The 72089-nt window shown below is 37.0% G+C and overlaps 1 long non-coding RNA gene across 2 annotated transcripts; it reads left to right on the forward strand.

Annotated features, from left to right (window-relative positions):
• The first annotated feature begins 10233 nt into the window (after positions 1-10233).
• LOC109250977 (uncharacterized) lies at positions 10234-49297 on the forward strand. Of its 2 annotated transcripts, XR_002073289.2 has the most exons (4): positions 10234-10387; positions 19616-19744; positions 45912-45994; positions 49022-49297. It is a non-coding gene; the product is annotated as an uncharacterized LOC109250977 (long non-coding RNA). The 2 variants fall into 2 exon arrangements; XR_002073290.2 differs by lacking the exon at positions 19616-19744.
• Positions 49298-72089: the final 22792 nt, after the last annotated feature.

Here is a 72089-nt window from a genome sequence, read left to right on the forward strand (position 1 = left end):
CTCTGAACCTACTTTGTTGATAGTTTTTATCATAAATGGATGGCCTACTTTGTCAAATGCTTTCTCTGCATCTACTGATCATAGGGTTTTCATCTCTTCTTTTGTTAATGTGATGTATCAAGCTGATTGATTTGTGAATATTGAACCATCCTTGCATCCCTGGAATGAGTCCCACTTGATGTGGGAATAATATTTTGAAATATATTGTTGGATTCAGTTTGCTAATATTTTGTTGAAGAATTTTGCATCTTTGTTTATCAGAGATAATGGCCTGTAGTTTTTTCTTTTGTATATTTTTATCTGGTTTTAGGATCAAGGTAGATTCCTTGTAGAAGGAATTTGAAATCTTTCTTACCTTTTGTATTTTTTGGAATGGTTTGAAAAGATTGGGTATTACCTGTTCTTTAAATGTTTGGTAGAATTCACCTGTGAAGCTCTGCCATTAATTGGTCTGTTCAGATTTTCTGTTTCTTCCTGATTCAGTTTTGGAAGTTTGCATGTTTCAAGGAATTTATTTTTTCTAGGTTGTCCAATTTGTTGGCATGTAATATTTCATAATATTCCCTTAAAATCCTTTGTATTTCTGTCGTGTTCAGTGTTATTTCTTCTGCTTCATTTCTGATTTTATTTGAGTCCTCTCTCCTTTTTTGTTTAGTCTGGATAAAGACTTCTCATTTTTGTTGATCTTTTCAAGAACTAGCTCCTTGTTTCATTGATCTGTTCTATTCTGGGCTTTTTTTTTCCCTCCATTTTATTTATTTTTGCCCTAATCTTTATTATGTCATTTCTTCTACTACCTCTGAGCTATGTTTTTTTTTTTCTTTTTATAGCCCTTTTAGGTGTTTGGTTACGTTATTTATTTGAGATTTTGCTTGCTTCCTGAGGTAGTCCTGTATTGCTATAATCATCCTTCTTAGAACAGATTTTGCTGCATCCCAAAGATTTTGGACCAGTGTTTTTATTTTCATTTGTTTTGTGATTTCCTTGTTGATTTCTTACCAACCCATTTATTGTTTAGTAGTATGTTATTTAGCCTTCCCATACTTGTGTTGTTTCCAGATTTTTCTTGTAATTTATTCCTAGTTTCAAACTGTTGTGGTTTAAAAAGATGCATGATATGATTTCAGTCTTTTTAAACTTAGACTTATTTTGTGGCCTAACATGTGATCTATTCTGGAGAATGTTCCGTGTGCACTTGAAAAGAATGTGTACTCTGCTGTTTTTGGATACAATGTTCTGAATATATTTGTTAGGTCCATCAAGTTCAATATGTCATTCAAACAAGCTTCCTTGTTGATTTTCTGTCTGGATGATAGATGCATCATGGATGTATTGATGTAAATGTGGTATTATAGTCTGCTATCACTGTATTACTGTGATTTTCTACCTTTATATCTGTTAATAGTTGCTCTATGTATTTAGGCATTCCCATACAGGTTGTGTAAATATTTATAATTGTTATATCCTCTTGTTGGATTATTCCCTTTATCATTACATGGTATCTTTCTTTGTTTCTTGTTACAATGTCTGTTTAAAATTCTATTTTGTCTGACATAAGTATTGCTACTCTAGCTTTCTTTTTACTTTCATTTGCATGGTAAATGTTTTTCCACCCCTTCATTTTCAGTCTGCATGTGTCTTTAGGTCTGATTTGAGACTTCGAGTCATCATATAGATCAGTCTTGCTTTTTTATCCAATCAGCCACCCTATGTCTTTTGACTGGAGCATTTACTCCATTTACATTCAAAGTAATGATCGATAGGTATGGGCTTGTTGCTTTTTTGTTATTTATGTTATATGGTTGTTTTTGTAGTTCCTATTGTTCCTTTCTTCTCTTGCTCTCTTCCCTTGTGGATGGCTTTTTTTTTTAGTGATATGCCAGGATTTTTTCTCTTCATTTTTTGTGTATCTATTACAGGTTTTTTATTTGTGGTTACTGGTAGGTTCATATATAATGTGTTATGCATATGGCAGTCTATATTAAGTGAATAGTCCCTTAAATTTGAACCCCTTATGAAAACCCTAAATTTTTACTCTCCCATGACTTTTATGTATTTGTCATCTTTGTATCTTTTTATTTTTATAAATTCCTTAACTGATTTTTATGGATGTAATTGATTTTACTCCTTTTGTGCTTTAGCCTTTATACTATATACTAGGTGTATAAACAATATACCTGTTTATTATGTGTGAATTTATCTTTGAAATGTTTCCTTTTCATAATTTTCTTACTCTTAATTATGGTTTTATCTTTCCACTGAAAGAATTCCCTTTAATGATTTCTTGTAAGGCTGGTTTAATGGTGACAAACTGCTTCTTCAACTTTTGTTTGGTGAATTCTTTATTTCTTCCTATACTCTGAATGACAGCCTTGGTGGGTAGAATATTCTTGGTTGCAGTATTTTTGGTTTTGTTTTTGATTTCTAGTACTATGAATATATTATGCCACTGCCTTCCTACAGAGTGTCTTCTGTGAAATCAACTCATAGCATTATGGGGCTGTGAAACTGTTTTATTTTCTTTTGCTTTTAAAATTCTCTATCACAGGGGCGCCTGAGTGGCTCAGTCGGTTAAGCATCCGACTTCGGCTTAGGTCATGATCTCCCGGTCCGTGAGTTCGAGCCCCACGTCAGGCTCTGTGCTGACAGCTCAGCGCCTGGAGCCTGTTTCAGATTCTGTGTCTCCCTCTCTCTCTGACCCTCCCCCATTCATGCTGTCTCTCCCTGTCTCAAAAATAAATAAATGTTAAAAAAAAATTAAAAAAATAAAATAAAATTCTCTATCATTACATTTTGTCATTTTAATTAAAATAATATTACATAATTATTCTGTATTTTGCTGTGAAAATCCTTGGGCTGATTTTGTTGGGGATTCCCTTTGCTTTCTGGATCTGGATGTCTGTATCATTGCCCAGATTAGAAGCTTTCAGTGATTATTTCTTCAAACAAATTTTACGCCCTCTTCTCACTGTCTTCTCCTTCTGGAATCCAAATAATGCAAACATTATTATGTGCGATGATGTTGCTGACTTCCCTTTAACCTATTCTCACTTTTTATTATTCTTTTTTCTTTTTGCTATTCAGCCTGCTTATTTTCCGTTATTCTGTCTTCCAGCTCACTGATATGTTCTTCTGCCTCCTATAATTTGCTATTTATTCCCTCTAGTATCTTTTTTTTATACAGTTCCGTTATTGAGGTATTCATCTCTGATTTTTTCTGCATTTGCATCTCTTTGCTGAAGATCTCACTGAGATCCTCAACTCTTTTATCAAGTCCAGTGAGTCTCTTTATGACCATTACTTTGAATTCTTTACCAGCCATATTGTTTTTTTTTGTTGTTTTTTTTTCTGTTTCATTTAGCAGTTGTGCTGTGCTTTTATCCTTTTCTTTTACTGGGGACATTTTCCTCTATCTCCTCTTTTTGTCTGAGTCTGTGTTTATGTATTAGCAAAGTCACCTACATCTCCTGATCTTCAAAGTATTGGTTTATGAAGAAGTCCTGTGATGCTCTATTGCATAATGTCCCCTGTTCACCAGAACCACACCCTTCAGCTATGTCTGCTATGTGTGTTGTGTGCACCCCATTGTTGTTGATGAGCCACAATTGTGTTTTGTCCTGTAGCCTGGAATGGCCCACTTTGTTGCTGGTGCACCGAGCAGGGTTTGGTCCCTGTGCTGTTAAGGGGCCAGTCTGGGGCTGCTGCACTATGACAGTAGGTAGTGTTAGCGGTCACAGCAGATGCCAGCCCCAGGCCAGTCTGCCCAAGCTGCAGTCATACCAAGCTATTGGTGCTCTCCCAGCCTTGTCTCCTGAGAGGTTTTTATTGGTAGGCGGAGCCAGCAGTCAGACCAGACCTTGCACCCTTTTTTTTCTGCTAGAGCTTCAGTCACCCCACCCTTCAGGGCTCTCTTTCCGTGCTTTCCCCTAAGAATGGGTGGGACCAGCAGTCAGACCAAATGCCTACCCCCACTCTACCTGTTGGGGCTTCAGTTGCACTGGTATATGTTGTTATCTTTCCCTCTCTCCAGGGCAGTTGTCACTAGAGTGATGGCAGTCCCTGCTGGGCTGCTTGCAGGGGGAGATGGGCCTAAGCCACTTTGGAGTGACTTCTGCCAAGTGGACTAGATTGGATGGAGTAGATCTGAAGGAGAATGCAGGGGTGGTGTGCACAGTGCCAGCAAGTTAGGTGGAGGGTGTTTGCGCCGTTCCTGCAGGTGTCCAGCTGTCTGGGATAGGGGGTGGGGGAGAGGTGCCTGCCTGCTCTTTTGTTCTTAGACAGGTTTTCTCAACATCTGTAATCCCACCATGTGTTCTGAGATTAGTAAATAAACCTCCTTCACGTATACCCCAAGTGCTTTTCTCAAACTGCTGCTTCGATGCTGTATCTTCCAGGGGGTTGGTTGTCATGATGTCTTTAACAGTGTGAACTCAGTTTCTTATTGCCCTCTGACTCTTCCAGGCTAAGCCCACTGATTTTTAAAGTATCTGGGGTTAAGCCCCACTAATTGTCAAAACTCATAAAGTGAAGCCCTGATGATTTTCAAACTAAATACTCTGGGGACTCATCTTCCCAGAGCAGGTTCTGTGTGCCGGGGATGCCTGGTGTGGGGTCTGCTCCTTTCCCTTTCCATGCTTGTGGTGCCCCTCCCATTTGAGGTCTCACTGGGAGTTTGGTTCCTGACTGTCTCTGCCCCTCCTACTATTTTCTCTGTGGTCTCCTGTCTGCGATTAACTGTGGGAAGTCTGTTCTGCCGGTCTTCAGATCATCTTCTGGGTTAGTTTCACTGAGGTAGTGTTCTCCAGGTGTTTGTGAGATGAGGTGAGCTTAGGCTCATCCTACTCCGCCATCTTCCCAGAAGTCCTTATATACAGTCTTGAAGTTTTTCAGTTTAGCGCTGAATATTGGGTTCTGGCTTATCAGCCAGATCATATTTCACTAAAAGGTTACATCTTCTGATTTCGGTATCTAGGACATCAAGTGAAATCTGCAAATCCCTGTTCAGAATGTAATAAAAGTGAAGATGATCTTTTCCCAAATGGATCATCATGATGATCATAGTATTTGGAGAATGAAAGATAGAAATAAAAGCAATTAGCTGATGTGTATGTGTGTTGTATAATTGAACATTAGGTATGTCATTTTTCAAAAAAGACTCTCATTTCTGAAAATTTTTTTCTCCCTCAAGATTGAAAGAGGAATAGCTCATTTCCCTTCAGGATATAATCTGTATTTGGTATTTTAAAATAATAATACCTTTTCAAAAAAAGTTGTGTGTGGAATTTTTTGTTTTGTTTTGTTTTGTTTTTAGTTTCTCAGAGAAAAGTCTGTGCTCTGGAATTAGATTAACCAATACTATTTTTGGTCACACCCTTCTATTTGTCTGTGGTACATCTGTGTTTTTATAAAATACATATTTGGGGCGCCTGGGTGGCTCGGTCAGTTAAGCGTCCGACTTCAGCTCAGGTCATGATCTCGCAGTCCGTGAGTTCGAGCCCCGTGTCGGGCTCTGGGCTGACGGCTCAGAGCCTGGAGCCTGTTTCCAATTCTGTGTCTCCCTCTCTCTCTGCCCCTCCCCCATTCATGCTCTGTCTCTGTCTCAAAAATAAATAAACGTTAAAAAATAAAAAAATAAAAAAAATATATTTAAAAGGGAAAATACATTTACTTAAGAACCTAAACTGTCTTTGCCAAGTTAAACACTTGCTGTGTTCTCATTAAATGTTTTCCTAATTTCTTTTAGGGGTCTTCGATATTTCGTATACTTGTCCCTAGAATACACAGACTTGTCCAACTTGTCTGTCCAGACAAGTCCAGATTGTTATATTTTTCACAGTTGTGGTCATTGTGGTACGTATTTGCCTCCCTGTCTTCTTCAAAACTGCTGCCTAGATCTTGGCTATAGTGTAAGATTTATTGTCTTTGAGCTGCCTCTGCTTCTGAGCTGCTGACGCCCATTAATCAGTTTGACTTACTGACCCTGGTGCTATCTGGAACTGTGTGCTTATATTAGATAGGTTGTGGCTGGAGTCCATCCATTATATTTCCAGGCTCTAACTTCTCTGTACGATCCCAGCTTAATCATGCTGGCAAATATCACTCACATATTATAGAACCCCCTTGTATCCCTTATAGGGATACAACCCCTTCACTTAGCTCTGAGGGGTTCTATAAGGGAAAGTTCCACAGGGGCTTGGATTATACACCTGATAATTCAGAGCTAAATCTTTAAAAGCTTCAGATGTCATTTACAATCTGTAGGCACTGCAGAAATGTATATTTTAAATAGAGACATATCCTCTGATGGTCTTCTTAAATCATGGAAAGCTGAAACAATGAAACCCAAGTTCAGTGTATCTTTGCCTTAGATAAAAAAAAAAAAAAACAGATTTGCATGGTTGCAATTCACCTCATTCACCTATGGTGCATTGATTCTGACATCTAATTAAATTGATCAGCCACAATGATCACTAAGGCAATTGTTTGCCAAGCATCACTGGCAAAACAAATTTAGCTTATACTTGTGATGTAGTCCATTGTTTCTATCCAGAAGTGGAAACAAATAAGGAACAGGAAATTGAACATAATTTGAATTAGGAAACTGAACACAATTCTGTATCATAATTTGTACGTGTATAATAACCACTGTGCATTTTCTTGTTTCTTACTTTGTGAGTCTCCATAATATTAATTTCAGGAGGCTTGCCATTTTCACAGTTAATTCAATTTTGCCAATGTTTTCTTTCAAAAAAATGTGATATTCAATTTAATTGTCTTTAAGAAAAGACTAGAATGGTCTTTCAACTTCTAACATGCGTTTTTGTTAAAATCTATCTTTATTAAAGCAAATATCATTTAAACATTCTTTTGCAAACATTTAATTCAAATAGTTTAAATAATGTATATTTAGTTTGAATATTTCATAACAATACATCAATACTTTCACTCAGATTCTGATAACATATGTAAAAAATATTCTTCAAAATAATGAAACTCCAGAAAAAGCTGTCAGTAGAACTAAGGATGACTTTTTGGCTTCAAGTTTAATATAGAAACTAGATCCAATGGTGAAATCCAAATAATTAGCAGAAATTAAAATAAAATGGAGGGTCTTAATTTTTCTCAAGACTTTTTTTAAAAGTCATTAGTAAAACAGTAAGTTTATTCATGGGCATTTGTATTCTGTCCTTGTGTGAGTTAAGAAAATATGTGTGGGAGCATGTGATATATATATTTTTTCTAACGTCAGGGTAGTCAAGATATGCTTTTTTATTCAGAAACATATACAATAATTGTCACAAAAAATAGTCACTCTCATTCATCAAAATTGTCTTTATGTGGCAGGAGAATGTTTGTGCATCTCTTCTATAGTCTTTCTTCCTTTTTTCCTTCAATAGGAAGGGGTCTTTGTTAGAAAGAGTGAAGGGGCCAGCCAAAGCTTCGTGGTATAGCATGCATAATTCCCAAGACAAATCTTATGGGTGAAAAAGTGTCTATTTCTTCTATAGCTGTATGTAATTTTTATTTTGAGAATCTCATTTCATTAGGTAGCAGACACATTCATTCATTAAGAGTTTTCTCTGACACTTTGGGTACCCTCTTTCTCCAGGGTGAAACCTAGATGCTTGGAAGCATTCTCTATGTCAAGTCTATGATGTGAAGGAACCTCTTGTCCTTGGTCATGATCATCCCTGCACATTGTTGTCTGCAGAGCTGTGCATCTTCTCATTTGGATTCCCTGACTACCACTGAACCCTCTCTTCTCTGCCTGTATAGCTCCTTCAGCTGTTTCTTCGTCCCTTGTTGGTAAACAGAAGTATTTGGCTATTTAGCCAGTCCTCTAGAAGCCTTAGGCCACCACATACAGATCCCCATGAACTTTGGGTGAGAGAGCTTTAACACAGAATACGGACATCTTACTTTGTAATTTCTGGGGTATCAGACGGGCTGCTCTTTCTCTGGACTCAACTGATGATTAGAGGACCCCTCTGATCTCATATTTACCAAATTTAACTGGGATTTCTATTATATTACTAGGAAGTATGTCCTTTCATGGTAAGCAGAGGAGTAGAAACAATTAAGGGGAAGATGGAGGCGGTGGGAAAGAGCTGGGTCAGAGAATGGCAGGGAGCAGTGGCAGTGTCCCATAGACATGACTCCCCATGCTCATTCATGGGGGACTAGTCTCTATGGACAAACAGTCTTCTTGAGGGGAAAAGTAGGGTCATGTTTTATAGCATCTTCAGGACTCAAAGGTTTGTGTGTGTGTGTGTGATTTGTCTTAATTTCTTTTCCTTTGAAAATTTATACCCTTCCCAAACCAGCCAGTATAACTAAAGAAACTGAGTATACATGTGTGTATACAGACACATATACATATACATATATAAATATGTAAATATGCTGAACTCTTCTTTCCAAATTAGGTATTTTTACAGTAGCTGATTCTAAAAAATAGGTCAAAATTCATAAAATTCTATATATTATGTATTGTTTCTATAGACTTATTACCCTTGACATCTTCAAGCTTCCTGTCTACCCTTATTCTAGTTTCAAACTCATACACATATACACATAGGTTCTAGTCACCCTGATTACTTCATGTTATCTCCTATATCAAGGACTTCTGTCTAGAAAATTCTTCCCTTCTACTCATAGTCAGTGCTTCACTTGGGCCATTTCTATTCATCTTTGGATCTTCATTATGGGTGATATGCTCAGGAAGTTTCCTTATCCTTAAGTTTAAGCTAAGAAACCCTTACATGTGTGTGCCCATAGTATCCAATAGCAGTTTGTACTTTATTGTCATAACATGTATAGCATTGCCTGTAACTGTCCAGGTTCTCAAAAAGTCTAAGCTCTAAGGGAAGGTTTTATGTTTATTTTGTTCACTGTTCTAATCTTGTGCTCAGCACAGGGCTTGACAGATGGTATAATTTTTGAAAAATAAATATTGAGTATAGGTGAGTCAATGCAAAAATCAGAATCAAAGAGTCTAAGCAAGTCCTAAGGAAAGTTATATTAGAATAGGTGATCTAATGACATCAAGAAACTGGCCTCAGAGAATGGAAGTGTCCAGGTCTTAGAAATGAAGGACAACTTCTATTTTGTTGTTTACTGAATAGAATATAGTCAACTAAAGGTTGTATTGGTGGCTTAAAATACTTATTAAATCTAGGCCATATAGAAGATGACTTTACAGACAAGTAGTGATTTGACTGGTACCAGTTCAGTTTATCACATGTAAGTAGTTTGGCATAACATAAAAATTATATAAAGAGGATGAAAGCATTTAATAATTTGGTAATTATAAAAGAGACAGTGAAAACAGTGTAAAAATAGTTTTACTACAGTAAACACAATAAACATTTCAGTAACAACCAAGTGAACCAAGAGAAACCTTGTCTAAAAGATGAGAAAGGAAACTGAATGTCCACAATGAATGAAACTTCAAGTAAAATAAAAGAATGAAACGAATGCTTAATTAGCCCTTCATATAATTTCATCCCCATCCAAGTTGTGCAAATAATCATTTATTATCCTGTTGTCGCAGATAAGGAGGAAAGGTGCCAAGAATTTATTGCAACTAGAAATGGTATAACAAAAACCATGATGACTTATTGCATTCTTATCAAGTACCAGTCCTCACGTTAAGGGGTTTACAGTCATTATCTAGTATTAGCCTACTAATTATTCAATAATCTAGAACAAGGTTTTAATAAGGCTATTAACTGCCTACAAATACAGCATAAACTTTTATTGTAATGTTAACTTTCCTGTCTAAAGTTTTTAATTCTTTGAAACAGTTGTTTTGGTTTTTAAAAAGCATAATATAAACAAAAGAGCCTATGTACAATTAAAGTAATAAGTGTGAAAAATGTGGTATCATTTGAAAAATATCAGTTTTTCTTTTCCTTCTCAAGTATATTACTTCCTTCCCAATTGCCCCAAGGGATCAGTCAGACTCAAGAGAGATCATGATTTATTACAGAAGGCATGCCAAATTAAAAAGATATAATTTAACATCTCACATGCAAAATAAGATTTTTCAGCAAAATGATACTTACAAGCTGGACTCTGGGAAGGAATTTTCTACACTTCTTTAGTTCTCCTTTGGCTAAGCGTAATTCTGAATGATTGCAGTCATGGAGATAATAGAGTTATTTCTCAGTATAGAAAAGCATTTTCCACTATGAGGGTCAAGTCTTAGGTTTGTTGTCTTTACATAGAAGGAATGTATGATCAAGAAGAGTGGGGAAAAGCAAACTCCTTTCTAATTTTGGAGGATGGAGAAGAGAAGAGAAACAGGAAATGAGATGGAAGGAGGAAAGACGTCAGGCAAGGAGGTGTCTCCATGTCTCTTCCTGAGACTCCAGCCCACGTAAAGGTGAGCAAGAGGAGGGTCGGGTAAGCTGAGGGAATGCAAAGGGCAGAGGAGCATCAGTAGGTTTAAGACTTTTGAGGATTTGCTCTTTAGGGTTTCAGCATCATGTGAGATGGGCCACATAGTTAAAAAGAGGATCTGTTGACCCTACAGGGAATGCCTACATTACCTTTGAAGCCTACATCATGGATATGTGTAGAAACTGGTTTATGTGGAAGTATCCATTTAATCTTCAAAAAAAATTATGAACTTGGGGAACACATTTTTTTAATGTTTTTGTTTGTTTTTGAGAAAGAGACCGAGTGTAAGAGGGGGAGGGGCAGAGAGAGAGGGAGATACAGAATCAGAAGGAGGCTCTAGGCTCCCAGCTGTCAGCACAGAGTCTGACGCGGGGCTTGAACCTACAAATTGGAGATCATGACCTGAGCTGAAGTCGGATGCTCAACAGACTGAGCCACCCAGGTGCCCCAGGAAGACATTTTTTATAAAGAGGAAACTTGCCTTAGGTCACACCACTAAGAGGAGAAACAGGAATTACAACCTTTGCCATTTGGAGCTAGAATTTGTACATTTAATCACTGTGCTGCATGAATGGAAACTAAGTTGTCACCCCAGAATGTTAACAAAGAGACTCTTTTTCTATTTATTTTTATTTTTATTCCAGTATACAATATACTGATGCAACAATTCTGTGTATTCCTCACTGCTCATCATGATGAGTGTACCCTTAATCACCTTTACCTATTTCACCTATCTCCCCTCTGGTAACCATCCATTTGTTCTCTATAGTTCAGAGTCTTTTGTTTGGTTTGGAAGGATATATGCACCCCTGTTTATTTCAGCATTATTTACAAGAGCCAAATTATGCAAGCAGCCCAAGTGCCCATCAATATATGAATGGATAAAGAAGATGTGGATACACACACACACGCACGCACACACACATACACACAGTTACAGTGGAATATTATTCAGCCACAAAAAAATAAATTCTTGCCATTTGCAACAAAATAGATGAATCTAGGGAGTATAATGCTAAGAAAGATGAGTTAGAGAAAGACAAAATACCATATGATTTCACTCATGGAATTTAATAAATAAAACACAGGGACTGTCGAAATTATTAGATCTAATCTCAGTTTCAACCAATTTAGACATTTAGTTTTTTTAGTGCTCCCTCATGAATAGGACCTTATTGGGAGTGTAAAATGAATTATAAAACAATAATAGAAAAATGAAATTCCTGTATAAACATGTTTCCTTCACATATACACAGGTGTATATACATACACACACACATATACACATATATATTCATACACACACATTCACATATGCCTTCAACTTCTTTTTCCCTAGAACTCTTAGAATTATCTATTTTTCTATTTCTTAAGCAGCTGTTAGCATGGGCTCCTGAGTCACCAAGCACGACTCTATTCAATACAAATTAAACCTCAGAATAAGTATTGAGTCTACCTGCCTTGTGTAATGGTGTCCTGGAAGAGTTCAGTGATGCAATTCATCCCCTAAATATTTATTAAGCATCCTTCATGGGAAGGCACATTTCAGACTTTGGGATATATAATCAACATACATTGCAATGTGAGGAAAACACACAATAAACACAATATAAATTATAGAGAATTTTAGAGGGTATGAGTGTGATTGGAAGAATATAGTAAAAGGTAAGGAGGATAGGAATTACACATTTGGGATTTCAATTTCAAATAGAGTGCTCCTTTAAAATAATATTTTAGAGTATTGCAAATTAGATAATCTGGGACAGTAACATATATCTGGAATTAAAATAGATAGCTGTAAAATCCAAAATGTATGGGGAATATTTTCTAACTTTTAAGTTATAGCAAAGTCACTAAAATATCTTATTTTCATGAAGGATTGGGCAAGAGGATTATTTTAAATTGAAATATAGTTAACATATAGTATTATATTTTTTGCCTCATTATATATATTTTATTTCCATTAGTAGTTGTGTAATTTAATATATTACATGCTGACTTAGCCATTTTCTTTGAAGCAGAGAAAGAAGCTGATAAACATTCCAGTCCTCACATGACAATGAATAACCTTTTATCAAGGCTGCATCACTTCAAGGGCTCTCACTCTTTAATCAGGGCCAGTAGACTTAAGGAATACATATATGAAGGAGAGTTCCTTTCTTACATTCAATTATGCATTATATATCTTAACATAAGGATAATGGGATCACCATGGATATTTGAGGACCATAACAACCTTGGGTCTCCACAGAGTCCATGATCACTTGAACATACAGTATTATATTAGTTTCAAGTGTATAATAATTATAATTCTACAATTCTATACATTACTCGGTGCTCATCACAATAAGTATACTCTTAATCCCCTTTATCTATTTTAACCATCCCCCTACCTGCCTATCCTCTGTCAGCCACTAGTTTGTCCTCTGTATTTAAGAGTCTGTTTTTTTGTTTGCTTTTTATTTGTCCATTTGCTTTATTTCCTAAATTCCACATATGAATGAAATCATATAGTATTTGTGTTTCTCTGACTTATTTCACTTAGCATTATACCCTATAAATCCTTCTATGTTGTTGCAAATAACAAGATCTCATTCTTTTTCGTGTGTGATTAAGATTGCATTTTATATATGTTTATACCACAGCTTCTTTATCCATGTATGGTGGACACTTGCGTTGCTTCCATATTGGCTGTTGTAAATAATGCTGCATTAAACATTGGGGTGCATATATCTTTTTGGATTACTATTCTTGTTTTTAGAGGCAGATACTCAGTAGTGGAATTACTGGATCATATAGTAATTCTATTTTTAATTCTGAGGGACCTTCAAACTGTTTTCTACAGAGGCTGCACCAATTTGCATTCCCACTGACAGTGCACAAGGGTTTGTTTTTCTCCACATCCTCATCAACACTTGTTATATCCTGTGTTTTTATTTTAGCCATTCTGAGATATATGAGGTGATATCTCATTGTTGTTTTAATTTCCATGATGATGAATGACAGCATCTTTTCATGTTTCTCTTGGCCATCTGTACGTCTTTGTAAAATGTCACTCAGGTCCTCTGAATTTTTATTTAGATTGTATTTTTGGTGTTGAATTGTAGGAGTTCTTTATATATTTTGAAAATTAGCCCCTTATCAGATACACAATTTGCAAATATCTTCTCCCATTCAGTAGGTTGACTTTTTTGTTGATGGCTTCCTCTGCTTGTGTAAGCTTTTTATTTCAGTGTAGTCCCACTAGTTTAATTTTGCTTTTGTCTCCCTTGCCTGAAGAGACATATCTAGAAAAATACTTGTATGGCTTGTGTCAAGTAAATCACTGCCTATGTTTTTTCCAGGAATTTAATGGTTTTAAGTCTCATACTTAGATCTTTAATCTGTGCTGAGTTTATTTTAGTGTGTGGTGTAAGAGAGTGGTCCTATTTGATTGTTTTACAGGTGCTTTCCAGTTTTCCCAGCATCATTTGTTGAAGAGCCTGTATTTTTCCTGTTGTATATTTTTACCTCCTTTGTCTTACATCAATTGACTGTATAATTTGGGTTTATTTCTGAGATGTCTAACCCTTTGATCAGTGTGTCTGTTTTTGTGCAAGGACCATATTGTTTTGATTATTATAGTTTTGTAATTGATCTTGCAATCTGGGATTGTGATACCTCCAGCTTTGTTCTTTCTCAAGATTTCTTTGGCTCTTTGGGGTCTTTTGTGGTTACTTACAAGTTGTAGGATTATTCTAGTTTTGTGAAAGATGTTTTTGGTACTTTGATAAGGATGGCACTAAATCTGTGAATTGCTTTTGGTAGTATGGACGTTTAAATAATATTGGTTCTTCCAGTCCATGAGCATGGGATATCTTTCCACTTGATTGCATCTGCAGTTTCTTTCACCAGTGTTTTATAGATTTTAGCATACTGGTCTTTCACCTCCTTGCCTAAGTTTATTCCTAGTTCTTTTTTTCTTTTTGGTGCAATTATAAGTGGAATTTTAAAATTTCTCTTTCCAGAACTTTTTCATTAGTGTGTAGAAATACAACTGATTTCTGTGTATTTATTTTGTAACCTGTGACCTAACTTAATTCATTTATCAGCTCTTTGATAGCTTTTTGATAGAGTATGTAGGGTTTTCTACACACAGTGTCATGTTATCTGCAAACAGTGAAAAAGTAATTTGGTTGCCTTTTATTTCTCTTTCTTGTCTAATTGCTGTGACTAAGACTTTCAGTACTCTTGAATAAGAGTGGAGACAGTGGACATCTTGTCCTTCCTGATCTTAGGGGAAAAGTTCTCAAAAAGTTTGTCACCATTGAGTACAATGTTAGCCTTGAGTTCTTCATATATAGTCTTCATTATGTTGAGGTATGTTTCCTTTAAAACTACTTTGTTGAGAGTTTTTATCATGAATGGATGTCATATTTTGGCAAATGATTTCTCTCTACCTAGTGATATGATCATCTAGTTTTTATCCCTTCTCTTATTAATGTGATATATAAACTGATTGATTTGCAAATATCAAACCATCCTTGCATCTCTGGAATAAATCCTACTTGATTGTGATGAATGATTTTTTAAATGTATTGCTGGATTTGTTTCACTAATATTTTGTTGAGGATTTTTGCATCTGTGTTCACTAGAGATATTTTTCTATAGTTTTCTTTTTTTGTAATGTCTTTATCTTGTTTTGGCATGAGAGTAATGCTAGTCTCATAGAATGAGCTTGAAATTTTCCATCCTCTTCTAATTTTGGGGATGGTTTGAGAATAGGTATTAACTTTTCTTGAAATGTTTGGAAGAAATCACCTGTGAAGCCATCTGGTCCTGATCTTTTGTGTGTTGGGAGTTTTTACATTACTGATTCAATTTTATTGCTAGTAATTGGTCTGTTCATATTTTCTATTTTTTTCTGATTCAGTTTTGGGAGATATTTCTAGGAATTTATTTCTTCTAAGTTGTCCAATTTCTTGGCTTATAATTTTTCATGGTATTCTTCTATAATCCTGTGGTATATTTTATTTCTGTGATGTAATTTCTTCTCCTTCATTTCTGATTTTATTTATTTGGGTATTCTTATTTTTTTTGTTGAGTGTGGCTAAAGTCTTCTCAGCTTTGTTGATCTTTTCAAAGAACTAACTCCTGGTTTCGTTAATCTATTCTACTCTTTTCTTTTTCTTTCTTTTTTATTCTCCGTCTCTTTATTTCTTCTCTGGTCTTTATTATAATTTTTTTCCTTCTTCTGGCTTCAGGGTTTGTTTCTTTTTTATTTTTTTCTAGACCCTTCAGGTTTAAATTTAGGTTATCTGAGATTTTTCTTGCTTCTTGAGGTTGGCCAGTATTGCTATAATCTTAGAAAAAGCTTTTGCTGCATCTCAAAGGTTTTGGGCCATTGTTTTCACTTTGATTTGGCTCAGTGTGTTTTTAGATTTCCTCTTTGATTTCTTGGCTGGCCCATTCATTGGTCAGTAACATGTTACTTAGTCTCCACATATTTGTGTTCTTTACAAATTTTTTCCTGTGATTAATTTCTAGTTTCATACTGTTGTGGTCTGAAAATATGCATGATATTATTTCAGTGTTTTTGAGTATATTGAGACTGTTTTGTGACCTAACGTGGTCGATTCTAGAGAATGTTTCATGTGCACTTGAAAAGTATGTATTCCATTGTCTTGTTGAATGTTCCTTTTATCATTATGTGGTGTCCTTCATTGCTCTTGTAGTGTTTGTTTTGCAATCTGTTTTGTTCAATGCAAGTATTGCTACCCCAGCTTACTTTTTGCCTTCATTTGTATGGTAAATGTTTTTGCCCCCTTCACTTTTAATCTGCATATGTCTTTAGGTCTGAAGTGAGTCTCTTGTAGCCAGCATATAGATAGGTCTTGTATTTTTTTTTTTTTTCTATTTAGTCACCTTATATTTTCTCATGGAGCATTTAATCCATTTACATTCAAAGTAATTATTGATAGGAATTTGTTTTATGGTTGTTTTTCTGTTTCCTGTTCGTTCCTTTCTTCTCTTGGCTCTCTTCCCTTGTGGTTTGACTTTCTTTAGTGATAATGATTGGATATTATTCTCTTTATTTTTTGTGTATCTATTAATAGCTTTTTGATTTGTGGTTACCATTAGGCTCATATATAACATCTTAGGCATATAGCAATCTATATTAAGTTGAGAGTGGCTTAAGTTTTAATCCATTTTAAAAGCACTGAATGTTTACTCTTTCCACCCCACATTTTATGTATATGATGTCATGTCTTATGTCTTTTTATTTTGTGAATCCCTTGACTTTTTTTTTTAGATATAATTGATTTTACTGCTTTTGTGTGTTAATATTCATACTGGTTTTATAAGTGATTAATAGTGATTAATCTACTTCTTTCATTATGTTTATATTCACCTGTAAATTTTTTTCCATTCCTAATTTTTCCTTTTCCTAACTTTCTGCTTGATTATGACCTTTATTTGCACTGAAGAAATTTCCTTAACATTTCTTGTAAGGCTGGTGTAGTGATGATGAACTCCTTTAACTTCTGTTTGTCAGGGAAATTCTTTTTTATCTCTTTCTATTCTAATGGTAGCCTTGCTGGGTAGAGCATTCTTTGTTGCAAGTTTCTTTTTTTTCCTTTCAGAACTTTGAAAATATCATGCAACTCCCTTCTGGCCTGCGAAGTTTCTGCTGAAAAATCAAGTGATAGACTCATACGGTTTCCTATGTACATAATTGTTCTCTTTTATAGCTTTTAAGATTCTCTTTTCATCACTATGTTTTGCCATGTTAATTATTATAAGTCTTGATGTGGACCTGCTTTAATTAATTTTGTTGGGGGATCTTTGTACCTCCTGGATAGACATCTATTTCTTTCTTTAGGGAAGTTTTCAGCTGTTTTTCCTTCAAATAACTTTTTGCCTCCTATTCTCTTCTCCTTTTGGGACTCCTTATGATGTGAATGTTACTATGCATGATGATGTAATTGAGTTCCCTTAATCTATTGTCATTTTTAACTTTATTTTTTTCTTTTTGTTCAGCTTGATTGCTTTCCATACTCTACCAGCTTGCTGACCCATTCTTCTGTGCCCTCTAATCTGCTGTTGATTCCCTTTATTATATTTTTAATTTCAGTTACGGAGTTCTTCAATCTGAGTAGGTTGTTTTTTATATTTCTCATCTCTTTGTTGAAGATCTCACTGAAATCCTCCACTGTTTTCTCAAGTCTGGTGAGTATCTTTATCAGGCATATTGCTTATCTCTGTTTTAGAGCTCTTTTGCTTTATTTTGCCCTGTTCTTTCATTTTGGGATATTCCTCTGTCTCCCCATTTTGTATTAACTCTCGGTATGTGCTTCTGTGTGGTAGGAAAATCAGTTAAATCTCCTGATTTTGAAAGTATGGTTTCATGGAGTGTTCCTGTGGTTCCTTAATAACACAGTATCTCCTGTTCACCAGAATCAGGCACTTCAAGCATACATCGTATGTTGGTTGTCTGTGTCCGAGTTGTGGCTGAGCCTCATTTGCCTTCAGTCCAGTTGGCTCCCATTGGCCCACTTTGCCTGTTGTTGGTGCACCAGGAGGGTTTTGTCTCTGTGCTGAAATGGGATCTGCCTGGGGCTGTCATGGGCTAGTAGTTTGGTAATATCAGCAATCAGACCAGATACCTGCCCCTTCCCCTATTTTATCTGCAGTAGGACCAATATGCAGGGTGTTCTCCCATGCCTTGTTTCTGGAGAGACTTCCTTGGTGAGTGGGGCTGGCAGTCAGACCAGATGCCTTTTGCCACTCCATTTGCTGAGGCTACAGTTGAACTGATCGGCAGGGTACTTTCTCTGCACTGCCAGCTGTAAGGTTTGGCTGCTGGAACTGCAGGTGCATTAGTGTGTGGTCACCTTCTCCTCTTACCAGGGCAGGAGTTATTTTGGAGTGGTGAAAGCTGGGGCTGCTTGCAGGGTGTGTTGGGGCAGGAGCTGCTTTGGAGGAATGCCTGCCAAGCAGGGTAGGTTGGATGAGGAAAGTACACAGGAGCATGCCATAGCAGGCTATGTGGTTGCAGCAAGATAGGTGGAGAATGTTCACACAGGTTTCTGCAAGTGTCTAGCTATCTAGACTAGCGTATGGGGAGAGAAATGACACCTGCCATCTCTTTTGATCTTGGAGAAGTCTTCTAAACATCAGTTCATGTTCTGAGATTAATAAATCTTAGGCAAAAGGATGTTTAAGTCTTCAAAAATACATCTTAGCTCAGTAGAAATGAGAAAGTGATGCATACAGATATTGATAAAGAGTGCTAAAGAAACCAGGACCTGAGCCAGTGCTTCCGCAAGGCTCCAGTATGTTCACACCTCCCTGTATCCATATGTGTTGGTAGTGCCTTCTCCTACAGAGTCTGTGGTTGGTAACTGATTACTTTAATAAATATGATATGAGCAAACAAGATGAATGCAGAAACTGTAGAAGTGCTTGTGCATTAATGCTACTTTATTAGTGCTCTTAGACCCCTGAGACCACCAAGCAAATAAGTCCAGACTAGGCCTCTGGAGTATGATAGACACCCAACTAACAGTCATCGACCAACTCAAATATCTGAGAGGCCAGGCTGTCTCCGCTGACCCTCAAGCTGACCACAGTTATCACAGATGCTCAGATGACTGTACCTGAGACCAGTACCTTCCAGCAGAGTCTAGCTCATGTTTCCTACCCATAGAATAATGAGCTAAATAAATGGTTGTATTAAACCAGTCAGTTTGAGACAGTGTTACAAAGCACAAGCCAACTGACACTTATTTAACCACTTCAATGCTGATACCCTTTAGCATATTTTAGCCAGGAATTACTTAACCTCAGTAAGCTTTTAGAATTTCCTCAGTTTGGAAATATTTCATAAAAACAAGCTGGTTGCTATGTAAAGAAAATTACATATCCTTATGCATACATTTTTTGGTTGTTGTTACCTAGGTAGACAACCAGTAAATACAATCAAAGTCTTAGGAATATTTACAAGTTATAGGTAGACATTTATCAAATTTTCATTATTATGTCTAGGCACATTCTTTGCCCACCACATCCTATATAGTAGTTACCTGCTAAGTGCACATCTATGCAATGCATTTGTCAACTCAGAAGAACAAGGCCAGCAGTTATGCTTGATTATACAGAATAAATACATAGTGTGAAAATTGAAATTAGACATGCTTATTAGAAAATGTGATGATTATTTCTATTCCAGGACCAAATTAAATAAAACGCCTTATTGATCTGGATTGAATTTCAATTTGCTAAGGTTGGTGCCAGCCAACTCCTGTCCTGCAATGTCTGAATAGAAATGCTTGCAAGTCCAATAACCTATTCATCACAGGTGATAAAAAAAAAAGTCAATAAATTACTTTTTACTACAGGAGAAATTTCTGCTTTATATGCCAACAAAGAGTTGAAATGCCAGAAGCAGTTGAGGACTAAATTACTAAACACTTATTTTATCACATCACAACGTTAATGCCACTGCTTGATTACAACAAGCAATCCAATTGCATGAATTTGGACTCTAAGGCACCCAGGCTTTTATATTCATTAGAAAAGTTATTGATTCTGGAAAGTTACCAGTAATAAAACTACACTATTTTCTCAGGCATGTTATATAGGCACCGACAGATTATTTGATCAATGATATTGAGCAAAGGCAAAGTACTCATTGCCTCTAATCTCTTTTCCCTCCCTTCTAAATTATACATTGGTCTCAACGGCAGCTTGATGAGTAAACATGGACCCTATGTGAGCCCAGAATGTACCACTCTGTGTACAACAGAAGGTTCTTATTTGGCCTCACACAGCTATATATGATTTTTGATAGTAAAACTGGAGTGTTTTGATTAAAATATAATAAAAACCTTAAGTTAAAAAGGACAATAAAATAATATGAAATTATATTAGTAAAAATTGTACATTTATACAAAAGAATAATTTTGTTATGATTTGGTTTTAGCAAAATCATATATAAGTTATGCACTTGCATTTATCAGCTGCTTGAATGTCAGTGGAAAAATACTTCCTTTTCTTCTATTTTCCTATATTTTTTTATTTTAGAGGGAGAGGGGCAGAGGGATAAAGAGAGAGACAGAACCTTAAGCAGGCTCCACATTGCACAGAGCCTGACATGGGGCTTGATCCCATGACCCTGGGATCATGACCTGAACTGAAATCAAGAGACACTCAACCAACTGAGCTACGAAGGTGCCCCTGAAAAGTTACTGTTTCATCAGTTAAAGAATACTAGGAACTTCTATGAATGCTAGAACTCCTAGGAAAATGGTGAGGTAGGAGGATCCTAGGTTCACCTTATCCCACGGACGGACCTAGAGTATAGCCACATCAAGAACAGTAGGAGGGGGGAGATGGGGCAGGGAACCAAACTCCTAGTGAGACTAACCACAAACAGAAGGGGCACCATAAGCAAGCAGAGGGTAGAAGAGCAGAACCCAACCAGGTATCCTAGGCATGGGGGACCTGCACTGGGAAGACAAGTCCCTACAATATTTGGCTTTCAAAACTAGCAAGGCTTACTTCCAGTACTTGAAAATTCAGTGGGCTTAGCTCTGGGAGCACTGAAAGCAGTAAGAAATTGAAATTGCCCTTAAAGAGCCAGTATAACAACCCCTTGGAGAAACAGCATAGAAGCAGCAGTTTCAAAAGCACCTGGGGTGTACATGAAGATTTTTTTTCCATTCCCCAAATTATTTAATTCTATTGGATTTTATCCTCAGCCTATAAGGGTCTTCAAACCTTGATCATCTTAAGGAAAAACAACAACAAGAAGCAAATAATACATTTCCAAAACCCTTAACTTGCACTCCACTATATTCTTCCTTCAAGCTATCACATCATATTTCTTCCCTTTTAGCAAAACATCTGAGTAGAATTGCCATTCAGGCAGCTAACTTTGTCAGCCTCTGGACATCAACTTAGCATGCTATATTCTTTTTTCTTGGAGGAGGGGGTTGGGGAGGGAATTATTTTTTCCCATTTTATTGAGAAGTCATTCATATACATTACTATATAAATTTAAAGTGTACAGCATGATGGCTTTACCTATACTGTGAAATTAGTACCTTAATAGGTTCAGTTTCATCCATCATCTTTTCTAGATAGAACTAAAAAATTTTTTTTCTCCTTCTGATGAGAACACTTAGGATCTAGTCTCTTAAAAACTTTCCTCTGTATCATACAGCAATATTAACTATAGTCATCATGTTGTACATTATATTCCTAGCATGTATTTATCTTACAATGGGAAGTTTGTACATTTTGACCACCGTCCTTCGATTACCCCTCTCCCCACCTCCGGCAGCCACAAATCTGATCTCTTTTTCTATAAATTTGTTTTCTTTTAGTTTTTTATTAGATTCCACATGTGAGATAATACAGTATTTGTCTTTCTCTGATTTAGAAAAATGTCTTCAAAATCCAACCATGTTGTCACAAATGGTAGGATTTCTCCTTATTTATGTGTGTTTATATGTATTTATATGTGTGTACATATATATATGTACATATATAATAGGTTTTAAATTTTAATTCCAGTAAGCAGTGTTATATTAGTTATTAGTTTAGGGTGTACAATATAGTAATTCAATTCTATCATTATTCAGTGCTCATTATGATAAGTATACTCTTATTCTGCTTCACCTATTTCACCCATCCTGCCCGATATGCTTTAAGTAAGTACCCCCACTTAAAGTCATTATTTTTTTTTCAACAAGAACATTTTTTTCACTTGAAACATACTTCAGAATACAGGGTTCTAAAAGATATATATATATATATATGTGTGTGTGTGTGTGTGTGTATATATGGCATTCCATCCAAAACAAATAGAATGCACATTTTTTTCATGTATACACAGAAGAATCGCCTGGTTAGATCACATGAAAAGAGGCATAACAAATATTACAAATTTAAGATACATGAAGACTTATTTACTAACCTCAGAATGTGCATTGGATGGGCAGGGATCTTTAGGAGAGAGTTTTCCAAGAACAAAAGATCTGGCAGGTGTCATTTCTTCCCTCTAAACCCCCATGGCAGCTAGACACCTGCAGGAACTTGCACAAGCATCTTCCACCTGACTTGCTAACACCACAAACTCTGACCCCACATTCTCCTGCAGATTTGCCCCATCCAATCCCCCCACCACTCCTAGGCAGGAGTCCCTCCAAAGCAGCTTCTATACCATCTCATCCTACAAGCAGCCTTAGCCAGGACTGCCACCATGCCAAAGTGATTCCTGCTTTGGGCACAGGGAAAGATAATGACACACAGAAGTGCAACAGCAGCACCAACAGTGCAGAGTGCCCCGTCAATCAGTGCATCTGCAGCCCAAACAGATTGGCCGGGGACAGGTATGTAATCTGACTTCCTGCACCACCCACCAACAAAAACCTCTCAGGGAATAGATAGGGAGAATAGCTCTGCAGTTTGGAGTCACTGCATCTCCCATAAATTGGACGCAGGATATGGTTTGTCTGTAGGACCATCCCACTGATGAAAACCCCTCAGGGCACAACATAGGGAGAGAGTCCTGTGGTTTGGTGTGATCACAGCCTCAGGAAATGTACTGAGGGCAGACACCCTGTCTAAATGCTGATACTGCTCAACTATAAGTCCATGGGGCTGTAGACTGGCTCCTTAAAAGCCCTGGGACCAAAAACCTGGCCCATAACAGGCAAAGTAGGCCATTGTAGCTGAATGGGCTTAAGGCAAACAAGACCCAACCAGAAAAGCAGGGCACATGCAACCTGCATATGACACATCCATACAGTGCCTGGTTCAAATGAACAGAGGACATTGCACTACAAGGCACCACATGAACACTTCTTCAGAAGGCTGCTACTTTCAAGATCAGGAGACATAGCTGATTTCCTAACACATAGAAACACTGAAAGTTTTTCAAAATGAGGAGATAGGAATATTCCCCAAATTAAAGAACAGGACAAAATCAAGCTAAAGAGCTAAATGAAACAGAAATAAGCAATGTGCCTGATAATTCAAAATAACAGTCATAAAAATATTCACTGAACTTGAGAAAACAGTGGAGAATCTCAGTGAGACCTTCAACAAAGAGATGGAAAATGTGAACAAGATCCTACCCACGTTGAAGAACTCAAAAACTGAAATTAAAAATATACTAGAAGCAATCAATAGCAGATCAGAGCACATAGAAGAATGGGTCAGCAAGCTGGAAGACAGAGTGATGGAAAGCAACCAAGCTGAACGGAAAAAAGGAGAAAAAAAGAATTTAAAAAAATGACAAGAGCTTAAGGGAACTCAACGATATCAGCAAGCATAGTAAAATTTGCATAGTAGGGATCCCAGAATAGTGAGAATAGGGGACAGAAAAACTATTTGAAGAAATAATAGCTGAAAACTCCTCTACTCTGAGTAAGACATACACCCAAATCTAGGAGGCACAGAGAACTCCCAGCAATATCAACCCAGGGAGGTCCACACCAATATATAATTAAAATGGTAAAATGTAGTGATAGGGAATTTTAAAAGAAAAGAAAATAGTTACATACAAGGGAAATTCCATGAGTCTGTCACTTGATTTTTCAGCAGAAACTCTGCAGGCCAGAAGGGAATGGCATGACATATTCAAAGTGCAAAAAGGAAAAAAATAATGCAAACAAGTACACTCACCCATTTAGATTATCACTCTGAATAGAAGGAGAGACAGAGTTTCCAAAAAATTAAAAGAGTTCATCACCATTAAACCAGCCTTACAAGAAATGTTAAGTAAACTCTTTCAGTAAAAATGATGGCCCTAATCAGGAATAAGAAAATTAAGAAAGGAAAAAATTCACAGGTAATTACAAACACAATAAAAGAGGTAGATTAATCACTTATAAAACCAGTACAGAAATTAAAGCATAGAGAAGTAAAATCAATGATAAAAATCAGAGGATTCACAGAATAAAATGATGTAAAATATAACATCATATACATAACACATGGGGATAGGGGAGTAAAAAATTTAGTGCTTTTAGAATGGATTCAGACTAAGCCACTATCAGCTTGATATAGACTGCTATATGCCTAAGATGTTGTATATGAGCCTGATGGCAACCACAAATCAAAAAGCTATAATAGATACACAAAAAATAAAGAGAAAAAAATATGTCAGTAAGGAAAGCAATCAAACCCTAAAGGAATAGAGTAAGAAAGGAACTAAGAGGGAATAGAAAAACAACCATTAAACAAGTAACAAAATGATAATGAGCATATACTATCAATAATTAATTTGAATGTAAGTGGATTAAATGCTCCATGGAAAAACATAGGGTGCCTGAATGGGGGCGGGGGGGAGCAAGACTTATCTATATGCTGTCTACAAGAAATTCACTCCAGACCTAAAGACACATGCAGATTAGAAGTGAAGGGCAGAATACATTTAACATGGAAGCAAAAAGAAAACTAGGGTAGAAATACTTCTATCAAACAAAATAGACTTTAAAACGAAGACTGTAACAATAGAGAAAGAAGGACACTGCATAATGCTAAAGGGAACAATTAACAAGAGGATCTAACAATTGTAGATATTTATGGACCCTGCATGGGAGTGCCTAAATACATAAAACAACTATTAACAGACATAAAGGAAGAAATTGGCAGTAATACCATAATAGTAGTGTACTGTAATACCCCACTATCAATGGATAGATCATCCAGACAGAAAATAGATAAAGCAGCAATGGCTTTTAATGATACATTGGACTATACTGACCTAACAAATATATTCAGGACAGTTCAAAAATAGTGGAATACACATATTTTTCAAGTGTGCATGGAACATTCTCCAGAATAGACCACATTAGGCCACAAAACAAGTCTCAACATATTCAAAAAGGCTGAAATTATACCATGCATATTTTCAGACTAGAAGACAAATTAGAAATCAATCACAACAGGGGCACCTGGGTGGCTCAGGTGGTTAAGTGTCCAGCGTCAGCTCAGGTCATGAACTCACATTTCATGAGTTCGAGCCCTGTGTATGGCTCTGTGCTGACAGCTTAGAGCCTGGAGCCTGCTTTGGATTTTCTGTCTCCCTCTCTCTCTCTCTCTCTGCCCCTCCTCCACTCATGCTCTGTCTCTCAAGAATGAATAAACATTTAAAAAAAATCAACCCACAAAGAAATCAATCACGAGAAATAACTCCCAAAGAATATAAATACATGGAGGCTAAATAACTTAAAAAAGAAAACACAAAACTCCAAAATCTTTTGAGATGCAGAAAAAGCTCTTCTAAAATTTTAGCAATATGGGCCTACCTCAAGAAGTGAAAAAATCTAAACAATCTAACCTTAAACCTAAAAGTCCTATACAAAGAAGAAAAAAACATAACCCAAAGCCAGTAGAAAGAAGGGAGTGATAATAATTAGAGGAGAGATAGATGAAATGGAAATAAAAAACAATAAAATAGATCAATGAAACCAGGAGCTGTTTCTTTAAAAAGATCAACAATATTGAGAAAACTCTGGTCAGACTCAACAAAAGAAGAAGAGAGAGGACTCAAAAAAATCAGAAATAAAGGAGAAGAAATAAACTGACACCATGGAAATCCAAAGATTATAAGAGAATACTAGGAAAAAAGTATAAATTGGACCATCTAAAACATGGATAAATTTCTGGACACACATAATCTTCCAAAACTGAATCTGGAAGAAATAAAAAATTTGAACAAACCAATTACCAGCAATGAAAAACTCCCTACAAACAATAGTCCAAGACGAGATGGCTTCACAGGTTAATTCCCCCAAATATTTGAAGAAGAGTTAATATCTATTCATCTCAATCTATTCCACCCCCCCAAAAAAGAAGACAGCTTCCTAATCTATTCTTTGAGGTCAGTTTTATCCCAATGCCAAAACCAGATAAAGACAAAAACAAAACAAAACAAAAAAACTACAGACCATTATCTCTAATGAATGTAGATGCAAAAATCTTTAACAAAATATTAGGAAATCCCAATCAAAAGTATTAAAATAATTTACCATGATTAAGTGGCATTTATTTCAGAGATTCAAGGGTGGTTCAATATTGCAGATAAATCAATGTCATACATCACATTCAGAAGAGGAAGGATAGGGGCACCTGGGTGGCTCAGTTAAGTGTCTGACTTTTGCTCAGGTCATGATCTCACAGTTCTTGGATTCTAGCCCTGCATCAGGCTCTGGGTGGACAGCTTGGACCTGGAGCCTGTTTCAGATTCTGTATCTCCCTCTCTCTCTGCCTCTCCTCTGCTTGCACACGGTCTGTCTCTCAAAAATAAAAAAATAAAAAATAAAGAGGAAAGATAAAAACCACGTGATCATCCCAATAGATACAGAGTAAACATTTGACAAAGTACAACATCTATACATGGAAGAACTCTCAACAAAGTATGTTTAAAGAGAATATACCTCAAAATAATAAAGACCATGTATGAAAAACCCACAGCTAACATTAGGCTTTTTGGTAAAAAAGAATTGAAAGACAACGAGGTCCACTCTCAGCAGTTTTATTCAACATAATACTGGAAGTCCTAGCCACAGCAGTCAGACAACACAAAGAAATTTAAAAAATCCAAATTCATAGGGAAAATATAAAACTTTCACTATTTGCAGATGACATGATGCTTTATGTATAAAACCCTAAAGATGCCACCAAAAAGCTACCAGAACTGATAAATTCAGTAAAGTCAAAGGCTAAAAAGCTAATGTACATAAATCTGTTGTATTTCTATACACTGATAACAAAGTAGCAGAAAGAGGAATTGAGAAAACAATCCCATTTTCAGTCACAACAAAAAGAAAAAATATAAACTTAACCAAGTTAAGTATAAAGGTCACCAAGGAGGTGAAAGACCTGTACTCTGAAAACTATGAAACACTGATGAAAGAAATTATAGATGACACAAAGAAATGGAAAGATATTTCATGCTCATAAATTGGAAGAATACTGTAAAATGTCCATACTAGGATTTAATGCCATCCTTATCAAAGTACCAAAAATATTTTTAACAGAAGTAGAATAAATATCCTAAAATTTATACAGAACCATAAAAGATGAATAGCCAAAGCAATCTTGAGAAAGAAGACTATAACTGGCACTATCACAACCCCATGTTTCAAGATATACTACAAAACTGTAGTAATCAAAACAATATAGCATTAGCAGAAAAGAGACAGACACATTTCTAGAGAGCCCATAAATAAACCTACACTTACATGGTTATTAATCTGTGACAAAGGATGTGAGAATATACAATGGGAGAAAGAGAGCTGTTAAACAAATGGTGATGGGAAAACTGGATAGCTACATGTAAAAGAATGAAATTGGACCTAAATGTGAGACCTGAAACCATAAAACTCCTAGGGGAAAAAAAAAACATAAGCAATCATTTCTTTGATATCAGCAATAGAAACATTTTTAAAAGATATCTCTAAGAAAGCAAAATTATATTATGGACAACACCAAAATAAAACGGTTTTAAACAAGGAAGGAAATCATCAACAAAATGACAAAGTAACCTACTGAATAGGAGAAGAAATTTACAAATGATATATCCTAGAAAGGGTTGTTATACAAAATAAACAACTTTTATAAGTCAACACATATACACACAAAATAATCCAATGGGCAGAGGACCTGAATAGACATTTTTCTAAAGAAACATATAGATCTCCAACAGACAGATGAAAAGATGCTCAACCCAATTCTAAGGGAAAGTGAAAATCAAAACAATGAGTTACTGTCACCTCACACCTGTCAGAATGGCTAAAATAAAAAACACAAGGTATATAAGCATTGTTGGTGAGGACATGGAGAAAATGTAACTCTTATGCACTGATGGTGGAAATGTAAACTGAAGTAACTACTGTAGGAAACAGTAAGAAGACTTCTCAAAAAATTAAAAATAGAATTACACATCATACAGTAATTCCACTATTTACCCAAAGAAAATAAAAACATTAATTCAAAAAATATCACCCCTATTTTTATTGTAGCATTATTTACAGTAGACAAATATGCAAACAATCCAAATGTCCTTTGGTAGATGAATGGATAAACAAGTGGTTGTATATAAAATGGAAACAGTGGTTGTATATAAAATGGAAATCTTGTCATTTGCAACAACACGGCTGGATACAGAAAGTATAATGCTAAGTGAAATAAGTCAGAGAAAGACAAATATCATATGATTTCATTGATATGGGTTAGTTAAGAAACAAATGAACAGGAAATTAGAGACAAAGAAAAAAATTATCTCTTAAATATAGTGAGGAAATTTGGTGGTTACCAGAGAGTAGGTGAACTGGAGTGGGTGAGATAAAGGGGATTAAGAGGTACAAACTTCCCATTACAAAATAAGTCAGGGAGATAAAAAGAATAGCACAGGGAATATAGTCAGTAAGATTATAAAAATACTTTGGTGACAGATGATGATTACACTTGCTCTGGTGAGCACTGAGTCATGTATAGAATTGTTGAATCACTATATTATACATCAGAGACTCCTAGCACTGTATGTTAATTACACTTGAATTAAAAAATTTAAATTAATATTAACATAAGGATAGTGTGATACAGTAGATATAATGAATGGAAGTCCCCTAAAAAATCAATATGGATAGCTTAATTACTTTTTATATTTTTTTTAGAAAATATGGTTTTAGTTATTCTGTGGTTATTTTCATTTTATTTAAATATTAGAATCACCTTGCCAATTTCCGCAAAAATCCCATTTTAATTGGCATTTCATTGAATCTATATATGAATTTGAGTAAAAATAATATAAAAATACTGAATTTTCAAAATCAGTGAACAAGGACATACCTCATCAATATTTACCACTTTCTGTTCTCTGTCATGTTTGTAGTTTCCACTATGAAAATTTTTCCGCATATTTTGTTGAATTTATCTATAAATATTATAATTTTTTGATGCTTTTATACAGGGTATGTTTAAAATTTTTATTTTGTAATTATTTGTTGCTCGTATATATAAATGCAATTGATTTTTGTACATTGGGAATGTGTCCTGCAGTCTTGCTACATTCACTCACTAGTTTTAATAGACTTTTTCTAGATTTCTTAGAACTTTTTATGTGCATGAAAAAATTTAAGGTATATATTCTTCAGAAAATCAGTTAAGAAAATGAAAAATCAAACCACCTACTGAGAGACAATGTTTGTAACATGTATCTGACACAGGACTTATATCCAAAAGGTATAATGCATTTTTACAACTACTTAACAACCACCACCACCATGATTATAGTAATAAAAAGAACACTTGCAAATAGGCTGTTTTAAACAGATGCATAATGATGTAAGATATATGAACCACAAGCAGATGAAAAGCTGTTCAACATTATTAGTTATCAGAGAAACGCAAATTAAAATCTCAGAGATATCAGTACACACACATTGACTGAAATTAAAAATCCTAAAATCACAAGATTTTGCAAGGTTGTAGAGTTGTCAGAACTCCTAAACGTTGCTGATGAATTTGTAAATTGTACAAACACTTTGGGGAGCACTTCAACAACTTCATACTTTTATTTATTTATTTATTCATTTATTCATTCATTTATTTATTTATGTTAACATTTATTTATTTTTGAGACAGAGAGAGACAGAACATGAATGGGGGAGGGTCAGAGAGAGGGAGACACAGAATCTGAAACAGGCTCCAGGTTCTGAGCTTTCAGCACAGAGCCTGACGCGGGGCTTGAACTCATGGACCGTGAGATCATGACCTGAGCCGAAGTTGGACGCTTTGACCGACTGAGCCACCCAGGCGCCCCAACAACTTCATACTTTTAAACCAAAGGAAATGGAAATGCACGCCCACTAAAATACTTATATAGAAATGTTCACACCAGCTTTGTTCATAGTAGCCCCACAATGTCCCTCAAGTCATGGGCACGAAAAAACAAATCATGATATATGCACGCAACGAAATAGTCAATGTAAAGGAACAAAGTATTGATAGTTGCGATGACATGGATCTTCGGTTGTTTCAGATGTCTTTTCTAAGTAGATGGATTTTTCCTAATTCAGTAAAACAATCTTTGCTAGAAAAATGGACATTTCATTCAGTATGTTTATTTCAGTGTTTGGTGTAATAACAGTCATTTTAAATTCTATGTTTTGGTAGTATTTAAAAACGTTGACTCTTTAACTTTTTGTGTGTGTGTAACGTTTATTTATTTTTGAGAGAGAGACAGAGTGCCAGCTGGGGAGGGGCAGAGAGAGGGGGGACAGAGAATCTGAAGCAGCTCCAGGCTCTGAGCTGTCAGCACAGAGCCCAACGTGGGGCTTGAACTCACGAACCATGAGATCATGACCTGAGCTGAAGTCAGACGCTTAACCAACTGAGCCACCCAGGTGCCCCCAAAAAACAGACTCTTGAGGCAGACTGCTTAGGTTTGAATCTTGCCTTCTCTTATAATCATTTTCTCTCTCATTGCCTAAGGTTTGTACCTGTAAAATGATATAATAATAATAGGTGCCTCAAAAGATTATTGTATTAAATGAATTGGTATGGTAAAGCATGTTTCAAGCATTGGCAAATCAAAGCACTATTTAAGGTTAGGTTTTAAATATTACTGAACTTTCCCTGTGCCCCAGTTTTCATGTCTCTTGTTTCATGTTTCATATATTCCTTCTCTGGATCCTTATTAGTGATTAAAGTTTTTAATTTTCATCTCCTTAACTGTTAGGAAGCTATGTCTTGCATTATAATATTTTAATAGTTAGATTTACAATTTGAGCTTATATATACATATATATATATTCTAAAGTTAATAAATATTTTTACCTCTCTTTTAATTCAAAGACCTAAAATAATTTATTTCCCATCACCCTTCTCAGAGCACATTTACAATTGTCAGATTTTTTAAATTTCTAGCTTGTGTTAGAACCTACAAATAAACATTATTTAAGATTTTATGAAATAAAAAAACCATATAGATTTATCCTTATATTTCTTATTCTCCCTTCTTTGATGGATTTTAGACCTTCTTTATGGGACCATTTTCCTTCCTTTTTGACAGAATTTATTTTGTTGAGGGTTTTTTTTTTCAGTTTTAAACATTATTGTGTTCATCCTTTTTTCTTTTTTTTAATTTTTAATTTAATTTTTTTAAATTTACATCCAAATTAGCGTGTAGTGTAACAATGATTTCAGGAGTAGATTCCTTAGTGCCCCTTACCCATTTAGCCATCCCCCCTCCTAACACCCCCTCCATTAACCCTCTGTTTGTTCTCCATATTTTTGAGTCTCTTATGTTTTGTCCCCCTCCCTGTTTTTATATTGTTTTTGTTTCTCTTCCCTTGCGTTCATCTGTTTTGTCTCTTAAAGTCCTGTTGGGAGTTTTTTAGAAGCCAGCTTACTCAGTTTTCTTCATGTCTATTTTGTTTTCATTTTTGAAAAATACTTTAGCTGTGTAGACAGTCTAGATTGACTATTATTTTCTCTGAAAACATTAAGGACTTTTCACTGTAATCTGTTGAGAAGCAAGCTGTCAGTCTAAATTGTACCTCAGTATTTGTACTTCCTTCTTTCAGGTACATGTGAGCATGACAGTCCCAACTCCACTTAATATTACAATTTCCAGCTTGTATATTGAAGCTACATAAACAATAAAGATTCAGGCTCCAAACCAATGACAGGGCAGTGGATGTCAGATTAACAGGGGAAATCTATTTTTCCTCCACTGTCATTCAAGTTGAGACAGCAGTGAAGTGGATTGATTTTCCATTTCCCAGTGTTCTGGATTTATGTAGGTGGTCTCAGATAGGAAACTGGGGATTACAGGGATCTCTTTCAGGATATCTTATGGTCCGAGAAGACATACTGGTTCCCTGGTCACTTTTCTCCTTTTCTTCCTGCTTAGCTCCTGCTGATAGTCTTTCTTGATGTTCATCTATTGCTTTAGAAGTTATGTGTTTATTTCTGTGTCCCAGTCGAGCAGTTTTATTTGTTGTGTAGCATGATTATAGTCACCCAATTCCTCATTTCATCCATTTCATTTCAGTTTATTAGGTTTAAAGGAAAAATATTAACAAATACGCATATGGGGTTGGTCTTAGAAACCATGTCTATCTTGGGAGTTAGTGTATCAATTACGTAGCATAAAACATAGCACATCATAATTTCTTTGTCTTAAAAGTGTTCTTAAAAAACCAAAATCCCCATATTCATCCCCTGTATGAGGCAAAACAATGCAAAATTATTTAAATATCATCTTTTCCTTATTTCTCGGAATATTGTTCAGTGTTTGACTTTATCTACACTTACTGCTTTATTAGCTATACCTCTTTGGCTTTTGTGTTGTTGTTGTTGTTGTTTTTTAATAGGTTTTGCCTCTGGGTTTACAATATACATCTTTAATACAGTCTACCTTTAAATAATACCTTACCACCTCCCATATAAGACTCTTACAACAGTATGCTTTAACTCTCTCCTTCCCAACTTTAACTTACCACAGAGTACCTTCAAAATAGTTCCACTGACAACCCATAGTAACTTAAGAACCCTGGAACAGCAGGCTTCCATTCCCCCTCTGGGTTTTAGTATTGCCATACATTTTACCTCTGCGTATGTTATATATTTTGCAGTAGTTTATTCTTGTCTTTAACAATGAATTTTAGGTACGTCTGGCTGGCTCATTTGGTTGTGACCGACTCTTGATTTCAGCCCAGGTCATAATCCCAGGTCCTGCAATGAGCCCCTCATCTGGCTCCATGCTGAGTATGGAGCCTGGTTAAGATTTTCTCTCTTTCTGTCTTTCCTCTGCATGTTGTCTCTCAAAAGTTAAAAAAATACTAATTTTTTAAATGAGGAAGGTATTTTACATTTACCTCCCTAGTAACATCCTGGTACTTTTTTTCCTGTACGTAAATACAGGTTTTTGTTTGGTATAATTTTTCTTGATCCCAAAGAGCTCTTGTATTGTTCTTTTAGTGCAGGTCTGCTAGTCACAAATTATTTCAGCTTTTGTTCTTGAAAAAGGTCTTTACTTCACCATCGTTTTTGAAGGATGGTTTTTCTGTTTGCTGCTTCCGTAGTTCCAGGTTGACCTTTTTTTTTTTTTTTTTTTTTAATGTTGTTTCATTATCTTTTGTCTGGCTTTATTTCTGTTGAGAAATCTCAGTCTTTGTTCCTCCGTGTGTATTTTGTCTTTTTTTCTTTTTTTTTTTCTCCAGGAGCTTTAAAGTTTTTCTATTACTGATTTACAAAAATTTCACTATGTGGAGAATTATGGTATTTTTCTGTTGGTTTGTCCTGATTTTAGTCTGCTGAGTTTGTTGGATTAGGGAGTTTATGATTTTCATTAAACCAATGAAATATTCAGTCATCATTTGGTAAATATTTTTCTTCCTTCCCAATTTTTTTTTTCCCTCTGGGATCCCAATGACATGTATGTTATATGATTTCTGTTTTCTCACTATTCTCTGAGTGGCTATTTTAAGTCTCCTCGCATCACATGATTTCGTTTTTAATAGTCTCTGTTGTGATATCTTCACATTTATTGTTTTTTCCATAGTTTTTAATGTTCTCTTAAACCTAGTTAGTGAATTTTTCCAATTAGATATTATATTCTTTAGCTCTAGAGGTTCCATTTGTTTTGTTTTGTTTTTCAATAGTTTCCATTTTTCTTTTTCACTTACCATGTTTTTTTTTAATTCTTAGAGCACATTTGAAATATCTATCTTGGGGCGCCTGGGTGGCTCAGTCGGTTAAGCGTCCGACTTCAGCTCAGGTAATGATCTCACACAGCTTGTGAGTTCAAGCCCCACATCGGGCTCTGTGCTGACAGCTTGTAGCCTGGAGCCTGCTTTGGATTCTGGGTCTCCCTCTCTCTCTGCCCCTCCCCTGCTCATACTCTGTCTCCCTCTCTCTCTCAAAAATAAATAAACATTAAAAAAATACCTATCTTAAGGCTCTTATCCATCATCTCTGTTTTTTTCTGTATCTGTTTCTATTGACTGATTTTATCCTAATTATAAGTCATATTTTTTTACCTGCCTAGCAATTTTGATTGAATGCTCTGATTTATTAATGTTATACTACTTAGTGTATGAGTTTTGTTGTCTTTAAAGTATTGACATTATTTTAGCAACTATTTAAATTACATGTAGATCAGCTTGTTTGAAAGCTAGTTTTCAAATTTTCTTAGGTTTAGATCTTCATCTCCTAGTATTTCATCAATAACTATGGTAAGTTGCATGGCAGAGAGGCTTTGCAGATGTAATTAATGTTATTAATCAGTTGACCTTTAGATAGTAAGATTATTCTAGATATTCTAGGTGACCTCGAGCTAATCACATGAGCCTTTAAAAGATGAAGCAGAAGAGAATGTAAGATTATAAGTACAAGAAAGATTGAACATGCCATTATTGGCCTTGAATATGAAGGAAGCCACAAGCTGACCATTGTGAGAGGCCTCCAGAAGCTGAGAATAATCCGCATCCACTAGTCAGCACAGGAGCAGAGACCTCCTTCCTACAATGTGGAAATGAAATCTGCTAACAATCTCAATGAGCCTGGAAGCAGATTTTTCCCCCAGAACCTCCAGACAAGAGTGCAGATGAGTGGGCCGCCTTGTGAGACCATAAGCGGAAAACCTAGTTAACGCACACTATGCCCCAACTTGTGATCCATAGAAACTATAAGAAATGGGCATTGTGTTATGCTCTTAAATTCGTGGTAATTTATTATGGCAGCAATAGAAAACTATACTCTCAGCGACAAGTCGTTTCAACACGTGTGGTGAATCTTTTACCGTCACCATGGTATAAACAACACACCTACTCACATGCACATGCAGAGATACGTGCAATCTCAGAGCTCTCAATTTGTGGTTGTTTAGAATAGGCTCTTTCTCTGCTTTTCATGCCTTTGATTCTCAGCATTGTTACTGAGACTTGCTATTAGTTTGTATCATTTTACATTAATCCTCTTTACTGTATGTCACCCTCAGCATTTTCCTGTATTACTTTTTTTTCTCTTTTCCCCACTTCTTTCTCTTTCTGTGTATGTGATGCTTCTCACAGTCCCTTGGTTTTCTGTTAATATAATAACATAATTATATACACAGCTAATTAATTAACTCATGTGTATTTTTGTCTCAGTCAAGAAAATACATTGCATTTTGTGAGGTGTTTGTATTTTCATTGCATACTTAACCGCAGAGTGACATGTGGATGCTTCTCTAATGTTGGATAACTTAACAGAAAAAAAATCACTAGTGGTGCATGATGCTTGAGAATGAAGAAAAATTGGCTTCTGAGAAGCTTAATTATTACCATATTTGGTTTTTAGAATTAGATTTGATATGGTTTTTATTTTATTACCATCAAGAGAAAGGTTAACACCAACACTCATAATTTAAATGTGGTTTTAAGTGCTTTGTTAACAGAGGGATTATAATGCATCAGTCTGCATGTTTATGTGAATTGAAAATTTTCTTTTTTTCTTTTTTTATGTAGCCTGCTTTATTTTGTAATTACGAATATAAGCCATAAGTTTAAGAGTCACTATAGATTCCATTCTGTCTTTCACATCTAAGGACTGGTCCATCCCTGGGAGAGTTCATGTTTTCCTAGATCTTTACTATTGACCCCAAGGAAGAAAAATAGATTTGATTATTAAGAGCTATATGTTAGCTGCTATACAAAAAAAGAAACTTAACCATATACACTTTACAGAGATCTAACTTGCCCTTTGGAGGAAAATGTTTCTCCTTTTACTGGCATTTGCTGACTAGACACTTGATGGGAGTATCACAGGAAGCATGCTGACCTCAAATGGTTGGTTGAAGGGTCCCTTTCAGACATGGGCATCTCTCGTTCTGTGATCAACCTCACTGCTTACACAGCTGTGAAGAGCTGCCTTTCAAGAGCACCTTGAGTGCTCTCAGAACATGTTTGTTCATTTGTGAATTCTTACACTGGCACAGTCCTTTAATTGGAGAAGGGCCTCAGGAAATAGTTTTGAATAAACTGAATAAACTTTTTAGGCATTTTCACTGATTTGTTGTTTAAAGCATATTTTGAACCTGTTGGGTAAATTTGGCATACAGGAACACTTTGACATTTTAACAGAATCTGATCTGCAGATTCAGTTGACAACTTGAAATAATTGTCACTACTTTTTTTTTTTAATTTTAGGAGGAACAACACCTTTGTTTTCACAAAATGAAACTTTGAACTATAATGCAATTAATGTAGGATTGAGGCTTTTGCTTCTGATTTATTTGAAACCTGTGTTAGTTTGGCTAGAGTTTGTGGTTGGAGCAAATCGTCAACTAATGTAGTGCGAATGAGCTTATCAAATGTAACTCCATGAAATAAAATATTTTATTAAAACTAGATGAAGTCAGAGACATTTGATGTTTTCATTCTCTAAAGAAAAAAAGTCTGTTGAAATCCATGGACCTAAAATGTAGTCTCTTAAGTTATCAAAAAAGCCTATTTTAATACAGCTTGGAAATATTTTATCTACCCAATATTTTTTCTTTTATGAGACTAACTCTGCAGAGAGTCATCTTCTTTTATGAAAATAACTCAGGAAAAGTCATTTTTCCTTCCTGTCAACATTTAAATGTTGGTAGCCCCATCTTTATTGAGTTACATTCAGCTGGTTGTGTTTATGAAGCTAATCTATAAGGTTAAAAAAAAGAAGAGAATATAGGAATAGTACTAAAAGCTAATATATAAGGTTAAAAAAAAAGAGAATATAGGAATAGTATTTAAAACATTTCAAATGTCTTATTAGTTAGAAACTAAATCTATTAATATTGTTCCCAGAAATTCATTATTGCATTGGATTCCTCTCATCTGAGCATAGCTTAGATGTATTATTAAGATATCGGGTGAGAAAATTCTCAGTAGTTAATTTATTCTAATTAATAAAGGCCTGTATTCTAAATGTGTTTATTGGTAGGGCTCCCCAGGCTCTGATTCAGTAATTTCATTCAACAATCGTATATTAAATGACTATTGTCTGTCAAGCCCTTTTCTGAATATTAAGGGAAGAATAAAAAATTCAAATTCATACCCTCAGAGAAGCTATATTGTAAGGAAGGATATAGGCAATGTACAGACATATAGTAATGTCAGGTAGTGATAACTTTGAAAAGAACAACAAACAGACATTAGGGATAGGAACAGGTAGAGGCAAGTAGAGAGACATGGGCATGGCCAGGGAAGACCTGTCTAAGGAGGTGCTATTTGAGTAGACAACTAGACGTGGGGGAGAGAGCCTGCACACTCCTGAAGAGAGAGGGTCCGGGGGAGGAGCAGCAGCTTGTCAGGCAAGATGGTGTGTCTGAGGATGAGGGAGGAGAGGCCAGCATGGCTAATGCTGAGGGAGAACATGGGAAGAGGGAGATGAGGTCAGCAAGGAAGCCAGGCATTTCTAAGCCATCCTTCCTATAGAGTAAGCTTCCAAAACTTATAAAGAAATTAAGTCATGCGCTCATTTCAAACCCATCAGCGATCTTCACTGCTGTCATCTTAAGACCCAAAGACCTCAGCACAGCACATAAGGTTGTTCCTTTCATTAACTTTACTTTACAATTTCCTGACCCAACCTCTCCCTTTTCCTTTAATTCAGTATTGCAGATACACCAAACTAATTATACCTTCAAATGTGGTGCTTTCTTAGTTCAGAGTGCCCTACTTCCCCTCTTATTGTTATTACACACTGTTGATTATATTCTTATGAGAAGCTTCTCTAATTTTCCAAGTCTAAGTTAGATGCCCTCCTATGATGACCCAAACCATGTGCACTCACCTATTGTAGAAGTATCTCATTGTCCTATAATTGCCTATTGACTTTTATATTTCCTCCATTGGACAATATGTACCCTAAAGCCAGAGACTTTTTTCCCTATAATTTTATCATCAGGACATAGTATAGTACATGGTTCATACTAGGAGCTTGGTAAATGATAGAACATTACATGAGTAAATGAAAATTGTTACACAGCAGAGAATAAAGTTCCTACAAAAACTATGTAGAATAAAAAGAGCACAAGGTTTGGGGAGCACCACTATTTAAGGAATGGGGAGGAACAAAAAACATGAGGAAAAATACAAAAGGAATAAAGATGTAAGGAGAATGTGCAGTGTACTGAATTGCAGTGGTCCAGGAAAAATAGAATTTTGAGAAATGGATGATCAATAATGTTAAATGGATATAAAAGTCAAGAATAATGACTTTAAAATGTCCAATAGATTTGACAATTAAACAGATATTAATGATTTTACGAGAGGAGTTTCAGTATGTTCATGGATCCAGAAGACAGACCATGGAGTAGTAAATGGGACAGAGGAGTTGGGTGACAGCACAGCTTTGCTGTAACACGGAAGGAAACTTTTTGTGTTCTTCGTTATCCTACTCATTGCCTTCTATGGATGGTGAATTCTGGGAACTAATTGATGTTTAATTCCCTGAGTGGCTAGGTCATGACTTTTGAACATTCAGGACAATAATGATGGATGTTGCAAATTTGGATGAGCTTGCAGAAGAGACCAGAGAAAGGAAGAAATGTGGAAAGACTCCAGAGGGGGAGAGTTCCCAAGTAAGAGTAGTTTGAAAGACTAGATCAAAGGAAGGTTCACTGGGTGATGGGTGGCACTTTGCAATGGATCCCGAAACAGAGAGATTGAGAAGAGATACCTATCCATGGTGGCTGTGAAATTACACCTCACAGGTTTCTAACTAGAGACAGAGTTACTGACCTAGAGCCTGGCTCATGAGCTTTGAAATCCATCTTGTGTTTGTGCTGTGGATGCACATGCCGTGGATTGCTCTCAGCCACTGCTCGAGGGCAGCAGCAGGGACACTAACCAGCCTGTTCCTGGGAGACGTGAGCTCCTCATGGCCGACTGTGGCTCAGGGTCTCCCCAGTGGTTTTGATGCAACTTGCTGAGGCTGGACAACAGTCTAAGATGCTTTCCACAGCCTTCCCTGAGCACTTTATCATTTTCCCTCAATTTTACCTTACCTTTACCATTTTCCCTCAATTTTACTGTAATAAAATCCTTGCATACTTAATCCTGCATTAATAGTTGCTTTCCAGAGGACTCAGACTAACAGGTGAATAGTCTGTGACACTGCCTTTCCCATTCATGTTTCTTCAAAAGATATTTAATAAAATGTCAGTTTATCACTAAAGCTCATTGAAACAGGTTCTTCTTTGTCAGGGAGCGATAAAGTGAAATGATGACAACTGTTCAGGAATGCCATAGGTTAAGGATAGAAGCTGCTCACAGCACAGAGTCACATGTAGATTATGCAATGATATGAAGTCCTCCATATAAGTAAAACTAGGAGTATCAAATTGATGCTTCTTAAGCTGAAGATGCAATTATGTCATCCAGGAATCTTATTTCATATCTCAAAAGAAATGATGTGTTCCTGATTGTGAAATATCCTAAAAAGTAGAAGGCATATAATAATATAGTAATAGAACAAAATAATACCATATAGGATTCAGCCTCAAAGATATTACATACTAGAACCACAGGGCACTTTTGTGACCACTTACTATCATCTCCTAATTATATATATAAGAAATGAACAAAGGGTAGATGCCTTGCTCCAGGTGTTGCAGGCTGCAGTCACTGAGCCAGAAACAGAAGCCATTTCTCCTCCTGTATCTGACAGATAACTAGGGTCTAGTGCTCTTTGGAACACACTAGAGAGAGAAACTGTTGCCCATTGAGATTCCACAAGATCAAATATACAAACAAATACGACTGGATCAGGAATAAAGAATTACATTCACATATATTTCCCATTTAAATAATAATATACATTATTGATCAAAGGATAACTATATGCCTTGCCCTTACTATACAAGGACTCAGGAATTCCTCGAACAACTCACAAGAGGTAAATAATATTCTATAAAAATGAATCATCCAAGATTACATAGTACCCAAGGTGATATAGTACCCAAGGTTACACAGGTAAGCCCTCTTCCTCTTAACTTCAAAATGGGGACTGGCTAATGAATCTGAGGTATTTTTTGAACTTACCTAATTTTCTATCTGAAAACCTACCTAAATTGACTTTAGATACTTATGCATACTTATTTTTTCATATAATTTGTTTTATCACAGAAAAAAAAGTAACAGATGCATTTAATGGTTTTGAAAACATTTAAACAGGTGGACCTCAAAATCTATGAAATGAGCATATTGCTGTTGTTTACTCTCGTTTCCCTTTTTTCTGTTTTTTTCCAAAAAACTCAAGTGCCAAGTCCTATGAAAACTTAAAAAAAAAGTGGGATTTGTTTTGTTATGTTTCTTAATATAAAAAAATTTTAAAGCATTGATTTATGCAGTGACCAAAATAATAATTCTAAACAATAAAAGCAGATGTTACGAACTCTGGACAAGATGTGGCAATGTACTGGACCGCCTTGCAAATAAGCTGCTTTTGTTCAAATCAAGTATAAAAATTAGTTTTAAAGCTTCATTTTAATATACATTTCTGATATGAACATTACCAGTAAATATTATTTGTAACTGTTTTCTTTCTGCAACTCTCCTGGTTATATATTTTATTGAAGCATTCACTGTTATCAAGAGAAGAAAGAGTTCAATAAACCATGTGTTCAGAAATGCATGGCCATAGGCCAAGAAGTTAAGTAAACTAATCTGGTTTTCCCATATTTCCTTGTGCTATAGCCTTAATTTTAAAACTCTATTGTTATTCACAATTTATGAGATGGTTAACTCTATGCACGTTCTGTAGCAAGGTAGACCAGAATCTTCTCATCCTGCATCTCTTATAATGTCACCTGTACTTTTACCTCTTCAGCCATAGATATCTAGGGTAATAAACAAGGTGATTCAAAAGATGAGGAAAGAGCTTAGAGAGATAATATTGTCCTGAAAGTTTGTGTTATCATTTTTGGTTAAAATCAGCAAGAGGAAGTTTCTGTGCCTGGTAGATGTGTCCCTGTAAGTTTTGACAGAAAGAGCAGATGGCTGTCATAGTCTTGTGACATGAGGTTGGAAGCCATTTCTACTAGGTTTAATAAGGGATGACCCACATGAAACTGAATGGGCCTTCTGAGATGGAGGAAAAGAGAAAAAAATGCAACTCCATGGTGACAGCCAAGAGGCAGAGAGAATGAGGGAGGAAGTGTGAATTGTGGGAGAAAGAAGGCAGGAGCCAATCCACTAGACCTGCTACAGAATAGATAACTTAAGGAAATTCAGGAAAAGGCATTTTGAACTATTTTCTGGATTCTGTGGTGTATTTGATTTTATAATAGATATATGTTTTCCTTCCTGGTATGGGATTCTACCTTCCTTTTTAAAGGTTATGCCCATGAAAGTGTTTCAGAATTGAGACATGAGTTATTTTAAACACAAATGACTTTTCTAAAACCTCATATAATTGAGTAGGACAGGAATTTAGATACCACATCCAACCTTTGGAAAAAACTTATACTCAAAGAAGTGAAGAGATTTCCCCAAATTTGTAATGTCAATATTAGTGAATACAGGACAGGAACCCATCTGATCTCCAATTTGTTTTCTTACTGCCATAAGTTGTCTTGTTTCGGGCTGCTGTAACAGAACACCATGGCCTGGGTGGCTTATGAACAACAGCAGTTTGCTTCTCATGGTTCTGGAGGCTAGAAAACTAGAGATCAAGGGGCTAGTATATTTGGTGTCTGGTGAGAATCCACTTCCTGGTTCATGCATCACTATCTCGCTGTGTCTTCACATCGTGGAAGAGGAGGGAGTTCTGGGGCTCCGTTTAATAAATCCTGTTCAAGAAGGCTCTACTCTCATGACCTAATCATTTGCCAAAGGCCCACATCTGAATACCATCATACTGGGGATTAAGATTTCAGCATAGGAATTTTGGGGGGATACAAACATTGAGTTCATAATAGAAGGTAATTTTTTTTTCTTTGATGAAACCAACCAGTTAAACTACCAAACAAGCAAACAAAAAAACCTAGTTTCAAAGGGGATCCACACACTACTTTAAATAATGGAGTAAGGAAAAATAAGACAAGAAGCCAATGAGTCCTCCAGCTGCCTTAGAGAGTTGACACAGTTGGCAAACACAGGTGGAAATACAGGTGGCATGTGAGAATTTAGGGATAGAGTATTCTATCTGGATAGAGTGTCAGAGGGAAAGGGGGAGAGAGAGAGAGAAGTAATGACCACAAAAATCAGGAAAGCCTCTAGCAGGTGATATGAGTAGGGCTATTTGGGAAAGAGATAAATGCCAACCAGGCTTCCTATAGAGCTGTCTACACATAGAATGTTCTATGCAAAACACTGGGATGTTTACTGGTCTGGCGTTTTGCCCCAGTACTCCCTTTTTATGCTGTTTTCTGTATCATAGGGGCAGAATATCTACACACTCCCTTTTCCAGACTCCCCTAGGGCAGATTTCTAGTAAGTTGCTGATAACGGGAGACACTGGCAATAGATTGAGAGGTGGGAAGAAGGGCAGACCCTTATTTTCAGCCAGCACGTGGCAATGCACTTGGCAAGTGATGAGTGCCAGCCTGGGTTCCTGCATTAGCAGCACTGGAGGCTCCAGCAGCTTTGTTAGCCCAGTGCTCCTGGGCTCTGACTCCTGCAGTGTCACAAGGAGTGTGGGCTCCTGGGTCCATCAGCAGTGGCTCTGGAGCAACTCCAGCATCCACAGCAGCACAGCCATGAGGACATGGGGTCACACCATCTCCCTTTTGTGTCCTTAGCCCCGGGAGTAGTAATGGCATCCTGCAGTTACTAATAGCAGTAAATTATGCAGTTACCACTGTCTAGGGGAATTTCATCCATTTTTTCTTTCTTCTTTTTGTTGATTCATTTTTTTTGGTTACTTTTGTAACCAGTTTTCTAATCGAATCGGTTTGAAATACGTGGAGTTGGTTTTCTTTTCCTAACTGGACATGGGTAGTCACAAGCAATGTATAATACTCCTACATCCTGCTCAAAAATAATACAGGAAAGTTTTAAATTATTCACCAAGTGTTGTGCTGTTTCTGGGACAATGACAATATACAAAGACTAGTTTATGCCAAGCCCTGGAATCCGCCAGCTTATTTTTTTTAATATGCTGATTTCTGTAGACTATGTAAACAGTGAATGCAAATATTACTCTTATGATTAAGTAACTATGCATTTTCATATTAGAGCTCATTGTGTTACTTTCTTAGTGCAAGTTATTTCTGTAAAGAACTTATGTATATATGTATATACTGTGCAGTATAGCAGATCAGCTCCAGATAGGTTGACAGCAATATACCACATGAACATAAGGACTTCCCTAAATATGTTTACTTGAGCCAAACGTACGCTGCAATTGAACAAGGTTGGACATTTGCTAAGATATATGGAGCACAGAGGGGTTTATCTTTATTTGCTGAGTACTAGAGGAGGGCCCAGTGAGGGACACAGAGAGATGGTAAGAGGTATACAACTGTCATTTGGTTGGGGGGTGGTGAGCAAGAACCAGCATTGAGCAGAGTGGTTCCCTGGAAAGGATCAAGGGAGACTTGTGAAAGGACACACAAACCAACCAACCAAAAAAACCCCAAAAAACAACAAACAAGCGAGGTGAAGGAAAGCCAGGGGCCCTGTTCAGTTTATCTGTGTGACTCAGCATAGACAAGTAGGTATGTAAAGGCATGATAAGAGTTATTTTTTGGCATTGATGATGATTTTGAATACAGACATACTATGATTATGACGATCTGTTCAAAGATTATGCTGTGAGAAAAAAACACCAATTTTCATGTTCTCTCTCAATGGGAGGTTAAGAAAACTCAGGATATTCCCCCATTTACCTTTTGGTTGATTGAACAATTGAAGAGCAATGAGTATAAAACCTAGTATCTAAATCCTTCATAGCCATAATGATATTTTAAATCTCACTTGGATAAATTTTCATCCCAAACTGTATTCTGTTGCTTCATAGGAATGTATTAAAAGCATTGCAAAGATTAATGAAAATAATGAAGCGTATTTAACTTGAATATACATGTTTCATATTATCATCTCTTGGAAGTCTTATTTCTGAAAACAAACAAAAGGTCCTAGGAGACAACTGTGGTTGATAGCACATTTTGAGCTACTCCACTGTTCCAGGACCCTGCAGAAGGCAAGGTGAAGGGATGGTGGAAAGAGATGCTGTGGTATGGGAAACAGGTACATTTGAGAAGTTCAGAGAACCTTCTCTTAACTGCTCCTGCATGTTCCCTTCTTCCAAGCCTCCTTTCTCATGTCGAGTCCTTCTCTCAGGTCTGTATCTCTCTATTGGAAGGATAGGAAAGAATTTAGGTTGCTACTGTCAACCTTTTAAAAGAAAAGGTAAGCAATTCAGACAGCAAAATGGAGTTTATTCAGAAATAGCAGAGGAATTGCAATTCGAGACAAGCAGACTATGGCGAACCATTGGCAAGTCCAGAGAACAGAGGAGGAAGGAGCTTGTCCTTTTATAGAGGAAAGGAGGAAGTTGGGGGAGGGGGGCAGTTGTTTGAACAAAAGTTCACTGGAGGAAAATAGGAGTTTGAAGTGGTGACGGTTTTTCATTGGCCGCCGGGGAGTGCAGCTTGCTGCTGCCAAGTGGATAGGAAGTCTTCCTTCTTCCTGCTGAACTGTGCAAGCTGCGATGAGTGATACCTGCGTGAGAGCCCTCCCTTCACGGGTCCCTGCTTCCAAGTTGAAGTTAGGTTTCCTTATACATTTTCACATTGGTAGTCTATCCAGGGATAACTAGCTTGCTTTGTTCCTCAAAGTTTCGGGCCTTAATCCGTAAGCATAGGTGAATGGTAAGCAAAGGCCACAGAGGATAATCCACCTGTGTCTTTCTTACCTACCATCTCAGCACACACCTAAGACATTTCTTGGTGCACTCCTCTTGCACACGCTGAGTAGACTTGGAAAGGAAATTTCAAAGGAGCGACTCACGAAGCAGTTCCCGCTTGGGTGGTAGAAAGCAGACACGGGCTTTTTACTATTTTTGCCTTGGAAGAAGTCCAAGACTTCTTCACTTGTTCAGTGTTTTCAGGCATCTGGCCCACGTGGTGCTGACGGCAACTTCCTCTACTGGCCCAGATGTAAGGCTTTCTCTAGGTAGCATTTTCTGCAGCCTTTGTGCAGAGCACAATGGCTCTGAGCATTGTGCTCTTAGAAAGAGAGTCGTTACCGTCACCATGTTTACCCACTTGAATACTATCTCTGTCTTTTTCTTGTTGAAAGTGGGGTTAGAGGTTAATGAAGGACATTGTGATCTTTAACTCCAGGGTGACTATGTTATCCCCTTGTCTGTGGGTGAACACCTCCACACCTCCTAGGCTGCACCCCTTACTTCCTGTGTCTCACTATTCCCAAATATTCTAAGAATAGAAAGGTCTTTACAACCTTGACTCTGTGTGATATGAGATAAGGGGTGATGGTCTGTGTAAAGCATACATATTTTTTCTTTTTCAGGGGGTGTCTCGACTCCAGTCTTGTCCTCCGAATCAGTAGTACAGTGCCTCAAAAAGCCCTCAGAACCACGTCTGCCTGCCAAGGTAATACAGAATATGTCTTCCATTTGTTATTCAGATAGTCAGTTCTTCTTGCAATTGCTATTTACTGATTCCCATCTGTTAGAGGTTTTCCTTGTACCCAATGGCAGTTGAAACAGATTGTGAATGTAACAGAAAATGTTTTCTTGGCACAGAAAAGGAGTATTTGTTTTAATTGACAAGGTGTAACATTTATGAGATAAAAATGAATTTTAGCCATCTCATTTATTTTACTTCAGTCTATTCAAGACAATTATTGGCATTTAGGTATATATAGAGTAACCTTAGGAAATTTTGGAAAAGAGAGAAAAAGAACTCTCAGGAAACTCATTTCAAGCTTGCTGATTTGAAAACTTTCAGGGAAGTAGCAGATTTGGAGAATGGGGAGGGAGACTTAGGGTGGTAGAGGAAATTCTTAGTGTCTTATGTGCTGCTATAATTATCTAGTTTTTTTTAGAAAATAAAGGAGTGTTATTATTTTAGAAAAGCAATTTCCCCTGCTTGGCAATGATAAATAAATCATTTTATTACAAATGAGCCTGAAGTCAATGCTTTCAAATGAGAAAAAAAAATCAATCCCCTATTTCTCCTTAAGAATGATCATTTATTTGATGAGTATCTTTCATCTGATAATGATTTTTTAAATCTTATTTCTTGGTACCCTCATGAGTAGTAGAATATATTGAACAGTAAAATGCTAAGCAATTTTTGAGGTTAGGCACTTATCCCAGTTAATAAGTGAACTGAGGGTACCAGATTCATACTGGATTAGACTATTTTAAAGGGATATTAGGAAGATGCCCCCCACCAAAAAGTATTTTTAAAAAGTAAAGTTGAAATGTAGTAAAAAGAATTAAAGTTGAAATTAACTATTCTTATCAATGGAAAGGCCTTGTATTTTTCCCAAAGGAAATAAAGTGATTTCAACCTTATGAGATCATTTTATTAGAAAGAAAAAAGGAACACAAGGGAACATGGTTCTATCCCATTTGTAACCCAGTGAGGCTCATTAAATCATTATATGATGCTAAAATGAGAAAGAAGTATCTATAACACATCCCACTTTTCAATTTTGGAAAACATTTGGTACAATTTGAAAGAACCCAAGGCAAAGGTACTATGGTACAGGAAGCATGATTTTGATAGATACTAGTATTTTTAAGCCCCAAGGGACCCATCAAATGTCCTTTGAGAGTCAGAGTATGAGAAAACACCTACTATATATTCTGTCTTCATGTAGCAGTGTTATCCAACCATTTCCCTGCCTCCTTGAAACCTTTGTCTTCATCTGACAGACCATTTGCCCAGAGCTGTTAACCTACTTTTCTAATTGGTTTAGGAGTGAGGGTGCCAAAGAGGAGCATGAGGATGTAGGACCGCAGGAACCCTCTGAGAAGTGTCCCCTCAGTAATCACTACCTTTCCTGACTAAGCAGACAAATGCCCCTGTGCGTGCATGCTTGCAAATTTCCAAAAGCAAGATTTCTTACACTAAAATAACTTTTCCTAAATGGCATATACAAATACAGGATTTTCCCCCTGTCACTTTGGTTAATGCTGTTTGGATTCTCATAAACCACCTAATAATTGACAAAGGGGGAGGGGGAGTCAGAATGTCTACCGGGATGACCCTGCACATTCCAGACCTGGCTTCACGGGGTGCTGGCATTCAGAAAATGTTCTTTAATCTGTTTCCCATTGACCTTTCAAATCCTGTTAATTGCTTGTACAGTAAGCATTAAAAGTCAAGCCTGGCAAAACCAAGAAAGCTGAAAGTTTTCATTCAAAGGATGAAACAAATGACAGGAACCATGTCAAATGTGAGCCAGGTGGGAAACACGGGACACTGGCTAGGAGACTGTTCAGTAGAGAGGAAATGGACTCATTCAGGTTGACCCCAAGGGGAACTCAGGAGACAGTAGTCGTCTCTGGGAGAAATTACTGGGACCCTTGACACCTCAAATCTGTAACAAAGATAAACTATCAATTCATGGAAATACTTTCAAGAAGATTCAAATATCAGATGGTATTGGGTTATTTTGTACTTATTTCTAACTTCAAGCTTCTGTATCCTATTCTGAAATTACTGTTTACTTCAAAACTTATCTTTAACATTCTATTAAAAATTTTGACATGAGTTTGAATTTCAGTTTATAAGGAAAAATCAGGCATGAGTGATTTTTTAAAAAAATCACATATCCTAATCCCTGGTACTTGACACATAACATTTATAATGTTCCTTCCTATAAATTGGTTCAATATTCCCTATCATTAAAGGGAGAATTAGTGAATGTTTTACCAAATTATTTTGGGCTTAGAGTCTGTTCTGCCAAATTTCAAAATTTGGACAAAATCGACTTTGGCCATAGAAAGTAGATAGCTATTGGGGCACCAGGGTGGCTCAGTCGGTTAAGCATCTGACTTCGGCTCAGGTCATGATCTCATGGTTCATGAGTTCGAGCCCCACATCGGGCTCTGTGCTGACAGCTCGTGGCCTGGAGCCTGCTTCAGATTGTGTGTCTCCCTCTCTCTCTGCCCCTCCCCCAAGAGAGCTTTGTCCCTCTTTCTCTCCCACTCTGTCAAATAAATAAATAAATAAATAAATAAAACAATAACTCTGACCCCACATCCCCACTCTGACCTCACTCACCACAACACTGCAGCACCTGGGGATTGTGAATCGGCACACTCAGGCGTGCCCTGCTTCCCTCCCTTGTGCCAAAAGATCAGGAGCCACTGAGCCACAAGGAAGATGGCTTTATTCCTGTGGAGGGAGGAGACTCTCCTCTTTGGGAGGAGAATCTAAACACTCAGACAGAAGCATGTTATTGAAATGGAGCTCCAGAAAATTATAGCTTTCCAGATGCTACTCTGTGGAGGCTTTGCTGTGCATCCTCATTAATAATTAGTGGGTAATAGAAGAAAACCATCTGGGCACTGAGACCTATGATCTATGAAAGGTGCTGTGGAAAAGCAAACTGTGATATAGGGATTTGAACTGCCTGTGCCCCTTTCTTCCACCCCCATCCAGGCAAAAGCAGATACAAAAGAAGAGAAGTCACATGGCGTTATCTCCAAAAGACTCTGCTTATCTTGAATACTTGAAAAACAGAATGAGTCTTGATGAGGAAGAATTACAGTCTTAGCATATTCAGGACGCCCTGGCTACCTCAGTAAGGCATGTTGAATAGGGCATCTGGTGAGAGATGGTGAATCCTTCAAGCAGCCACTGTTCATCTTGCTCCCACCACATGGAAGCCACTATAATAGACATTCAGACAAATAAAGAGGAAGATCGATATGAAAATCTCTGTCTGCAGTGAGTTTCTTTCTTTTCCAATTAGGTAGAGGAGAGAGCAATGTAAGGCAGTAAGTGTAAGAAAGAAAGATAAAAGTTATGCTCTGATACAGGCAAAACAACAAGCAGTGGAAGATCAAAGAAGGGAGGTTAATTTCGAATAAGGGTAATGGTGGAAACTTCAGTGAGAACATGCCGTCTGAGAGAGATCTTGCAAGGTGATGTGGAAGAAAAGAGGTAAAGATAGAATAAGGGAGAGCATGAGCAAAGGATGAGTTAGGAGTTTTCTTAACATTTTAAGGAAAAGAAGTTCAGTCCTCTTTTGTGCTGGAACACAGAAGAGCTAGACAGAAGGATCTGGAAAGAAACTTAGAAAGGTAGAGTTAGGGCAAATTATACAAGACCACAAGATCTGGAAAATAAGGCTAGGACTTTCAACATTATACCACAAGCAAGACAAAGCTAATATGGTTTTGTATGTGTGTGTGTGCTGGAAGTTTAGCTTAGCTACCTGATGGTATTGCTGCCTCCGCATTCATTTTATTTGGCCAAGCAGGCTGCGGTGACCTTAACCTGATACTAGCCCCTCAAGCACATGACCTAAATAGCAGCTCTCAGAGTCACCAGGTAGAGAGAGAGGTAGTGAGGGCCAGATGGAGACCACACTAAGGAACACGAGGATTTGAGCCTAAGCAACCAGGCGTGTTGTTACTGTGATAGGCTAAGTAGGGATTAGTGAGGACAATGGTAATGTGACTACCACAGAGAAAGTCAATATTAGGTAAAGCAGAGCCACTGAGATATGAACTCAAGAGAGAAAGGGTGACGCTGAACTTGAGTTTGGGGAAGGACAAAATGGCAGTACCATCAGTTGCAAAACCAAACCCCATGAAAGAGCAGGATCAAAGAGGAAGGTGATCTTTGAACAGGCCCATTCCCCTTACAGTGTTTAACTTCATGCTACAGGATCACCGTTGCTGGAGCCCTCCCTCAGAGTGAAGGGGCACAGCGGCATGGAGTCTATATACTCCAGTGTATTACGTAAATCTCAAAGAACTAGAGAGAACTGTTATTAAAGAGAAGGAAGGAAGACTGATAGGAAATTTTTAAAAGGAATAGCAAAGTTATAGGTAGGAAAGTTATAAAAATGAACTTGAGTGATTTAAAACTGGTTAAAACCAGCATGCTGAAAATTTTGTTACTAAAAATTTTAAATGAGACCATATTGAGTAGATCTCTCCAAAGCAGAACAAGAGAACCACTAATCTCCCTTCTGATTACATGATTATATAATTTTATGAGAGCAGGTTAACTTTTGCTTTAAATATAATTGCTGGGTAATAGGAGTATGAACCAAATACAGAGAATTTGAAATAAAAAAGCGTCTGTATTCCCAACTCCACAAAATCTGTGCCAACTGATTATAGATAATAAAATATTTTATGTATGTATTTAAAAGAAGATAATTAATAGATGTAACAACTATTGTCAAATTAGCCAAATTTATACTCTTGGTTTCCAATTTTCACTTCTCTCCAGAAAGTAGAATTATTCTTAGCAGTTAGTAACATAAGTCTCAAAGGATATATGAAGTCTTTACTTTGATTTATAAGCTTCAGTGTTAATTAAACTAATGCCAACTATGCCAACAGTCTGCAGATCCTCTGACAAATAGCAATGTAAATGACAGACCTGGCTCATGCACAAATAGATGGAGGCTTGCCTGATTTTTAAAAGGTATTTCACAGATTTGGCCATATAATACTTAATCTATAACTGCTCATTTTATCTTGGAAAATGCTGTCTATAAAATCCTGGAGAGAAATCACCCTGGAGTACAGGCTGGCTTTATATGGAATAAGCCAATTGTTCCTGAGAAAAAGTGCTATTGAGGATGAAGCCCAGACATTACAGAAGCAACCTGAGTTCCATCAACTCTTCCTCCCATCCTCCCATGCATGTGCCCCTATACACTTCAGTCGTTTTTTAGCAGTGGCTTTTCAATGAACTCCATCCCAACTTGTGCATCCCTCCTCTTACAGGGACCTACATATCAGGGCAGTTTCATAATTGCCTTTTGCTCCAGCTAACTCTTAAACACGATCATATATGCCAATTCTTGAATTTACTTATTTTTTTTAAGATTTATTTCATTTTTGAGAGAGAGAGACTGCAAGCAGGAAAGGAGTAGAGAAAAAGGGGATCAGAAGATCTGAAGCAGGCTCTGTGCTGATAGCAGTGACCCTGATGCAGGGCTCAAACTCACGAGTCATGAGATCATGACTTGAGCTAAAGTCAGCCGCTCAACAGACTGAGCCACCCAGGTATCCCTTGATTTTACTTTTTAAATAGCCTCCTACCAGGGTGCCTGGGTGGCTCAGTCCATTAAGCTTCTGACTCCTGATTTCGGCTCAGGTCATGATTTCACAGTCATGAGATTGAGCCCCGTGTTGAGCCTGCTTAAGATTCTCTCTCTTCCCCTCTCTCTCCCCCTGCCCCACTCATGCAGGTGTGCTCTCTCAAAAATAAATAGCCTCTTTTCTCACCATGTCAGCAGTTATATTCAATATTATATTAATGATTCTAAAAACAGGTTTAGAAAAAAGTATATGCTACATTTTGGGTGGCACAGTGGGGATTTAGTCAAGAAAACTTGTATTGGTTCCTGGGTGTGCTACTTCCTAGAGGTGTAATTAAATCTATTCCATCAACCCATCTCTTTATTTTATTATTGCATTATATTTTCCAACTAATAGATATGAACAGAAGTATAAAATAGTAAAGTTAATATAAATACTCATGAACCCTCAAAACTAAGAGTTGGTTCCTCAAACATATCACAAAATTGACAAACCTTTAGCTACAGTGATGAAAAGAGAGAGAGGGAGAGGAGACTCAAATAACTAAAGTCAAAAGATTTTAGGGACTTCTGGGGAAGATGACCTAATAGTAGGAGGACCCTAAACTCATCTTGTCCATAGATACAACTAAATAACAGCCATATCGGGGTAAATAACCCAGAAAATGCCCCAAAGACTGGCAGAACAGACTCTCCACAGCTACATGTAGAGAAGAGGCCACATCAGAGAGGATAGGAAAGGCAGAGACATAGGCTCTAAAGGGATCCACCAGACGGTCCACAGGAGGGAGGGACACCACAGGTTTAGAAACGAGGAAGTAACAGACCCTCACCTCACGCACTGGGAGCCCACGTGGGAAAGACAAATCCCGATAACATTTGGACCTGAAAACCAGAGGGGAGAGTTTCATGAGTTCTTACAGTCATCGAGGCTCAAAGCCCGGAACTTTAAAAATCACTGGTCTCACAGGACAGCTGGTAGGGCAAGAGGAAACTGAGTCCCAGCCTTTAAAAAGATAGCACAACAAACAGCCTGTGGAGATGCAGCATAGAAGCACCAGTTTGAAAATCACCCGGGGTATATGGGAAGGAGATATGTTCACTAATCTCAGAGCATGTACTGGAGGGGCAGGAATCATTGGGAGACTTCTCCAGGAACAAAGGAACTGGTAGGCACCATTTCCCTCCCGTGCCGCGCAGCCTACATGCATAGACACTTAGAGGAACCACCATGGTGCCAGCACTTGCCACCTGGCTTGCTGACAGTGTACCCCACTGCCATGTTTTCTTGCAGCTGCCCCCCTTCCAGCCAGGCCTCAGATCCAGGTCCCCAATCACAGCTGACCTGCACAAACCTTCTAATACCATGTGTCCCAGCCCACCTGCTTTTGTGAATCTTCCTTCTACAATCCAGCCTGCCTTGATCCCCTGTGGCTTCAGGTCTCCCCCTGCTGACATGGACCTTCCTGACACTGACTGACCCTGTGCTCTCCTGCAGAGCTGAATCTCTGGCAAATGTCTGCTCTGACTCAGTGTAAGCACAAGGTGGCCCCAGACTGGTCCACTGAAAACACAAGGACCAAACCCTATGACAACAGCCAACACATCTGATATGCAAGGTTCTGGTGAACAGGAGACATTGCATTGCAGGGTACTACAGGACCTTTTCTTTTCTTTACTTTTTTTTTTTTTTTGTAACTTTTAATGTTTATTTATTTTCAAGAGAGACACACACACACGGAATCCAAAGTAGGCTCCATGCTCTGAGCTGTCAGCACAGAGCCCGATGCGGGACCCAAGCCCACAAACTGTAAGATCATGACCTAAGCCAAAGTCAGACACTTAACTGACTGAGCCACCCAGTGCCCCGAAAGGCCACTATTTTAAAAAAAAAAATTTTTAACGTTTATTCATTCTTGAGAGACAGGCAGAGCATGAGTGGGGGAGAGGCAGAGAGAAAGAGAGAGACACAGAATCCAAAGCAGGCTCCAGGCTCTAAGCTGTCAGCACAAAGGCAGATGCGGGGCTCCAACCACGAAGTGTGAGATCATGACCTGAGCCAAAGTCGGATGCTTAACTGACCGAGCCACCCAGGCGCCTCCACTACTTTTAAAGGCAGGAGATGTAGCTGACTTTCCTTATACATACAAACAGACACAGAGAATTAAAAAATAATGAGGAGACAGAGGAATACATCCCAAATGAGAGAACAGCACAAAATCACAGCAAGAGACCTAAACAGAGATAAGTATACTCTGATAGAAAAAGTAATGCTCATAAAAATATTCACTGAACTTGAGAAAAGAGCTGAAGACCTCAGTGAGAAGTTTACCAAAAATATAGAAAACATAAAAAGAACCAATCATAGATGAATAACTCAGTAACTGAAATTAAAAATACACTAGATGTATTTTTATGCCTGGGTGGCTCAGTCCGTTAAGCATCTGACTCCTAATTTCAGGTCAGGTCATGATCTCACAGTTTTGAGATTTGAGCCCAGCAATGGGGCTCCATGCTGGATGTGGAGGCTGCTTAACATTATCTTTCTCCCTCTTCTTTTTCCCCTCCTCTGCTCACATGTGCATACACGTGCACTCTCAAAAAAAACCAAAACAAACAAAACAAAAAAACAAAAAACCCACACTGAAATAAAAATACACTAGATGGAAGAAGAACAGATCAGTGACTTAGAGGACAGAGTAATGGAAACAAGCTGAACAGGAGAGAGAAAAAAGTAATTAAAAATGAAAAGACTTAGGGAACTCAGGGACACCATCAAGCATAGTTAACATTCACATTAGAGCGATACTAGAAGAAGAGAGGAAAGGGAGCAGAAAGTTTATTTGAAGAAATTATAGCTGAAGACTTCCTGAATCTGGGGAAGGAAAGAAACAAACAAATGCAGAAGGCACAGAATGCCTCCCAAAAAAATCAACCCAAGGAGGTCCATCCCGAGACACATAGTAACTAAAATGGAAAAAAATAGTGATAAAGAGAGAACTTTAAAAGCAGCAAGTGAAAAGAAAATAGCTACATACCAGGGAAACTCGATAAGGCTATAGGCTGATTTTTAGCAGAAACTTTGCCAGCCAGAAAGCAGTGGCATGATATATTCAAAGTGCTGAAAGAAAAAAACCTGCAGCCAAGAATACTCTATCCAAGAAGAAAATCATTCAGAATAGAGAGAAAGAGTTTCATAGATAAACAAAAGTTAAAGGAATTTGTGACCACTAGGCCAGCCCTACAAGAAATGTTAAGGAGATTCTTTGAGTGGAAAGCAAAGACAATAAGTAGGAGTAAAAAAATTAGGAAGCACAAAAGCAGTAAAAGTAAGTATATCTATAAAAATTAGTCGAGGGATTTACAAAATAAAAAGACATATAGTATGACACCATATGCCTAAAACATGGAGGGGAGAAGAGTAAAGAATGGGTTCAAAATTAAGCGACCATCAACATAAGGTAGACTGCTATAAGCAGAAGATGTAATTTACATACCAAATGGTAACCACAAATCAAAGAACAGTAATAGATATACAAAAAATAGAAAGGAATCCAAATATATCACTAAAGAAAGCCAAAAGCCATGAGAAGAGAAAGAGAAGAAAGAAACAGAGAAGAACTACAAAAACAAGTAACAAAATGGCAATAATTGTGTATCTGTAAATAATTTGAAAATAAATACACTAAGTGCTCCAAACAAAAGACATAGGATGACTGGTGTGCCTGGGTGGCTCAGTTTGTTGAGCGTCTGACTCTTGATTTCAGCTCAGGTCATGATGTCATGTTTCATGGGTTCAAACCCTGTTTTGGGCTCCATGTTGACAGTATGGAGCCTGCTTGGAATACTCTCCCTATCCCTCTCTGCCCCTTCCCCACTTGACTTGTGCTCTCTCTCAAAATAAATAAATTTCAAGAAATTAAAGAATTAAAGACATAGGGAGACTGAATGCACAAAAAGAGCAAGAGCAAGATCCATGTTTATCCTGCCTATAAGGAACTCATTTCAGACCTAAAGACAAAGGCAGATTGACAGTAAAGCAAGGGAAAAGCTTTTATCATGCAAATTGAAGTGAAAATAAAGCCAGCATATGAATACTTGTGTCAGAAAATGTAGAATTTAAAACAACAAGAAAGACTTTAACATCAAAGAAGAACACCATATGGTAATAATGGGACCGATCCAACAAGAAGATATAATAATTATAAATATTTATACGCCAAACACAGAAGCACCCACCCAAATTCATAAAGCAGCTACTAACAAACATAAAGGAAGTACTTGATGCAATACATTATTAGTAGGGGCTTTTAACACCCCATTTTCATCGATGGATAGATCACCCAAACAGAAAATCAACAAGGAAGCAGTGGCTCTGAATGACACAGTAAATCAGTAATTGAAAAACTCCCCCACAAAGAAAAATTCAGCCCAGACAGCTTCACATGTGAATTCTACGCAACATTTCAAAAAGACTTAATACCTGTTCTCAAACCATTCCATAAAATAGAAGAGGAAGGAAAGCTTTCCAACTCATTCTATGAGGCCAGCATTATTACCCTGAATCCAAACCCAGATAAAGACACTACAAAAAAAGAACACCAGGTGAATATCTCTGACGAACACAAATGCAAAAATCCTCAACAAAATATTAGCAAACCAAATCCAACTATACATTTAAAAAATCATTCACCAAAATCAAGTGGGATTTATTCCTGAGATGAAAGGCTGGTTCCATATTTGCTAATCAATTAGTGTTATACATCACATTAACAATAGAAAGGATAAAAACCACATGACCATTTCACAGACACAGAAAAAAAGCATTTGATAAAGTACAATATCCATTCATGACATAAACATTCAACAAAGTAAGTTTAGTGGGACACATCTCAAAGTATTAAAGGTCATGTATGAAGAAACTACAACTAACATCAGACTCAATGGTGAAAAACAGTTTTTCCCCAAAGATCAGGAACAAGATAAAGATGTCCACTCTTACCACTTTTACTCAACAAAGTACTGGAAGTCCTAGTCACAGCAATCAGACAAGAAAAAGAAACAAAAGAAAATCCAAATTAGTAAGGAAGATGTAAAACTTTCACTCTTTACAGGTGACATGATACTATATAGAAAACCCAGAAGACTCCAGCAAAAAACTGCTAGAACTGCTAAATAAACTCATTAAGGTTGCAGGATAAAAAAATCAATGTACAGAAATCTGTGACATTTCTATATACTAATAATGAAGATATATAAAGACAAATTAAGAAAATAAATTCCATTTAAAATTACACCCAAAAATACCAAAATACCTAGGAATAAATGTAACCAAAGAAATTAAATACCTACACTCTGAAAGCTACAAAATTCTGACGAAAAAAGTTACAGATGAAGGAACAAATGGAAAGATATTCCATACTCATTGATTGGAGGAATAAATATAGTTAAAATGTCCATACTACCCAAAGCAATGTACAGATTTAGTGAAATCCCTGTCAAAATACCAATAACATTTTTCATAGAACTAAAACACAGAATCCTAAAATTTGTATGTAACCACAAAAGACTTAGAATATCCAATGTAATCTTGGAAAAGAAGAACAAAGCCAACAGATAGCAAAATGTGATTTAAAGATATATACTGCAAAGTTGTAGGAATCAAAACAGTATGGTATTGAAACAAAAATAGACACATAGATCAATAGAACAGGATAGAGAGCCCATATATAAACCCATGATTATATGATTAATTTGTGACAAAGGAGGCAAGGTTAGGAAATGGGAAAAAGTCTCTTGAATTAATGGTGTTGGTAAAACTGGACATCTAAATGCACAGAATAAAACTGGACCATTTTATTATACCATACACAAAAATAAACTCAAAATAGATTAAGGACTTACATGTAAGACCTGAAACCATAAAAGTTCAGAAGACAGCACGGACACTAATTTTTCTGACATTGGCCATAGCAACATTTTTCTAGATAGTCTCCTGAGGTGAGGGAAACAAAAGCAAAAGTAAACCATTAGGACTACATCAGAATAAAAACAGAAGGAAACAATCAACAAAACTAAAAGGCAACCTACTGATTGGGAGAAGGTATTTGCAAAGGGCATATATGTTAAGTGGTTAGTATCCAAAATGTATAAAGAACTTATACAACTCAACACCAAAAAGCCAAATACTTCAATTAAAAAATAGGCAGAAGACATGAATAGACATTTCTCCAAAGAAGACATAAAGACTGCCAATAGATACATGCAAAGATGCTCAGTATCACTCATCATCAGGGAAATGTGAATCAAAATCATAATGAGATTATCACCTCACACCTGTCAGAATGGCTTAAAATACAAAACATAAGAAACAAGAAGTGTTGGGAGGATGTGTAGCAAAAGGAACTCTGGTATACTACTGGTAGGAATGCAAACTGGTATAGACACTGTTGAAAATAGTGTGGAGGTTCCTGAAAAAATTAAAAATAGATCTACCAAATGATCCAGTAATTCTACAATTGGGTATTTACCCAGTGAATGCAAAAACACCAATTTCAAAAGATACATGCACCCCAAATGCTTATAGCAGCATTATTTATAATAGCCAAAATATGAAAGCAACCCAAGTTTCCATTGATAGATTAATGGATACAGAAGAGGTGGCACACATTTGTGTGTGTGTGTGTGTATATACACACATACAGTAGAGTATTAGCTACAAAGAATGAAACCTTGCCATGTGCCACAACATGGATGTAAATAGAGAGCTAATGAAATAAGAAAGCAAGATAAATATAAATACCATATGATTTCACTCATACGTGGAATTTAAGAAACAAAACAAAGAGAAAAGGCAAGCCAAAAAAAGAGTCTCTTTACCATAGTGAACAAACTAATGGTTACCAGAGGGGTGGTAGGATCAGAGAGATAGTTGAAGGGATTAAGAGTACACTGATTACAATGAACGCTGAGTAATGTATAGAATTGTTGAATCACTATATTTTACACCTGAAGCTAATATAACACTGTATGTTAACTATAACGGAATTAATAGAATAAAATAAATGAAAAAATAAAAGAGGAGCATTACTAACAATTTTATGGAAATAAAAAAGAGACTACTATGACAATTGTATATCAACAGATTGGGCAACCTAAATGAAATGCACAAACCTACCAAGACTGAATCACGAAGTAAAAGAAAATCTGAACAGACCTATTAGTAATAATGATATTGAATATGTAACAAAAAACTTCCCAACAAAGAGAAGTCCAGGACCACATGGTTTTACTGGTGAATTCTAATTTAAAGAGAATTAATATCAGTGCTTCTCAGACTCTTCCAAAAAATTAAAAAGGAGTGAATACTTCCCAAATCATTCTTTTAGACCAGCATCATTGTAATACCAAAGGCAGAGACACCAGAAAACTATGGACCAATATCCCTGATAAATAGTAATGCAAAAATCCTCCATAAAATACTTGAAAACAGAATTTCACAGCACATTAAAGGGATTCTGCAACATGAATGAGTGGGATTTATTACTGAATGCAAGCATGGTTCATGATGTGAAAATCAATAACTGTATTATACCACATTAACAGAATAAAGGGGGAAAAACCTACATGGTTATCTTAGAGTAGACAAAGTATTTGACAAAATTCAATACCCTTCCCAGATTAAAAGAAAAAAGTTAATAAAGTAGGAATAGAAGGAAGCCACCTCAACATAATAAAAGCATCTTTGTAAAACTCAAATTAATATTATACTCATTGGTGACAAACTCAGTGCTCTCACTCTAAGGACAGGAAGAAGACAGTGATGCCCACTTTTGCCACTTCTATTTAGCATAGTATTGGAAGTCCAGCCAGAGCACTTAAGCAAGGAAATGAAATAAAAGCCATCCCAATTGAAAGGAAGAAGTAAAATTCAATCAGAAAATATTATGTGATATATAGAAAACCCTAGATTTCAACAAAAACCATTAGCATAAATTCAAGAGCAATTGCAAGATACAAAATGAATGCACGAAAATCAGTTACATTCCTCTATGCTAGCAATGAACAATTCCGAAAGGAAATTAAGAAAACAGTTCCCTTTAAAATAGCATTAGGAATAAACTCAACTAAGAAGGTGAAATGTGTATACACTGAGATTATACAATGTGGCTCGAAGAAATTAAAGACACTGATAAAAAGAAAGCCATTCTGTGTTCATGGACTGAAATATTTAATAATTTAAGATGTTAGTACTACCCAAAATGATCTGCACATTCAATGCAATCCCTATCAAAACTCCAATGAGTATTTTTAAATACATAAAAATTCAACCTCAAAGTGATGTAGAAACTTAAAAGACCCCAAATAACCAAAACAATCCTGAGAAACAAAATTGGAGATCTCACATTTTCTGATTTTATAGCTTCCTGCGAAGCTGCAATAAAGCAGTGTGGTGTTAGCACAATAAGTAGTGTGGTATTAGCACAATGACAGACAAGGACCAAAAGAATAGAGAATATAGAAATAAACCATTTTATATATTATATATTATATATAATATATAATATATATATAAGCATTATGTATAGATTATAGATTACATATATATAAATAGACTATATATGTAATCTATTTAAATGATTTTCTTTTTTTAACTTTTTTAAAGTTTATTTTGAGAGAGACAGAGTGAGTGGAGGAGGGGCAGAGAGACAGGGGAGACAGAGAAATGCAAGCAGCCTTGAACCCACAAACTGTGAGATCTTGACGTGAGCCAAAACCAAGAATCAGACACTTAACCAACTGAACCACCCAGGCACCCCTATATAAATGATTCTCAGCAAGGGTACAAACAGGTTTCAACAGGAAAAAGATAGTCTTTTCAATAAATGGCATTGGGAAGACTGGCATATTTACAATTAGCATGAAGTTGGACCCTACTTTACACCATGCACAAAAGTTAACTCAGAATAGATCAAAGATCTAAATGTAAGAGCTATGAGTATATAAATCTTAGAGGAACACAGAAAGAAAGCTTCATGGCACTGGGTTTGGCAGTAATGTCTTAGATATGATAATGAAAATACAGGCAGCAGAGGAAAATGGATAAATGAGGTTGGACCAAAAACACAAACTTCTGCACATAAGAGGACACAATCAACAGAGTGAAAAATGCAACTTACGGAATGGGAGAAACTCTTTGCAAACAGCATTGTATCTGATAGAGTTACTATCTAGAATATATAAAGAACTCCTGTAATTCAACAACAACAAAAAAAACCCAATTAAAAAATGGACAAAGGACTTGAATAGACATATCTCCAAGTAAGATGTACAAATGTCCAATAAGCACAAGAAAAGATGTTTAACATCACTAATCATTAGGAAAATGTGAATTAAAACCATAATGAGATAATACCTCACACCCACTAGTTGACTACTAATGACAATAACAAAAACAGATATAAACAAACCAAAACAAACAGGTATAGGAAAAGATGTGGAGAAATTGGAATAAATGTGTATTATTAATAGGAATATAAAGTACAACTACAATATAAAACAGTATGATGATTTCTCAAAATATTAAAAATAGAATTATCACATGATCTAGCAGTTCTGCTTCTGAGTATATACCCAAAAGAATTGAAAGCAGAGACTCGAAGAGATAATAATATGCCCATGTTCATATCCACATTATTTACAATAGCCAAAAGGAGGAAATAAGCCAAGTATCATCAACTGATAAATAAATAAACTGTGGTCTATACACAATGGAATATTATTTAGCCTTAAAGAGGAAGGAAAATCTGACAAAAACTACAACATAGATGAACCTGAGGACATTACACTAAATCAAAGAACATAATTACAAAATCACAAATATTGTATGATTCCACTTATAGGATATAAAGAGAATAGTTAAATTCATACAGACACAAAGTGGAATGGTGGTATCTGGGACTGAGGGGTGGAGTTTGCTGAACAGAAATGGTAAAACTATTGATCTCTGAGGCTTGGTTCTTCATGCATCCTGTTAATATCATTTATGTAGTAATTTAATTGTTTAAGTTTTACATTTTGATTTTGTTTCACGAAAATACACTCAAATGCTAAAATTTAACATTGATAAATTATACCTTGGGAAAATAATTTTTAAAAATTTACATTTACCTGATGTAGTTAACACACTGCAGAATCTTTGGCAGTATGTTATAATGGAAAGAAATTTTGGTCAAGAGTCAGGAAAAGTGCCTTCTCATTCTAGGTTCCAGGATGAGCTCTATTCTATTCAGCTGTCCTTGAGCAGAACATGTAAATGCTTCTTTCTAATGTAAATGTAAATGTAAATGTAATGTAAATGTAAATTCTACATTTGCCCAATGGAGATGATAATATTCTATCATCATATGCTACCCATGCTGTAAGCTTGCTTTTTCCAAACCATGAGACTCAGTATAACACAGTAGTTTAAATCACTTAATAGTTTTGTGATCATAGGCAAACTGCTAAACATCTTCATCTGTATAGAGAGATAATAAATAGTACCTGCTTTCCCCAGAAATGGACCCACAAACTTATGGCCAACTAATCTTTGACAAAGCAGGAAAGAATATCCAATGGAATAAAGACAGTCTCTTCAGCAAGTGGTGCTGGGAAAACTGGACAGCGACATGCAGAAAAATGAACCTGGACCACTTTCTTACACCATACACACAAATAAACTCAAAATGGTTGAAAGACCTCAATGTAAGACAGGAAGTCATCAAAATCCTTGAGGAGAGAGCAGGCAAAAACCTTTTAGGTCTTGGCCGCAGCAACTTCTTAACACAGTTCCAGAGACAAGGGAAACAAAAGCAAAAATGAACTACTGGGACCTCATCAAAATAAAAAGCTTCTGCACAGCGAAGGAAACAATCAGCAAAACTAAAAGGCAACCGACAGAATGAGAGAAGATATTTGCAAATGACATATCAGATAAAGGGTTAGTATCCAAAATCTAGAAAGAACTTATCAAATCAACACCCAAAAAACAAATAATCCAGTGAAGAAATGGGCAAAAGACATGAATAGACACTTCTGCAAAGAAGACATCCAGACAGCCAACTGACACATGAAAAAATGCTCCACATCACTCATCATCAGGGAAATACAAATCAAAGCCACAATGAGATACCTGTCAGAATGGCTAACATTAACAACTCAGGCAACAACAGATGTTGGCAAGGATGCAGAGAGAGAGGATCTCTTGCATTGTTGGTGGGAATGCAAGCTGGTGCAGCCACTCTGGAAAACAGTATGGAGGTTCCTCAAAAAACTAAAAATAGAACTACCCTACGACCCAGCAATTGCACTACTAGGCATTTATCCAAGGGATAGAGATGTGCTGTTTTGAAGGGACACATGCACCCCCATGTTTATAGCAGCACTATCAACAATAGCCAAAGTATGGAAAGAGCCCAAATGTCCATCAACGGGTGAATGGATAAAGAAAATGTGGTATATATATATATATATATACAATGGAGTATTACTCGGCAATCAAAAAGAATGAAATCTTGCCATTTGCAACTACATGAATGGAACTGGAGAGTATTATGCTAAGTGATATTAGAGAAAGACAAAAATCATATGACTTCACTCATATGAGGACTTTAAGAGACAAAACAGATGAACATAAGGGAAGGGAAACAAAAATAATATAAAAACAGGGAGGGGGACAAGACAGAAGAGACTCATAAATATGGAGAACAAACTGAGGGTTACTGGAGGGGTTGTGGGAGAGGGCATGGGCTAAATGGGTAAGGGGCTCTAAGGAATCTACTCCTGAAATCATTGTTGCACTATATGCTAACTAATTTGGATGTAAATTTAAAAAAATAAAAAATAAAACAGTTAAAAAAATAATAGTACCTGCCTTCTAGTTTATTATGAGAATCAAACCAATTAACATATATATGTATGTATATAAATATATATATTTAAATATATAAATTTTTATATTTTTAAAAATGTTTATATTTTATATATTATATATTTATATAAAACATAATTTTATATTTATATAAAACATATATTTATATATATATTTTATATATATAAAAACATATTTAAAAATATATATATTTAAAAACATATATATACATAGATATAGATATATATAAAGGCACATAGTATTTGGCACATAGCAAACACTGTATAAGTGTTTGTTAAATAAAAGTTTACATGCACACCTTGAAAAGTATAAAAATGTATTTGTAATATGAAGGTCAGTTAGAATTTTTCCCTTAAAATGCTACTTTAGTTCAGTATATGCATTTCAAGTACTTCAGTCCATTTCCACATTTGAAAAAATTGATTAAATTATGTTTATTTAAGTTGTGTTTCTGACTTAAATGTTCTTACATCTTCCATGCTCAGTAAGATAGGAGTAAATATAGAAATCTTCCTGATGTTAGAAATTAAGAAGGTACATTTTTTTCTTCCCCATAAAAAGAGGGACACTTTTAACTAGGAAAGAGAGAAGACAATAAAGATGACTGAAACCGACTGGTTTATACAGTGTCTGTTGTTCAGTCCATGAAATTCTCACATGGGCTCTTCAGAGTGGCCTTTGAAGAAGAGGAAAGAATCCATGAAAACCACAGTCAATAAAAGATCTTCCCATTTCTTTTTTTCATTAAAAATTTTTTTATGTTTATTTACTCTTCAGAGAGAGACAGAGACAGAGTGTGAGCAGGGGAGGGTCAGAGAGAGAGGGAGACACAGAATCCGAAGCAGGCTCCAGGCTCTGAGCTGTCGGCACAGAGCCTGACACGGGGCTCAAACTCACAAACCGTGGGTTCACGACCTGAGCTGAAGTCAGAGGCTTAACTGAGCCACCCACATGCCCCAAGATCCTCCCATTTCTTTAACTACACCTGACCTGACTGACCATAGACACAGGCTGCCTTTGGGGAGAAATACCATAGTGTGGCCAGAAGAAGGGAGGGTCTGCCTTGAGCGAAGTATAACTGCCATGACCAACAACAGAGTCCTTAGATGCTGGTAACTAGCCACCACTGTGTACAATACATGGAGCTAGTGTTGGGTAAGATTCCTGGATTGGCTGGGAACAAAGACTGACCTCAAAAGAAGAAAGCTTGAGATTTATTTATCAAATATTGAGGTGTGATTTACTCACATAAAAGTTCCTTTAGTGAGCCTGTATCAATTAATATTAATTTTGATGGGTCTGTAATTGTTTTGTCATAGGTTATTTTTTTAGGATATAGCTAAGTTTGAAGGAAAATATTGCTGTGATCATTATATCAAATATGAATCTACCCCATAAAACTAGTTGAAATTTTCAAGTGTATTCCAATACTCTCATGAATATTCATAAAAACTACTTTGACTTTTAATATTTTAAGTAGATATTTCATGATTTCAAATAAAGAAAACTTCACTGTGAAAATATGAATTCAAAACCAAATGGAGATGTGATAAATTGTATTTAGTGGACAGCAGAAACCCAGTGAAGTGGAATATGGACTAGATAGTGAAGCAGTGAGGGAAGGAAGAGAAATGGTCTCTCCCCTAAAGGTATGTTTAGCAAAATGGGGAGAAAATACAGATAATTTTAAAATGTAGTTCTACAAATGAATAAGCAAACAAAAAAGCAGAATCAGACTTACAAATACCAAGCAAAACTGATGGTGGCCAGAAGGGAAGGGATGAGGGGGTGGGCAAAATGGGTAAGGGGAATGAGAGATACAGGCTTCCAGTTATGGAATGAATAAGCCACAATAATAATAGGCACAGCATACATCATATAGTAAATGACATAATTGCTTTGTATGTTGACAGAAGGTATCTAGAGGTGTGGTGAAGTGTAGACAAGTTTGATCACTATGTTATATACCTGAAACTAACACTGCATGTCAACTATACTCTAATGAAAACAAATAAAATAAAAATGCAATTCTAGGAGTTATAAATGTAAAAATGTATTCATGACATTTTAAAGATAAAAAACCTAAATATTAAAAATATGTTGAGTTGACCTAAAAAAGAAATAAACTGATATATCTCTGTACTATTTTCACATCTAGAGTCATGATACATTTCAACTAATAAAATTACTTAATTCTGAGAAATACCATTAGACCATCAAGAAAATATAATCAAATACAGATTGAATGGTCAGGGTCCCCAGTCATTTAAACTTCAAAGACTGAAAATTCTCTTTAATGATAACTTTAGTCACCTAATAAGAAAAAAAATTCAGGGAAGATGGCGGCGTAGGAGGACGCTGGGCTCACCGCGCATCCTGCTGATCACTTAGATTCCACCTACACCTGCCTAAATAACCCAGAAAACCGCCAGAGGATTAGCAGAACGGAGTCTCCGGAGCCAAGCACAGACCAGAAGGCCCACGGAAGAGGGTAGGAAGGGCGGCGAGGCGGTGCACGCTCCACGGACTGGCGGGAGGGAGCCGGGGCGGAGGGGCAGCTCGCCGGCCAAGCGGAGCCCCCGAGTCTGGCTGGCAAAAGCGGAGGGGCCTGACGGAGTGTGTTCCGACAGCAAGCGCGACTTAGCGTCTGGGAGGTCATAAGTTAACAGCTCTGCTCGGAAAGCGGGAAGGCTGGAGGACGAAGGGAGGGAGAGCTGCTGAGCCCCCGGACGGCAGAGCTCAGCTTGGCGGGGAACAAAGGCGCTACCCAGCGCCATCTCCCCCGCCCATCCCCCAGCCAAAATCCCAAAGGGAACCAGTTCCTGCCAGGGAACTTGCTCGCTCCACGCAAACACCCAACTCTGTGCTTCTGCGGAGCCAAACCTCCGGCAGCGGATCTGACTCCCTCCCGCTGCCACAGGGCCCCTCCTGAAGTGGATCACCTAAGGAGAAGCGAGCTAAGCCTGCCCCTCCTGCCCCCGTGCACCTTGCCTACCCACCCCAGCTAATACGCCAGATCCCCAGCACCACAAGCCTGGCAGTGAGCAAGTAGCCCAGACGGGCCACGCCACCCCACAGTGAATCCCGCCCCTAGGAGAGGGGAAGAGAAGGCACACACCAGTCTGACTGTGGCCCCAGCGGTGGGCTGGGGGCAGACATCAGGTCGGACTGCGGCCCCGCCCACCAACTCCAGTTACACACCACAGCACAGGGGAAGTGTCCTGCAGGTCCTCACCACTCCAGGGACTATCCAAAATGACGAAACCGAAGAATTCCCCTCAGAAGAATCTCCAGGAAATAACAACAGCTAATGAACTGATCAAAAAGGATTTAAATAATATAACAGAAAGTGAATTTAGAATAATAGTCATAAAATTAATCGCTGGGCTTGAAAACAGTATACAGGACAGCAGAGAATCTCTTGCCACAGAGATCAAGGGACTAAGGAGCAGTCAGGAGGAGCTGAAAAGCGCTTTAAACGAAATGCAAAACAAAATGGAAACGACGACGGCTCGGATTGAAGAGGCAGAGGAGAGAATAGGTGAACTAGAAGATAAAGTTATGGAAAAAGAGGAAGCTGAGAGAGAGATAAAAAATTCCAGGAGTATGAGGGGAAAATTAGAGAACTAAGTGATACACTAAAAAGAAATAATATACGCATAATTGGTATCCCAGAGGAGGAAGAGAGAGGGAAAGGTGCTGAAGGGGTACTTGAAGAAATTATAGCTGGGAACTTCCCTGACCTGGGGAAGGAAAAAGGCATTGAAATCCAAGAGGCACAGAGAACTCCCTTCAGACGTAACTTGAATCGATCTTCTGCACGACATATCATAGTGAAACTGGCAAAATACAAGGATAAAGAGAAAATTCTGAAAGCAGCAAGGGATAAACGTGCCCTCACATATAAAGGGAGACCTATAAGACTCGTGACTGATCTCTCCTTTGAAACTTGGCAGGCCAGAAAGGCTTGGCACGATATCTTCAGTGTGCTAAACAGAAAAAATATGCAGCCGAGAATCTTTTATCCAGCAAGTCTGTCATTTAGAATAGAAGGAGAGATAAAGGTCTTCCCAAACAAACAAAAACTGAAGGAATTTGTCACCACTAAACCAGCCCTACAAGAGATCCTAAAGGGGACCCTGTGAGACAAAGTACCAGAGACATCACTACAAGCATAAAACATACAGACATCACAATGACTCTAAACCCGTATCTTTCTATAATATCACTGAATGTAAATGGATTAAATGCGCCAACCAAAAGACATAGGGTATCAGAATGGATAAAAAAACAAGACCCATCTATTTGCTGTCTACAAGAGACTCATTTTAGATCTGAGGACACCTTTAGATGGAGAGTGAGGGGATGGAGAACTATTTATCATGCTACTGGAAGCCAAAAGAAAGCTGGAGTAGCCATACTTATATCAGACAAACTAGACTTTAAATTAAAGGCTGTAACAAGAGATGAAGAAGGGCATTATATAATAACTACAGGGTCTATCCATCAGGAAGAGCTCACAATTATAAATGTCTATGCGCCGAATACCGGAGCCCCCAAATATATAAAACAATTACTCATAAACATAAGCAACCTTATTGATGAGAATGTGGTCATTGCAGGGGACTTTAACACCCCACTTACAGAAATGGATAGATCATCTAGACACACGGTCAATAAAGAAACAAGGGCCCTGAATGATACATTGGATCAGATGGACCTGACAGATATATTTAGAACTCTGCATCCCAAAGCAACAGAATATACTTTCTTCTCGAGTGCACATGGAACATTCTCCAAGATAGATCATATACTGGGTCACAAAACAGCCCTTCATAAGTTTACAAGAATTGAAATCATACCATGCATACTTTCAGACCACAATGCTATGAAGCTTGAAATCAACCACAGGAAAAAGTCTGGAAAACCTCCAAAAGCATGGAGGTTAAAGAACACCCTACTAACGAATGAGTGGGTCAACCAGGCAATTAGAGAAGAAATTAAAAAATATATGGAAACAAACGAAAATGAAAATACAACAATCCAAACGCTTTGGGATGCAGCAAAGGCAGTCCTGAGAGGAAAATACATTGCAATCCAGGCCTATCTAAAGAAACAAGAAAAATCCCAAATACAAAATCTAACAGCACACCTAAAGGAAATAGAAGCAGAAGAGCAAAGGCAGCCTAAACCCAGCAGAAGAAGAGAAATAATAAAGATCAGAGCAGAAATAAACAATATAGAATCCCAAAAAATGGTAGAGCAGATCAACAAAACCAGGAGTTGGTTTTTTGAAAAAATAAACAAAATTGACAAACCTCTAGCCAGGCTTCTCAAAAAGAAAAGGGAGATGACCCAAATAGATAAAATCATGAATGAAAATGGAATGATTACAACCAATCCCTCAGAGATACAAACAATTATCAGGGAATACTATGAAAAATTTATGCCAACAAATTGGACAACCTGGAAGAAATGGACAAATTCCTAAACACCCACACTCTTCCAAAACTCAATCAGGAGGAAATAGAAAGCTTGAACAGACCCATAACCAGCGAAGAAATCGAATCGGTTATCAAAAATCTCCCAACAAATAAGAGTCCAGGACCAGATGGCTTCCCAGGGGAGTTCTACCAGACGTTTAAAGCAGAGATAATACCTATCCTTCTCAAGCTATTCCAAGAAATAGAAAGGGAAGGAAAACTTCCAGACTCGTTCTATGAAGCCAGTATTACTTTGATTCCTAAACCAGACAGAGACCCAGGAAAAAAAGAGAACTACAGGCCAATATCCCTGATGAATATGGATGCAAAAATTCTCAATAAGATACTAGCAAATCGAATTCAACAGCATAGAAAAAGAATTATTCACCATGATCAAGTGGGATTCATTCCTGGGATGCAGGGCTGGTTCAACATTCGCAAATCGACAACGTGATACATCACATTAACAAAAAAAAAAAGAGAAGAACCACATGATCCTGTCAATCGATGCAGAAAAGGCCTTTGACAAAATCCAGCACCCTTTCTTAATAAAAACCCTTGAGAAAGTCGGGATAGAAGGAACATACTTAAAGATCATAAAAGCCATTTATGAAAAGCCCACAGCTAACATCATCCTCAATGGGGAAAAACTGAGAGCTTTTTCCCTGAGATCAGGAACACGACAGGGATGCCCACTCTCACTGCTGTTGTTTAACATAGTGTTGGAAGTTCTAGCATCAGCAATCAGACAACAAGGAAATCAAAGGCATCAAAATTGGCAAAGATGAAGTCAAGCTTTCGCTTTTTGCAGATGACATGATATTATACATGGAAAATCCGATAGACTCCACCAAAAGTCTGCTAGAACTGATACATGAATTCAGCAAAGTTGCAGGATACAAAATCAATGTACAGAAATCAGTTGCATTCTTATACACTAACAATGAAGCAACAGAAAGACAAATCAAGAAACTGATCCCATTCACAATTGCACCAAGAAGCATAAAATACCTAGGAATAAGTCTAACCAAAGATGTAAAAGATCTGTATGCTGAAAACTATAGAAAGCTTATGCAGGTAATTGAAGAAGATATAAAGAAATGGAAAGACATTCCCTGCTCATGGATTGGAAGAATAAATATTGTCAAAATGTCAATACTACCCAAAGCTATCTACACATTCAATGCAGTCCCAATCAAAATTGCACCAGCATTCTTCTCGAAACTAGAACAAGCAATCCTAAAATTCCTATGGAACCACAAAAGGCCCCAAATAGCCAAAGTAATTTTGAAGAAGAAGACCAAAGCAGGAGGCATCACAATCCCAGACTTTAGCCTCTACTACAAAGCTGTCATCATCAAGACAGCATGGTATTGGCATAAAAACAGACACATAGACCAATGGAATAGAATAGAAACCTCAGAACTAGACCCACAAACGTATGGCCAACTCATCTTTGACAAAGCAGGAAAGAACATCCAATGGAAAAAAAAAGACAGTCTCTTTAACAAATGGTGCTGGGAGAACTGGACAGCAACATGCAGAAGGTTGAAACTAGACCACTTTCTCACACCATTCACAAAAATAAACTCAAAATGGATAAAGGACCTGAATGTGAGACAGGAAACCATCAAAACCTTAGAGGAGAAAGCAGGAAAAGACCTCTCTGACCTCAGCCGTAGCAATCTCTTACTCAACACATCCCCAAAGGCAAGGGAATTAAAAGCAAAAGTGAATTACTGGGACCTTATGAAGATAAAAAGCTTCTGCACAGCAAAGGAAATGACCAACAAAACTAAAAGGCAACCAACGGAATGGGAAAAGATATTTGCAAATGACATATCGGACAAAGGGCTAGTATCCAAAATCTATAAAGAGCTCACCAAACTCCACACCCGAAAAACAAATAACCCAGTGAAGAAATGGGCAGAAAACATGAATAGACACTTCTCTAAAGAAGACATCCGGATGGCCAACAGGCACATGAAAAGATGTTCAACGTCGCTCCTTATCAGGGAAATACAAATCAAAACCACACTCAGATATCACTTCACGCCAGTCAGAGTGGCCAAAATGAACAAATCAGGAGACTATAGATGCTGGAGAGGATGTGGAGACACAGGAACCCTCTTGCACTGTTGGTGGGAATGCAAATTGGTGCAGCCGCTCTGGAAAGCAGTGTGGAGGTTCCTCAGAAAATTAAAAATAGACCTACCCTAGGACCCAGCAATAGCACTGCTAGGAATTTATCCAAGGGATACAGGAGTACTGATGCATAGGGGCACTTGTACCCCAATGTTTATAGCAGCACTCTCAACAATAGCCAAATTATGGAAAGAGCCTAAATGTCCATCAACTGATGAATGGATAAAGAAATTGTGGTTTATATACACAATGGAATACTACGTGGCAATGAGAAAAAATGAAATATGGCCTTTTGTAGCAACGTGGATGGAACTGGAGAGTGTGATGCTAAGTGAAGTAAGCCATACAGAGAAAGACAGATACCATATGGTTTCACTCTTATGTGGATCCTGAGAAACGTAACAGAAACGCATGGGGGAGGGGAAGGAAAAAAAAAAAAAGAGGTTAGAGTGGGAGAGAGCCAAAGCATAAGAGACTGTTAAAAACTGAGAACAAACTGAGGGTTGATGGGGGGTGGGAGGGAGGGCAGGGTGGGTGATGGGTATTGAGGAGGGCACCTTTTGGGATGAGCACTGGGTGTTGTATGGAAACCAATTTGACAGTAAATTTCATATATTAAAAAATAAATAAAAATAAATAAAAAGTAAGCTGATAAAAAAAAAAAGAAAAAAATTCATTCAGAAATCATGTTGGTAACATATCTAGCTCAATAGTCAATGTTCTATACACACCAAGTGCTTTATTTATACTGAATCTCTTCATACACACTTTAAGAGATATAATACCTTTTACTCTGTTAAAACAGACTGCAGTGATTACTTCTGATACGTACATACCTAGGAAAGAACAAGTAAGTTTTTGAAATAATATATTCCTTAGGAA

The sequence above is a fragment of the Panthera pardus genome, unplaced genomic scaffold, assembly GCF_024362965.1.
Source record: "Panthera pardus isolate Hobbes unplaced genomic scaffold, ASM2436296v1 HiC_scaffold_13, whole genome shotgun sequence".
In the NCBI taxonomy this organism is placed as follows: Eukaryota; Metazoa; Chordata; class Mammalia; order Carnivora; family Felidae; genus Panthera; species Panthera pardus.